At 39.2% G+C, this 72089-nt stretch overlaps 1 protein-coding gene across 1 annotated transcript; it reads left to right on the top strand.

Annotated features, from left to right (window-relative positions):
* The first annotated feature begins 19086 nt into the window (after positions 1-19086).
* On the top strand, positions 19087-60257 carry CSRNP3 (cysteine and serine rich nuclear protein 3). Its single transcript, XM_070956937.1, has 5 exons — positions 19087-19153; positions 36929-37099; positions 54631-54890; positions 56849-57145; positions 59163-60257. Exons 2-5 carry the CDS (start codon positions 36952-36954, stop codon positions 60255-60257), a joined length of 1800 nt encoding a protein of 599 aa, XP_070813038.1. The 5' UTR covers positions 19087-19153; positions 36929-36951.
* Positions 60258-72089: the final 11832 nt, after the last annotated feature.

The following is a 72089-nucleotide window of genomic DNA, read 5'->3' as shown; positions in this document are numbered from 1 at the left end:
CATGGTTGTTAAGTGAATCTGGCTTCCCCGTTGACTTTGCTTGTCAGAAGGACGCAAAAGGTGACACTGTTGTCAGGCATCCCAATGTAAATCATGTGACCCTGGGGATGCTGCAACGGCCATAAGTGTGAAAAATGGTCATAAGTCACATTTTTTTTAGTGCCCTTGTAACTGCGAATGGTCATTCAATGAGCTGTTCTAAGTCAAGGACTACCTTTATTTGTAGCTGAAATTTGGGTTGAAATTTGGGATCCTTGGTGCTCTCTGAACTTAGTTGTTTTCCTGCAGTTGTTTCATTAACCAAGCTAGGTAACAGCATCAGTGCTAGTGTTAAGTGTTACCTTTTCTTTGTCAGATAGCTTCTCCTTCAGCATCCGCATCCAGTGCCCCATATGTCATGGCAAACTCTTGTCCCAGATACAAAGGTGTGCAATAAATTCTGTTTTCTACTCCCTGGTGGATTGGCCTTCTGCAGAACTGTCAACACCAATCACTGATTTAATGGTATGTTAATCAGAGAGTTAAGGGCAATCAGAGCTATTCTCCGATGTACGAGATTATTTTTGATACACACACTCAGTCCCTCAAACTGAAACCTGTGCGCCTTGATTTCTTTCTCTTTTTATTTTTACTTCCTCCAGCATCACATTCTGGGATTGGCAGCAAAGCTCGGGTCGTTGAAAGATATGCAGTATGGATAATTATACAGGTGCTGCTTCTGCTCCACATAAAAGGGGGTAATTACTAGGTGATTAAAATTCTCCTTCTCCTCACACAGACTCCCTCCCTCCCCCTTTCCCAGCCATGGAGTAAAAGAAGCATTTCTCCTTCAGGCTTGGCAAGCTTTCAGAAAATGAAAAACAAATGAATTTCAAAATCAAGATAGAATCTTGGGAGATAGAAGGGCAGAGGGGACGAAGGTCCATGCTCTCCACCTGATTCTTTCAAGCAGCTGGAGTGCACATAGCCAACCCTGGTCTTCTTCCACAGTGGATTCAAGATGAGCCTCAGCTGTTTTCCACCACCATGTCATTAATCCTGCTTCGCTAGTGGAGAGGGCTGAATGGGAACTTCCTTAAGTTCCTTGACCTTGCAGCTGGCAAGGCTAACACTACTCTACCTTGACAATGTGAAAGATTTCTGGGATGGACTCACAACTCAAATAATAAGCAGGGATGGGCTTCGCTAGACCTTTATGCTGCCCAGCTTCAGGATTCTTAGAGACAGAACAGGTGGCAGAAACAAAAGGAACCGACAGTGTGAAACCCTCCAAATCATCCAAGAGTCACCTTGCAGAGAAGTGGGGTTGGCCAGCAACATGGCTCCTTGTTTTACCTCTTTGGTCTCTTTGTATAGAATCAAAAACATGATGAGTCACAAACAAAACATGTCAGCCTATTTTGAAGTACCTGGTTTACTCCACTCTTAGCCAATATTGAAAGAGCTTGGATTTACAAGAGGGTGTTTGTTGGAGGGTCAAGGGAGTAGTAGAGTGATGCCAATAGAATTGCACCTTCACAACAAAAGCCCCACCCTTTTTCAACATGTGTGTCCAGCCACCCACAAGAATTGTGCCAGTGTCCTTTTTGATTTTGTAAGAAATGTTGAAAGCAAGTTCTCTTTCATCAGAATATAGGAAGAATTGTGATGTTACCCTGGCTTGTACTTACACATATCTTAAGATCAATCCTTGCCTGATTTTTATTGATTTGGTTTCATTGTGAATCTCAGTGATTCTGTAGTGGCGCCGTAGTTAGAAGGCAGTATTGCAGGCTAATTCTGCCAACTGCCAGCAGTTCGAGTCTGACCAGCTCAAGGTTGACTCAGCCTTCCATCCTTCTCAGGTCAGTAAAATGAGGACCCAGATTATTGAGGGCAATAGGCTAACTCTGTAAACTGCTTAGAGAGAGCTGTAAAACACTATGAAGCGGTATATAAGTAAGTGCTATCACTATTGCTATTTAACTACCCACAATTCAAGTATTGTGGTGGAATGTCCAATGGATCATCTCAAAAGTGCTTTTTTAAGAGGCAACTGGACTTTCTGGTTTTTTCTTTGAAGATGTTTCGCTTCTCATCCAAGAAGCTTCTTCATCTGAAGAAGAGCTGAAGAAGCTTCTTGGGTGAGAAGCGAAACATCTTCAAAGAAAAAACCAGAAAGTCCAATTGCCTCTTGAGAAAGCACCTTTGGGACAACTATGACCTGGTTGACTGAGAATCTCCATAGACACGTCCAGTGGATCTGTTTAGGGTTAAAACATTTGAGCCTTCTTTGTCCTTCAATTCTCTGTACCCTTGAACAGGGAAGTATTATAATCTCTCAGATTGCTTGATGAAAAATTCAGAAATTCAATATCCCAGTTTGGCAAATTCTTGCTTTTTTCAATCTATCTTCAAGTACATTAGTTCTTGAGGCTTTCGTAGGAAGGACCCCAGTGAGTTTGGGAAGGTCAACATCAGCCGGCAAATCAGGTCAGAATGGATTTGGCATTCATTTTTTTCTCTTGTAAGTTAGTATTCAGCATGCAGAGTGGTACCAGCAATAGCTCGATAGGTATCTGGGCTGATAAGAGAGGACTTTCATTGAGTAACAAAATAATGGCCTAATGTGATAGATAACCATCATTATTCTTTCCCACAGAAAACAGTCCTTATAACAGCCTTTGCAATAAATAGGCGTGCTGTGAATTGTTTGGAAAAGTTCCCTAAAAGTGCAAAGGTCATATACTATTTTTTCATGTAAAAAAAAAAAGTTCCAATGTAATTAGCATTGTCTACTATCTCTTTTAGTCCAGTGGTGCTGGCAAGGCTTTTCAATTGTGGGGGGAAAGGCATTTGCTCTCAAGAATGGTCCCTGTCTAAAAATAAATAAATAAATAAATATCCTCACACTGATGCTGGTTTAGTGGACGACAAGAAATCTGTCATTACAGACAGGGTTACACAAGGAGCCTTGGTGGCGCAGTGATTAAAGTGCAGTATGGCAGGCAAAACTCACAGCCCACAGCCTGGAGTTTGATCCTGACAAGGCTCAAGGTTGATTTGGCCTTCTATCTTTCTGAGGGCAATAAAATGAGGACCACGATTGTGAGGAACAATATGCAAATAATGCTTCTATATTGTAAACCCACTCAGAGAGTGCTGTAAAGCACTATGGGACGTATATAAGTCTAAATGGTATTGCTACTCCCCATGCCAAGGATGGGCAGGGCTTGACTGAAAAGGGGCAATGGAAAGTATTTTCTCCATGTCTAAGGAATGAGGGCATCCCAATGGTGCCACAGTTGCAGCCCTCTTTGCTCCTTAAAAGGCATCTCCTTACTTCTCATGCCAGTGTACAGGAAACTAGAAGTGTATCAGATAAGGAAGGGGTGGAGCAAACTGGTACCTTTAATTTTGTGTGCTCATTTTATTTATAGAAGTAAAGCATTGTATGGTCCCAAAATGTACCTGAGTCACCAGAATGCCAAAGAGAGAGACTCAAGAAGAGACTTGGAAAAATATCAGCTTTAATTTGTACAAAGAAGAGCTGGGTAGACTATACCACTACATACAGACAAAAAGCATGCAGTGAAAGGCCACACCTTGGGGAAAGTATGGCGTCCTTTTATACCCTCAGAGGCATTAGTTTAGTACCCAATTCTGGCCCCCTGGCCCATGCCTTCCTTGTAGCCCTGCATTGGCTGTGCAGCAAGGAGCAGGGGGCTGAGTGCTTAGCAACAGAGGGGCTGGGTGCTTAGCAACAGAGGTATTTGTCCAGTGTAACCCTGCCAAACTATGACATATTCCATTCCAGGCACCGAGTCACACAAAAAAACAAGATAGCAGGAGTTACATCACTGACAGAAGCAAATGGCAGATGCAATTCTAATTCTTAGCAAAGCAATTCTTACAGAAGCGAAATAGCAAGTTATTATTATGTCCCAGTAATTCTACCTATTCTACTATTATTAAGTCCCTACAGCATTAAAGAATTCAACTTTTAAAAACCTCTTTGCGAACGTCCACAAGGTGTACACGGACATTTGTGCAGTTTGTATGTTATCTGTGATCAGTTCCTGCTCAGAGTAACCTGAATAATGTATCAGACAGACACACAGACTCAAACCACAAGTGAAGCAGGATACCTACGATTCTGGGTTTGTTTGAAAACCTCCCCTACTTCCATACAGATGACAGTTAAGGAGTGTTAAACCTGGTTTATTTGGTCTGGTAGATTGAGCATGCTGCAAGTCCATCAACCAAGGAATGTCAGCTGGCAGGGACCAGAAGTTGTGTCTTCTCTGCTGTAGTCCCAGCCCTTTGGAACAGCCTTCCTTCAGAGATTAGGATGCCCCTGACCCTGTTTGTGTAAATCCTTTTTAAAGCTTTTGTAAGGATTTTAAAACGTGGGGTATGTGCCCTACCTGGGGCCCTGAATGTGTTAAGGACCCTGTTCATTGGCTATACTGACAATTATTATGATAATTTTCTTGGTTGCTGTATATATTTATTTTTGTACTGTTTTTAACTGTCTCTAGAATTGCTCAGAGTCACTGGCTTGAAATGGACAGCTATAGGAATTAAATAAATAAATATAAATTAGGCAACAACCAATTCTGGCAATAATATCTCATATTAGCCTTTCAAAATTAGAAAGATTAATGCAATTAATGCACAAGGCATGCCAATGCATGCTAAAAAGATATATTATTTCCACAACGTTTAAAAATGCAGTGACTCGGAACATCAAGAAGTCAAGCATCCACAAACTTTGCTATGCCATGAACACTAAAATATCAGATGCAACTGTCCTTTCTCATTACTTTGACATCATAAACTTAGGAATCCATTCTAAATAATACAATTCAAGCAAGATTATGTTGAAATCCTCAAGAGGTTTTGGAGTATAAGACTGACGGGGGAAAAAAAAACCTTGTACATAAAGAATTCCCTTTGAACTGGATGGCATTTCTTCATAATAAAAGATTAGAAAATTTAGCTTTAGTTTTGTTTTATTCAAAGAAAGGTAGATGACGGGGGGAAACCTTATTTTTCCTCTGGAGTGTGGATGATAGTGAAACCTTTACAGAGAATTAGTCAGTCAGTCAGTCAGTCAGTCTATCTAGCTATCTGCCCAGCTATCTCTACCAAGCTAACTAGCTATTTAGCTAGCATATCTGCCTGCCTGCCTGCCTGCCTGCCTGCCTGCCTGCCTGCCTGCCTGCCCATCTGTCTGTCCATGGTTTGGTGGCAGCAATGCCTCAGATAGAAAGATAGAAAGTCCATACAGAGAGTGGTAAGGACAGCTGAGAAGATTATAGGAAGCTTGCTTCCTGTTATTCAGGATACTGTTTATAAGTGCTATGTGCTTAGAGCTTGAAGCATTGTTAGAGACCCCACACACCCACTTCATGATCAGTTTCTGTTGCTCCCCTCTGGGAGGAGGTTTCAAAGTATTTCTAGCAGGACTACTAGATAGTTATGTGAGTTTTGCCCCATTTTACGACCTTTCTTGCCACAGTTTAATTACTGGAGTTGTTAAGTTAGTAAGTGGATCTGGCTTCCCTATTGTCTTTGCTTGTCAGAAGGTTGCAAAAGAGGATTGCATGATCCAGGGACACTGCAACCATCAGAAATATGAGTGAATTGGCAATTTTTACCACGTGACCATGGGGATGCTACAACGGTCATAAGTTTGAAAATCAGTCACAAATCACTTTTTTCAGTGATGTTGTAACTTCGAACAGTTACTAAAAGAACTGTTGTAAGTTGAGGAGTACCTGTATAAGAAAACTGCCCAAGAGTACTTCTGAAATAATTTCAGCATTTTATGAAGTTTTATACCAAGCTGTGAAGGACTCCTTAGCAGACTGAGGTAAAATGAACCTGGCAGCTTATCTAAAAGAAGACATTATTTTTAAAAGAATCCTATTTATGTTTTACGAAGGTCAATGTTAGATATATTAACAGGAAGCTTTTTTATATTCTTGTTTAAATTGTGACATTCAGGATGTAATCAAAAGTGAATTATTACTTCATTCGCACTGTATGTATACTTCTCAGAAGCAAAACAAACTCCCATAAGCCTGTTAACATTTCTGAAAATACATTTAAGCAATTGTTGGAAAGATCCAGGAATCGCCTGAAGAGTGTTGCTCATGATTTTGAAACATCTGTTGCAATTCCTTGGTGGCTTCCTTGCAGCAGAGAGACTTACAATTACATTAAGAAAATCTAATGTCAATTCTAATATTGAGGGGGAAGCAGTTTTACAGTGGGGGGAAGAGGCCTATAAACCTGGGCAAAGTTTATGAAGGTGTTATTTCTCTTGTGTCATTGCCTGGGGCCCATGATTAGAAATGGGATTGTGAAATGTTGACAGGAAATACGATGTAGTTCTTGATTCAAGACATGAAAAAGACATGAAAAAGACATGATGAGGTATTCTATCCAGATGATTAGGATTTAAACTACTTTATTAAATGATTTTATAATGCTATTTGTAACATCTTTTATTGTTATAGCAAAATATATATGTATTAACTGCCCGTTGAGGTACTGAACTGTATTTAATCGGTTTTCAACCACAGTTGTTTCCAATCTGTTTTTCTCTCATTCTCCTCAGGTAGGAAGGTAGCCAAGAAAACTTCCTTCCTTCCTTCCTTCCTTCCTTCCTTCCTTCCTTCCTTCCTTCCTTCCTTCCTTCCTTCCCTGGAACAAATATATAAGTTTATTCAATTGGACAATTGATTAAAAATGCAAGCTGCATCCCTATAATCCTTGGAAAACTCAACCTCAGAGGAGAAATCTGATACCTCTGAGTAGATTCCTTCCCACTATCAGTAAAGTGTTTGCAGGATTTTACCCCACTGTAGTCTAGTCAATGTTTTTAGATTGACCTGGTGTAAACAGCTGTGGATATTCTTGGCCAACCTGGCAGGCTACGTATCTGGAAGAACCTTCCAGTCTCCAGATACTCCCTCTCACATGGCTCAGAAACTCTGATCTCAGGCCAGGACTGGAACTCTCTTCTTCTGACTGGAGATTGGTTCTGTGCTCACTCTCTGGGCAGTTAGAAACAAATGGGAACCATGTCCCTATTTTCTAAAGATAATATCAAAATGCCATGCGCACAGTTAAAAAAAGGCTGATATTACAGCATAACAACTCCAAGATAAACAGCGCTTGAACACTATAGCCAAAGCAAGGATGGCTTTAGTATTCAAAAGAAATCCTTAATGGTGTGTTGCGGGAGGTGGAAACATTCAGCTCTCCTCTTGAGGAGGCCCCTGAGAAGCAAGACACATCCCCAAACAAAGGAGGTGTTTTGTTGCCAAGTCCAGTTGCTTAATGGAATAAAGGGAATAGCATTCCGCTTTCTGCATTGTACCAGTGGTGAGAGGCTGGCACTCTGCCTTCTTTTTCAATCAAGGCACATAAAGCAGGGCTAGTATAAAGATGGTAAGAAGCTAATTTCTTCCTTAGCAACTTAACTGCATTCCCTTAGGACAACCTCTCTTGAAAACATAGCCTGAAAGAGAAGGAATAAAAAAAATGTGAAATATGTAAAGGAATACGCAGTTCTGTCACTGAATGTTACAAATGGGTATGTTCTTTGCTTAAATCCTGTAAATTGATGAATGCTGAGAGTCAGAGCCTTTTGCTATTGCCTTCTTATCAATGAAACAGCTCCTCTTGAAGTTATCTTATCACTTGTGCATTGTAGCAAGGCGAAGCCAATTCCTTAAGTAAATATCCTTTGCAGCAATTTGATGCAAGAGAAGAACATAAGTGCCAACGTGCCAGGATGAAAGATGATAAACAGCAGATGGGGGCATTATGCCCTAATTATTTTGCACAGTAGTGACACAGCTAAAACAATGAATCAGCTGTGACTTCATAAACAGTATCTGCAACTATTCTTGCTACCTGGCGACATTTATTATTGCTACTATGCAGTGTCCGTGTCTTTGGTTGTTGCACATTGTTTTCTATCTAAAATTAAATGATAAGGAACAGGCCAAGTTAGAAAGACTTGCATAACAATATAGAGAAGTCTTTCCAGATTTCATCACACTGAATTTATTGGACTTTTATGTGTGCCATGCACGAAGCTGAGTATTTATGACCATCTAATTGAATTTTACCTGCTTTTCAGGACAATGCTTTGTAGCTCAATTTTTGTATTACGATTCTTCTCCCAAATAGTGCATTCACGTTGACTGTGATTACTAGTGGCAGATGTCTGTAGGAATATCATCATAGTACTTATAAGACTATGCAGACATAGGAAGCTGCCGTACACTAAATCTGATCATTTATCCTACTATTCCAACAGCAATCATGTTATCAGACTGGAGTGTCCCCAATCTTACTAGGGTTACCAGGGATTGAAGCTGGGCTTTCCTCCTTTAAAGGATGATGTTGGAAGAAATATCCATCTGGCTCCAGTTCCAAGCCTGGAGAAAGACACTGGAAACATGGAGGCTGATTGGAAAGATGATTTAATGATGAAGCAGAACCTTGGAGGGATGAGTGCTAACTTTTTACAATGAGGATCCTGTTTGGCCCTTGAGTTGTGATTCTCCAGCTACTAAATGACAACTCCTAGCAGCCCCAGTTAAGATAATTGGGTAAGGTGACCAGATTTTAACATTGGTAAAGAGGGACATTGTGGCTTATTTTGTGGGCGTGGCTAGCTGGTCATGTGACTGGGTGGGCGTGGCTAGCTGGTCATGTGACCGGGTGGCCATGGCTATGTGTATAGGGACTACTCAGAGGGCTGAAAAGTCATTTCTGACAGGTCCTCACACTTTTGACTGGTCCTCACACTTATGACCATCCTCACATTTATGCCCGTGCAGCATTCTTAACAACCATGTCACTCATTTCACAACTGCTTCTCTTCAACAAGGTGACAAGATAGGGCAAAAATGTAAAATGTGAGGACAGTCGTAAGTTCGAGGACTGGTCAAAAGTGTGAGGACCAGTCAAAAATAACTTTTTCAGCCCTCTGAGTAGTCCATATGCACAAAAGGACTAACCAGAGAGCTGAAAAAAGCCATTTCTGACAGGTCCTCGCACTTTTGACTGGCCCTCACACTTATGACCATCCTCACATTTATGCCCATGCAGCATTCTTAACAACCATGTCACTCATTTCACAACTACTTCTCTTCACCATGATGACAAGATAGGGCAAAAATGTAAAATGTGAGGACAGTCATAAGTTCGAGGACTGGTCAAAAGTGTGAGGACCAGTCAAAAATAACTTTTTCAGCCCTCTGAGTAGTCCATATGCATTAAAGGATTACAGCAATAGAGAGGGATGAAGGAATGGAAATTAGAGTAGGAGTGAGGGTAAGAGAGGGAGGAAGAGAGGAGGAGAAGGAGAAAGAAAGAGGAAGTAGGGAGGAGAAAAAGAGGGTGGGGGGAAGAGAAAGTAAGAAGGAAAGAAAAGAGAGAGGTGGTAGGTTTGAGGAGAAAGATTGCTGTACAATAAAAAAGATGAAAGGGAAGAAAGCCAACCCCAAGCAAATATAAAGATATTAAGATAAAGAATGAATTGTTAAACTTTAAAGAATAAAAGAGAACAAATATGAATAAATAGCAATAATTAGAAACACACATACAAACATACAATGTATTTTCTTTGAACAGAATATTTGGCTGGTTCACAAATTTAAACAGCGTTTAGTCATTTCAATTAAATTTACAATTTCTATATTTCCTTTTTGCCATATTTATTCCTCATCTATTTTTTAAAAAAACCAATATTACCCTTCATCCTCATCTCTAATCTTAATCAAATTCAATTTTTCCCTTCTATTCTATATTATACCCCTTCCCATTGTCATCTATTTTTATATCCATCCTCACATTGGTTAATTATGTAATTATGTAATACAGTTGTTTAATACAAATTCAACATTTTAATATAAATCAATTAGTTATAAAACTATCTTTTTTGTATATTAATCAATATGAACATGAATATTCCAATTATTTCCATGCAATCCAATTTCTTACAAATCAATTAATTATATTTACCAATAATAATAAACCAAATAATTTCTCCCATATATTCCTCCGAACCACAACTTAACCATTTCTGCTTTCAACACAATATACAATTAATAGTATCTCAATTATTACAATTCCCTAGTTAAATACAGCTTTTTTTCCTTTGTGTTTTAAAATCTTGAACTCTCCTCCTAAATTTCCCATTGTTTGCAGTTTTTCACCTACCTTTTTTGGGGAGGAAAAATAAAAATAAAAATAAATCTCTCTCTGCCTCATTTTGTCACGCTGCACCAAAGACCCTGGTTTCGGTTTCGTTTCTGAAGCTTAGCTAGGGGAAAAAAAAACTGCTTTACACTGATTGCCTGTAGGGCGGCCCTTTGAAGCCCCGGGCAAGAGTTTAAACAGTTTTTTTTTCTTCTAGCCATCAGCTGGGGCTCAAGAAAAATCGGGACTTTTTTGAAACGCCGCGGGACGCGGGACAAATTGCTCAAAAGCGGGACTGTCCCGCCAAAAGCGGGACGTCTGGTCACCTTATAATTGGGGCAAATGGTAGTGAGTTCTAGGCATTTTACTTCAGGATTATTTCGATATTTACAAGGGCCCCCATTTCTGTTTTAGCATTGGTCTTTGTATTCAATAATAGGCTGGCCATTAAACAATGATTTCTGAAGAAATCATTGTTTAATGGCCAGCCTATTATTGAATAATGCTTTGGCTTCCAAATTTGTCCACCCCTTTCCATTTTTTTTCTGGTTGGAGGGAATGAAACTATTCTTGGCTATCACAACTATGGGAGGCTGTGAAGGCTTTCCCTCAATTACTAAGATGTGCTGGGCAGCTGGATGGAGGAAGCTGAGTGAATTGGCAATCAAGGTGAGCTTACTGGGCCTTCCGGTGACTAACTCACAATTTTTTATTAACTGGCTCCCTTCCCAGCCTGACACTTCAGAAAACCTGACCATCCACAGTGTCATTTTTTTTGATAGATACAAGAAGGCCAGAAGAGGCTCATAAGACATTCATTCCAGAACAGATCTAAGCAATGTCCACTCATATATTGAATTTCTTTTGCAGATGAATGAGGGATAGGGGCATTTAGAGTGGAGTTGAAAAATATTTCAACACATTGGTTTCACGTTTTGCATATATCTGTAAATTGTTACTGGTGGAGAAATGCATTCATAAAACACATTCCAAACAAGGAGGAAGTGAACTAATGAACTGGGTATTTAATAGATCTGCTTGAAAAATTATTCACATTTTCTTTCCTTTAATCTTTCAGCTGATGTCTCCCAACCTTTTTAGCTTGCATCCACTTTCATCTTTAAAGCAGCAAAATTCATACATTTAAACATTGGTGATCTTCACTTTTTTATGTACCTTCATTGGGGTACCTTCAAATAATGCTTTTATTGTTCAGTTGTTATGTGCCTAATTCACAGAATTGTACATGAAGCCCAGACCTCTTTCCGTCTTGCATTTGAACGTGGCGCAAACATCCCAGGCAACCAATTTCCTGCCACATACTCATGACATTCCCTACAATTCATTCACAATCCATATCTGTTTAAAATCATACTAAGGTGTTCCATTGTTAAAGTACAAATACAAATACAATGTTCTACTTTAAGCTAGCAAAAATGTGTGGCAGTTTTCTCTATGGATGCAATCTGATATGTTTCATGGTCCATTTGATTGATATCACAGTCAGGTGACTCTTAAGGAGTGATATCACCCTAGCAATTATTGATCACTTTATGTTGGGATGCACATGACCCTTTCTCTCCTTGGACACTGGAAAAGTCCCCCCCTACCCCCAAAACTGGCTCCTCTCCCATATCCATTATGCCTCCAAGCCAGTTCCCAGGTCGGACACCAGTACCAACATATAGTTTTTGAATGTGATTTCAGCGCTCTTCTGGAATGTACCGTATATCTACAATTGATATTCTTTTGGATATAGAAGTTGGTCAGGCTTCCCTTGAATACAAGTGGGTTAAACACATATGCCAAATTGATTCCCAGACTCTTTTTAGTCATGGATTTACTGCTACCTCTTTGAATTCACCAATGTAGGACCCTTACACTAAATCTACTAGTGTAGCTATCTTTCAAAACCTGCCCTTTCCTCCAATCCCAGCATCCTTCCAAGTTAAGGAGTATGATTGAAGGATGTTCTTCCAGTGTTTAGTGATATTGGATGAAAGAATATCATCCATATGAATGGATGGAAGAATATCATCCATATGAAAGAAACTATGCTGGGGGAATTCACCAACATGATCTCTAATGTCTCCAGCAAACCATTATTTTGTCATATTTATATAGTTGCCCATCTCACTGACAAGTGACTCTGGACAGTGTACAACAAAAATAAAAACATTTATATATTGACAAGTATTAATATTACTACTAAAATCTTTAAAATTATAAAAGGCACCAAAACACACACACACACACACACACACACACACACACACACACACACATACCAGGGGTGGGTTCTACTTATCTCTGCTACCGGTTCGCAATGGGAGTGTGCCCATGAGCTTGCTTTGCTCATGCGCGCGCACTTCTGCACATGTGCAGATCATCCGTGATGATTTCCAGCCGGGTAGGTGGAGCCTCCCGCTGCTGTTACTACCAGTTCGCAAGAACTGGACCAAACCGGGAGCAACCCACCACTGAAACATACACATATACATACATACATATATATATATCAGTGATGGTAAACCTTTTCGGCAATGAGTGCCGAAACTGGAGTGTGCGCATGCTGGAGCGCCAGAGCCCAGAAGAGAGCAGATGGCCAGTGCGCATGCTGTGGCGGCCAGCTGCTCTTCAGGGTTCCGTCGTGCACATACACGCCGGACTGCTTGTGCACACTGGAACCTGGAAAATAGCAGTTGGCCGGGACGCATGCATGCGACGGAACCCAGAAGATCAACTGGCAATGGCAAGCATGCCCACAAAGAGGGCTCTGTGTGCCACCTCTGGCACGCATGCCATAGGTTCACCATCACAGATATATACTATACATATGGAGAGAGATATATAGAATAAAATAGAATAAAACTTTATTGTCACTTTAAATGTACACTAATCAGCGTACATTAAAATGAAATTTTGTTGCATTCAGCTTTCAAAGGATAACCATTATGCATATAACCACATGCACATACATATATGACACAGAGAAACATCACAGTCTAGTTCGAATGTATACATATACATGGCGGGGGGAAAAGAATCCTTAGAATCCTTTACAAGACGGATAGCATAAGGAACAAAGGTGTTACAGAATCTGGTAGTCCTGGTAGAAATACTTTCAGACCTCCTCCCAGAGGGGAGCAACAGAAACAGACTATGAAGTGGGTGTGTGGAGTCTCTAACAATGCTTTGAGCTCTAAGCGCCTTCTCGACTGCCCTTACCACTCTTTGTATGGACTTTGTCTCTGAGGCCCTGCTACCACCAAAGACAGAGAGGGAGGGAGGGAGGGAGGGAGGGAAAGTGAGTGCCAGCAGGGACAGCAAATGAAGGACTGGTAGATTGTAATTAAGTTGGATATGGAGAAGAATGTATTGTTGTCTTCTATTTGTAACTCTTGGGGGTTTTTTACCCCTTCCTCCATCTTCCTTCTCTTCCTCCTCCTCCTCCATTTCCCCAAACATTATATGTCAAAAAGGGAAATACAGAACAGCTGCACAAGAACGTTTGACTGGTAACATGAAGTGTTTCTGTCTAGAAGCAGGCTTGTTGACCTTGAGCTTTATGAGAGAGAAATAAAAAAATTATCTCTGCTTTATCCACCTAGTCCATCATTCTGAAAACATCTATTAAGTCCCTCCTCAGTTGTTTTGTTTCCGGCTCTAAGAACCCTCAGATCTAGGAGAGCTGGTCCTAGGGGGTTTCAGGAGATGGGTCAATGGACAGAAATGCTCTCTGCCGTGCCCCCTTTCCATTGGCAGGAAGCTTCTGAGGAGAACTGCACTCAAGGGATGCTACTGCTAGAAGAAGGAAATGCTAGAGCCCCTTGTCTGACTTTCATTCACCTTTTTGCTTCCTGTTTGCCCACTTGGAGTTATCCTTTAGAACAGTGTTTCTTAACTTTGGCACAGCTGGCTGGGGAATTCTGGGAGTCAAAGTCCATACATCTTTAACTTGCCAAGGTTGAGAAACATTGCTTTAGAATATCTTCATATTCCTCTTCATATTCTAGTAGTTTGTACGTGCGGGTTGTTGTTTTAATGTACTTTTTTTTTTTTTGCTTATCCTTGACTGGGGATCACTGAGTAATTTGCCTACACTACTCCCAAAGTGGACTCTTAGAGGAATTCCACTTACTTTCTATCATTATAAAATCTAATATCCATATTCTCTTACTTTTTAACCAATTTCTGACTCAAGATACATATCTTAGTTTATCTTGAATGAGTTTGTGCCAGCCTATCCAAGTAGAGCATCCTAGGAAACCAATGTCATGTAGATCAATACTACTTGTATCAGAAAGTTACTTTAGTGTAACGGTTAAACTGTTGGTTTAGAAACCAGGAGATTGGGAGTTCCAGTCCTGCTTTAGACATAAAAGCCAGCTGGGTGACTTTGGGCAAGTCCCTCTCAGCCCGACCCACCTCACATGGTTGTTGTGAGGAAAACAGGAGCAGGAACAAGTATTATGTAAGGTCACTCCCTGGAGTTACATATAAAGTAGTAAGGGTTGGAGGGGGGGGGGACCAAACAAGTAAATAAACAGAATCTTGCACATCTGAATGTACTTCCCCTATCTTTCTGTTTATCTTCATGTGAACTAGGGAAGGGCTTGTCTGACAAAGAGAATGATAGTAACAGTAATAGAGTTGGATGGGACCTTGGAGGTCATCTAATCCAACCCCCTGCTCACGCAGGAGACCTGTACTAGGGATTTGAACCACCGAATTGCCAACCTTTCTGATTGACAAGCTCAGTGTCTTAGCCACTGAGCCACCTAGATGATCTTATGTAAATTGTACCATAGCATTGTATACATTTTCTTGGACCATATTTCATTGCTAGATCATTTAAGTTTTCTTGATTTAAAACTTAAACTTTTATAAATAGAAGACCTATATTAGAACATAAGTTTTATTAAGTTACTTGAGGGACCTACCTATCCATCCACCCACCCATCCAATATTCAATTCTTTTTACCCAGGATGCTGACATGACATGTTCACTTCCTATTCTCATTTTTAGCATCTTTCTACGTTGGCTACACATTTGTTTTGCAGCTACGTCTGTATGTAATATCCAATGACATCATCCATGTTTAAAAATATTAATGGCAGCTAAAGAAGATCTTCATAAACAAGTAAAACTTATCTTAGTTTTCCTCATTAATATAGATAGCTTCATTAATCTCTGCCCTTATAGAAACTCACCATGAACCAGCTGCTCAGAGTCATGGTATATATTCATCAGTAGGGTAGAAATTAAATCAATTACTGGTAGTAACTAAAATAAAAGAAGTATAAAATAAATGCTAATTAGAATTGGAATCTAGAGCAAATTTGTCAACAGATTGATTTACTTCTGTTACTTAGAGAATTAGGGAACTCAGATATTTTTTCAGATCAGATTTAGTAAGACATTTTGTGACATATAATTACTAAAAGGGAGAATCTTTTTTAATGATAGTCTTTTTAATATTTTCCTTTATAATCTAAACATGAATACAATCCTTAGTATAAGTTTATTTACCTCATGGCAGCCTGCTCACATAATTCAGTTAACTAAGATGGAGTTGTGCCATGATGGATTTCAAAACTGCATTTCTAATAGCCACCTTTATTAAAGTCCAATTTTGAATGAATTGAGGTCAGTAGCATCCTTTCTATCAAGCACACTTACAAAAGCTTGCTTATATACATAATAAGCAATAAGCTGTCAATTATTTATGCTAATAGGTAAACCATTGAAAAGTACAAGAAAAGTTTTTTCAGAACGTTAATAAGTAAATGACATAAGCATAGGTCTTTTATCTGCTTTTCAAATACAATTATTTTCAGTTATTCTAAATAACTGAAGACAAACCAATCCAATTTGGCAGATAGGAAAATACATGTGTTGACAGCATGTTGATATTTATAATTCCCCTTAGTACTGTAAAGAATTGGGGTTTTGGGATTTTCTGTGATTACATGATTTTTTTTTATTTTCCTCAAGATGATGTCCTATTTCCAAACTTGCTCTGCCACATCTCCTTCTGAGGAATGTTTATCAATTATGGTCTTCCAAACAAGTAACAAATATATCATAAGGTAAAAGAAGATATTCCTTTACTTCTGAATTTTAAAAATCTTATAGAACCCTCATTTCTATCATTCATATATACAATAGGAAAATACTTATTGATGTATGACTGCTAAATAAGCAAATCAAATTTTACTTGGAATATTTTTTGTAGAGTTGAGTACTGGGATTTAGTTCATCCAAAGAATTACCATAACAAAAAAAGTGGGGAAACTGTGACTATTTTGAGTTAGGAAATAAGGCTTCCCTTAATGTTTTTTTCTAATTATGTTTACACAGCATTAAGTCCCTCTGGTTACTTCTGAGAAAAGGCTGCATCCTGAATCTTTTTCCAATATCAGCAACTTAAATGTGTACCGTAAGAATTTCATTGGTGAGGCACCTGATTTTCTCTTCCTGAATAGCAAAAACAATTGGAGATTTCCTCCAGCATTAAGATAGTATACTGTGTGATATGGTCATTAGCCTTGACAAAGCAAGCATTAATCACATTCTCAAATCTCTAATGAATCTGTGCTTTGTAAGGGATGTTGTGAAGGGGGTTTGAAATGGGCAGGGACAGTGGTTGGGAAAGAATTTCCCTCATTTGTGAGGCTTTAAATGTCTTCCAGCAGCTGTATCATTTGTTGTTCTTTCCTCCTAGAAGACCTTAGCTGATTAGAGGAGGGGGGGAAGGCAGGGGATTCAGTTGTATGCCCCGATTTATCAGGCAAAACTCCCATGTGATCAGACCAGCAGCGTCAGAGAGGCTGAAGCTGGGAGGCGAGCACTAGCTAATGAGGCTTTGTGCAAAGCGGTAGCTCTTGTCGCTGAACAATAAAGCATATGGTACCAGCAATAAAACGCCAGACTGGGAAATTTAAGAAGATTCCGCTGGAACCAGGAGAGCAGGTAACACGTCACGCCCTTGCAACATGACAGCTCATTGGGGTGCATAATTATTAGCCAAAAAGTGCATGGATTGGAAACGCAACCATTTGAACAGGTCAGTCTCTTTCTCTCTCTCTCTCTTTTAAAAATCTTTTTCCAATTATTGGGGATGTGAATGTTTGGACTGTAATTCGGGATTTGGGTTTGTAGCATTGTGAGCTGTTAGCATTTTCTGAATTCAGCAAGGTGTGGCTTTTTAGAGTTGAACGGCTAGCCAAATAAATTGTGGTAAGTGTAGCAATGACTTAATGGGGGGAATATTAAAAAACATAAAACACTCCTGCAGCCAGGACAATTACAGATCCACAGTTATTCATTATAATAAATCATTTAACAGTGATCCTAGCCAATCTGAAATACCCAATTATTTTAACACACACACACACAAAATCAAATATGCTGGTGTCTTGTCAGCCTCATTATTTTGAGTTAGGTGCCATGTGGTTTCAATGAGTGGATGTTCTTTTTTTGTCTGTTTTACATGAGAAATGGAATACCCTGGAATGTTAATTAGGTGGCCCAGAATTTTTCTAAAACACCCATCTTTTGTGAAATATTTCACAAGGGATGATGGAAAGATAGATACACCGAGATAATGAAACTGTATTTAACACATCCCAGAGGCCTTTCAAAAGAACCCGTGCATCTATTTTCTCCTTCAAATTTTTCTTCTGCTTAATCACACACACACATAGACACACACACACACACACACACATATAAGTGTTTTCCTATCAAGACACCTTATTTCTTTATCAGCGAAATATAAATTATATATATATATATAGACACACACACCCACATATATAATTGAAAGATTAGCCTTCTCAAAACAAAAGTTCAGCAGATTAAAGACTCAGGCACCTGGTCTCTTCCAAATATTTTTTCCAATTTTGATGGATGTAAAATGGTTAATTTTTAATATCTGCTATGGTAAGTGAGCAGAATCTTTGAACTGGGCTGATATTTTTCCCCGGAAGCAAAATGGGAGAAAACAGGGAATCAACAACCTTACTACCCTCCCACCCTCCCCACAAAAAAAATAAAGCACCCAATTCCAGATGCAACATTTGACACAATTAATCAGAAACACATTTGGTGCTTCTTCTTCCTCTCCCGGGCATCCTGTTGCATAGGACGCAGGTTCACAGAGGGTTTGCTGTGTTTGTTAGGGTCTTGTATTCCCTGAACGTGAAAATAAAAGCGACACGCGTTTTCCTTTTCGTTTAGAGACCTCTTTCACTCCTTTCCTCAACCCCACTGGCTGATCCTACAGGGGATCCTACAAAAACGCAAAGGCGGGTTTTGAGAACGAAACGAGGCTCCGTTGAAAAAAGACTCCGACTTAGCTACTTTGCATTTATACCAGCCCAGACCGAGGGTCGAGCAGGGTAGATACCCCCCCCCCCACCACACACACACCCTCATCTCTGGCCCTCCCTGGATGTGTGAATAGAAGGTTTGACTAGTTGGATGGTCACCTTGGCAACCAGCCACCCGAGAAACCCGAGTTGGGGTAGGTTGCTGGACTGCGGGGAGCCCGCGGGCCTTTCCCGCCCCTGCGGGGCCTGCGGCTCCTTCGCCTCGCGGGAGATCCTCGGATTCCGAGGGAAATCGCAGCGCGCCTCGGCTCTTCTTTTCCCTCCCCCCGCCTTCTCCCTCGCCCGGCGCGGCTGACAGGCCTTCGCCAGCCTTATGCAAATAAAGACGGCCAGAGTCGCTTTGCCTGCAGACTGACGGCGAGGAGAGGAGAAACCAGTTCAAAGGTCACCCAGCTAGTGGGAGGCTGTAAGAGTTGAGGGGTGGGGGGTGTTGAAGAGAAGGGGTGGGGGGAGAATACACCCAGGCTGCTGCAGTGAGTACGACGCGGTTTTGTTTCCTATTGTGGGAAGAGCGTGCAGCAAGCCCGGAGCAGAACTCTCATCGTAGGTACGGTGCCAGGGACTGACTTTGCTTCATTGCAGAAAATGCAGGGTGGTCTATGCATATTTGTGTGTGTGTGTATATATGTATGTATGTGTAGTGAGGGTCCTTATTCCACTCGATGCACGGTTCCTCTCTTTTTTTGCAAATTGCAGCCGCGCTGTTAGTTCTTTGCAAGGAGGAGGCTGAGTCTCGTCTTTGGTCTTCTCTTAGTGGGTGGCTTTCTTTTCCTTTTGCAAAATGTCACAGGAAGGTTTTTAAACGTGTCATGATGAAAGGGTTTGGCGCTGCGTTTGGAGAGGCGGGATGGGTGGTTTATGGAGGAAGCGGTGGATTATTTTATGTTATTTTTTTAAAAAAAGATCAACAGACATATAAATATGGGAGTGCGTCGGAGCTGACTTTGGTCCAGATTGTCGCCTGCAGCTTGCAAGCCTTCCTGTGCAGCATTGGGCTTGAGATGTAAACTCCATTGAAATGTGTTTGAATATTAGTATGTAAACTCCATCATGGGCAGGTTTTTACCGGAGCGATCACCTGTCAGCCTCTATTGTAAGAGGTAAAGGGAGGTACACGTGAACTATACAAACCCGTTCAGATTCGTTTCTATTCTTGCAGGATAATGGTGTAACCTTGTTATCATCCACATTATCCTTTTTAAAATGAAAACCTAGCAGCATCCAGTACGAATCGGGTTACTTTGTAAGCTTTGTTCTAGCTTTTTAACATGGTTACAATCTTAAGTAATAATTGAGAGTAGTGAGTGCATTGTTACATTTCTGTTGGGTATTGACACTTTCCAATGATCTCAAAAGCGTTTTCAATAATGTTTGTGACATCACGGCTACAAGTATTAAAATAGGCAAACTAGGACTAAAAATTTGTTCTCCCTTCTGTGTGGTATTGTATGTTGCTCTGATTAAGTAGGGGTTTTTTTTAATATAAAAAATGTTTTAATTGGCATATTATTGAAATTATGCATTTAGGTTGTTCATATTCAATATATTTAATAACAAAGAGATGTAAAAACCAAAGATAAAAATGTAGAAATTCAAAATCGTCAATACCTTCTAGTTAAAATTAAATCCCACTGAGAGTATTTCAACATTAAAGTCTTCCATTGAACCTGAAGATATTTAAAGATGCTATGATGGGATCACAAGAATAATTTAGAAGTGCATAAGTTATTTGTCTATTGAAAGTTTTTTCTTTCCACAAAAGCTCCTTTGCTGAGATTCACAGAGTAACTCCTATATTCATTCCTCAAAATCAGAGATCAGAAATTGGAACTAGAAATCCAGAATATAATTAATGTAACAGTACGTTTATGCAACCCTTTATAATGGGAGCCAAATATTTGTACTAAAAATTGGTCAGCTGTCAGTAGTCATCTACCAAATGTTTTGAACAGATTTGGGGTTTTTGGAATACTGTGCAGTTATCCTGTCACTTCTGTAGAGTTACCATGATGTGCTGTAGATTAGATTATACATTAATTATATTCCTTGTGACAAATTGTTTTCAAATAAAAAATAGAGATGTAAATAAACAACATTCATTTACAGATTATCTAGTCTTACTGGGTGATTACATTTGCACCCTGAGCCTTTCCATACAGTAGAAAGTAGTAGTATTATGCAGTTATAACTTCAAAAAAATATTTCAGGCAAATGCCTGAAGATTTTCTTTATAATCTGAATGGTATTTGCCTGAAATATTCCAAGTCAGTTACTTAGGGAGTTATTCACATTATTTCCATTGGAACGTCTCTGGGGAAAGGGGCTAACAAGGACTATGTTTCTAGAAAATTTATGTTTTGAATCAAATGTGAGAATTATATAATAATTTTGCAAAGTACTGTATAGAGACTGAATAACATTCCATTACCCATTCTGATAACCATGCTGTTGGAGAATGTAAAAGGAAAATTGAAAAGCATGGGAATGGTTGTTAGAATATTGTAGGAGAATGTCCTTTCATTATTATTCATTGTCTCTTCATTAGATTCTCTTTATTTTAAACCTTGTACAGATATTTATGATTTGAGACCATAAATAAAGACATCCAGTCTAGGGGAAAGGAAATTAGTATGACAAAGACTGATAATTTAGGAACATACAAATCCATTTTTAAAGTTTAGTAGCCATAGGGTACAGATTTCTACCCTGTTTTTCATTATAGGAGGTTCAGGAACACCCATTCACCCATACACAAATATAATCAAAGCCTCTAAAGGGTATAGGATGAACCTCACTTAAACTGGTTAGCTGTACATTAGTGCCTCCATTTTAAATCAGAGGAAAAAAATCATTTCGAAAGTCAACAAAGCTAATTTTCCATTCACTTAATGGATCTTTTTTTTTTTCTGCCTGCCATCCAAGTGACAAAAACTGGCAGACTTCCTACACTTTCATCTAGTCTAGCTAATGTTTAGCTAATAATTAGAGTCTCAGAAAGATTTTAGCAGGGGCTGGATATGTTTTCTGACATCAAGGGCTCTTTAGTTGCTTGGTTACATGCCAAAGATGACACATGTATTACATATATATAGGTACCCTTGTGAATACACTATATACACATTCGGACTCAAACATATTGCACACTATCCTTCCCTAGCAATTTTGCTCTGTATTGTTGAGTATCACCATGGTTTACAGCGGTGGGAATCCAGGGATCTTGATCATAATGTGGGCCTGTGATCAGTGAGCCCATCCTTTTCCTTCTAGACCTGATCTGGTTCATACAGATGACTGGTTTCATAGAGCCATTAGGAATGGGCAACCAACAGTTTGTAGACATTGAGAGCAAGAGGGAAGCAAGGTAGCCTCCTTCTATTTCACAGGGAGTCCTCTGCAGATACTATTTTCGTGCACCCATTAGCAGCCAAAAACTGATGTCCTTTTCCTGGCAAGCGAATCGCATTGATCTGGCAATCATTAAGGAGGTCAGCAAGGGACTCCATGACTTTGAATTGCAAATGATCCACCATATTTCAGTAGTATTCCCAGTTCCTGCCTCTCTTAACAAAAGGATTAACTAATGTTTAATCCCAATAAAGCTTCATTGCAATTAGGAACAGTAATCTCAGAATACGTTTTTCTGATTGGCTTTTTCATGATTTCTGCCTTGAATCCTGTTTTTGTAAGACGATCTGATTATATCAAGAGGGAGGGAATATAGATACAGGTAGTCCTCGACTTACAACAGTTCGGTTAGTGACCGTTCAAAGTTACAACGGCACTGAAACATGTGACTTACGACCGTTTTCACAGTTATGACCTTTGCAGCATCCTCATGATCATGTGATCAAAACTCAGATGCTAGGCGACTGGTTCGTAGTTATGACCTTTGCTGGGTCCTAGGACTCTGTGGTCACCTTTTGCAACCTTCTGACAAGCAAAGTCAATGGGGAAGCCAGATTCACTTAACAACCAGGCCACTCACTTATTAACTACAGTGATTCACTTGTGGCAAGAAAAGTTGTAAACAAAAGTTGTAAAATGGGGCAAACCTCACTTAACAAATGTCTCACTTAGCAACAGAAATTTTGGGCTCAATTCTGGTCTTAAATTGAGGACCACCTGAACACTTTAGTCAATTCCACAGGTTGAATTTTTGAAAATAAGGAAGGAAGATTGGAAGATGCTTCCAATATATCTTTCCTCTTTTGGTTTTTTTTAAAAATGCCAATTTGGATTAATTCCAAATTGGTGCTGATCTTGAACCACAGCCAACTGGAATGATCTGAACAAGGCGTTTGAGCTAATGGATCAATAAAGCAGATAGTTCCATCTTTGCACAACCACGGGGCAAAAAAAAGAGAGATATTTGTTAATTAGATGAAGGAATTTATTTTTCTTGTTACCTTTTCAATTCCGTATGATTTCTTACAAATAAATATTTTTTATCTAGTGCGGTAAATTGCTTCTCAGTTTGAATTCTGAGTACACTACTATAAAAGATACAGTCTGGTTTTATCTGAGCAATTCAGACAGCACTCATGCCTAGAGGGATAAAAGAAAGATAGCCATACTCATTCTGATGATGATTGTGGTTCTTAACATTTTCAACTAGGGAAACTTTAGTTTATGTGAGTCTAGGGAGCTGGTAGAAGCCCATATTTCATCCAGTCTTTTCTTCAGAAACATTTTCTCTGTACTTCACCTTCTTGTGTTTAACTGGCTCTAATCTCTGTAGTGAAACTCTGAGAGGCATCAGTGCTGCTATTTTTGTACGCAGGAGAACCAGCTGTGAAATGTAGGTTTGATTTGCAAGATGCTTTTGGAATCAAGAAAGAGGCAGTGAAGTAGATTGGGCCATTCATACTAGAAGCTTTCTCTAAGCCGACAGCCTGGTTTCTCTTCTTCTTTCCAATCTGGAATTTTCCTTGTCTCTGAAATATCCTGCTAGGATATTTGGCCTTGTAAAGTGATCACACATATAGTGCAAACTCCATTAACCTGCATTGGGTCCTTTAAAAGCTGTTACACCTGATATCCAGAACAGCTGTTGGTATTGTGTACAGAAGCTGGTTCTAAAACTATGTATTCTGTAATTTTCCAAGAAATCCACAAACATTTACATGTTTGGAATGCAGGAGCTAATAATTGGTTAAATCAGCTGCATTTAAAACAGAAGTAAAAATACCTATATATTAAATAATTCAGTATATGGATTTTGCTGTTGAACTGTAATTTCTCATTTACATTTTATATTTTGTTAAACTTACCCTATATCTGTAATTAGAAATCTGGAGTACCGGTCGATAATACAAATATCAAAGGTTGCCCATGTTTGCTGCCAGCTAGTGGGTATATGGAGTCTTGCAGCCTAGAAAGAGTAGCTGTGATTTTTGCAGTAATTTGTAAGCCAGCAAAATTATGAACTTTATTTCATATTTGATCTGGATAGAATGGGTGTTACCTCAATTTCCTGAATGTTGTTGAGTAGAATTATATTCTCTCTTTTGTCCAGATGCTCAGAGTGATTATCATGAAGTCCCTTTTCATTTTATCTTAATGTTGTGTGGTAGGTTGGCCCGAGTCACCCAGTAATTTTTTGAGGCTCAAAATGGACTTGAATTTGAGTATTCCCAGGCCTAATCCAATAATTTAATCTCTAACATCATAGTAGATCTTGACTGAGAGTCTTTAACAGCCATTATCCTAGCAGTTGAAACAAGTTTTCTGTGACCTATTGTTAGAATCAACTTTAGTATCCAGAAATAGTTGCTGTATGTTTTCAGTAAACATCCATATAAAATGAGGAAGAGATGTGTGAAATATTCACAAGGTCATGGATTCATGAAATTATGACTGCGCCAGTTTTGAATCTTCTGGCCTAGATGATACGAAAACAATTTTAAAGGGGGGAAAAGCTACAGAATAACAGAACAGAATAAGTTCTTTATTATTTTACAATTAGAACTAATTGTACTATCTTCAGAAAACCTTTTTCACAGAACTAAAATCACAAGAGGCAAGCCTCTGCATAGCTACCAGTAGTACTTATTTAATTAGCAAAAAAAATTGTAAAAGAAAGATTGTAGATTTCAGCCTAAAATATACAGTATATTAGCTTGTTAAATTCTCATAATAAAAGCATACTTCAGTGATCCTACTGTCAGAAGAGGAGCATTACACTACAAGAGTTAGATGTTGTTGCTATCAGTGTATCATCTTAAGAAGCAGACTCAAAAGCATAGGGGTTGTGGGAGCGGAGGATAGGCTGCGGTAGAAAAATGACTCTTAGATATGCAGCATATTTATCCACAGATTTCTTGTAGAATTTGTAAGCGAAAAGTTGAAAGGTATTTGGCAAAATGGGGAAGAATGGCTAATGTAAAACAGATTGCAATATTAATTCTGCCTTTCCTTTTTATGTTCATCTAGTTGCAAAATGAATGGCGCCTCATAGGCTATCCGGGCAATCATTCTGATTCAGGGACACATCTATTTGCTGACAATAACAACACTCTGCTCTCAATAGATACTTAGAGGAGCCAGATCTTTTGAAGGCTTCTCTTCCCAAGGAAGGAGCAGATGGCTGCATGTAGTTCATGAGACAGGTGTAATCTGTTTGGAGATCAAGACAGGTCTCTGGAAAAAGAGATTTGTTTGCTGTTTGTCGGCTGTCAGTCTTTGTCTTTGCTCAAACTCAATTATAGAGCAGAGGCAAATTACATTATAAGGATGATACTAAAGCAGGGTGAGGAAATACATACTTTTTATGAAGGTTGTTTAGTCTAGCATTTCCCATATAGGTGGTTTAGTTTTTTAAAGATATCTGGGAACCCTGATTGGTCCTTCCGTGTTTCCCTGACAATAAGACCCTGTCTTATATTTTTTTTTTGAACCCTGAAATAAGCATTTGGCCTTATTGCCATGTGCTCAAAAGCCTGATTGGTCTTATTATCAGGGAATGTCTTATTTTGGGGAAAACAGGGTAAGCTATAGAACCATTATTTATCAACAAAATAATAATTTCCTTTTTTGTTAGCCACCATATACTGTCTTTCCAATTTAACCTGATTGTAATATGCTGACATTTTGCTGACCCTAACTGAATATAGCTGCAGTCTATTAATTATATTGATAATTTTTTAATATTAGTTTTTTAATCATTTTTTTTATTTTTGGCTTCTTATGTATGTTCTATAGGATATATTTTTATATTATTAACCATTTTGTTTTTGTTTTGTTAATTTGCTCCATTTAAAAAAAAATGGAACTCTACAAATAAGTAAAATAGAACAAAAAACATAATTTCTTTTCTACCTAAATATAGTCAGATGTGGGAACCAGTTTAGTGTAGTGGTTAAGGCATCAGGCTGGAAACTGGGAGGCAGTGAGTTCTAGTTCCATCTAGGGCACAAAGCCAGCTGGGTGACTTTAGGCCAATCCCTTTTTCTCAGCCCTGGGAAAGAGGCAATGGTAAACTACTCCTGAAAAACTCTGCCAAGAAAACTACATGGATTTGTCTGGGTACTTTCTGAAAATCAGACATGATTCAACAGAAGAAAAAAAATTAGACACTATACAATTTACTGCCTACGTGCAAAAATTGTCTCAATTGGCAAGTTAATTTAGGTGGTTCAGATTATATTATGAAGCAGTCTCTGTTTTGTTATCCAGTAAAAACCCAGTTTAGGAGGAGGGGAATGGCTATTTGTTATCTGTGCTCTTTAGTTTCTGCCATCTGAGGCACCTGCTTTACCAAGTAATTAATATTACGAAAAGCCCCTAAATTTTCAGAGCTATCAGTATCATAATCCATGGCTCTGGGTAAGGATCTGCACCACTGGGAATCAAAAGAGATCAAATTTTCAAATGAACATGGGGGCTCAGATTCAGAGAAGATGGAGCTCTAATGTAATCAAATTGAAGAATTAGTTGTCAGTCATGAGAAGGAGATTAAATAAACCAATTGTATTCCATGATAGTTCTTCATAGGATCCAGGTATAAATACATCCCATAGAATTGCTATGTCAATTGGTCATTGAAAAAACACATCCTGTTTCAGGTACTTCTCTGGAGAATCTGACGTATCTTTAGCCTTAAAGACATTTCCAATTATGAAGGAACATTAAAGATGACTCCTGCTATCATCTTTGGTGCTGCTTTAAGGTTTTGGAGTGTATGCAGTTAATTCAGTCTCAAGGCCAAGTTGTCTTCCAGCACTATTACAAATTTATTCTGTTGTAATAAAGGGTCCATTGAGGTTGGTGGGAGCTGGAGGAATTCTACATAAAATGTTTGTGTTCTACCAGGAGGTTGCAACATATAATTATTATATAAAATGTTTTCCTCATTGTAATTATTTTTTCTACTGGGTAAAGATTTAGAGAAAGACAGAGTTGAGCATAATGGGAAACTTCAGATAAACTGGAAGGAAAACAGACAGTGAAGGTCAAATTCTCCAGTACTAATAGACTTTTACCAGAGACAATATTAATGTATACTTTACCCTTGTCTTCCTTCCTCCAATCTTCTCTTTTGGTTTTTTCTCTTGTTCCTACCCATATTCTCCTCCCATCCTCAACTTTGAAATAACACATCCTGAAAACTATTCAGTTCAACTTTGTGGAAACGTGTCCTGAGGATTTCTCAGTCCTTTAGCTCACCTAATTCAGTTTGTTCCTCTTTACAAACATTTTAGGGTTTTGCTTTATTTCTGGCTCTGTTTTAATTTTCCCCATTGGTCAAATAACTTCCAATGATGGCTATAAGTTGCCCAGGTATAATGTCTATTAAATACCTCTTTATTTGAGAAGCTGTTAAATATAAGACTTCATTAAGTTATCAGAGAGATTTTGTTTCAACATATTTAACATATATGATTGGAAGTAAGCTAAAATTATTGATATAATTGAACTGTAAATGAACTATATATAAGTGTAGGAAATAAAACAATTTCTTAAAATATATAGTTCAATAGAAGGTGCTTGTAATGTCTGTTTTGTAAATGAGCATCATTCTGGTACTTAGAAAACATGCCAGATGGTTGCTGGTCCACCAGGGCAGGGGTCTCCAAACTTGGCAACCTTACGACTTGTGGACTTCAACTCCCAGAATTCCTCAGCCAGCACATGCTGGCTGAGGAATTCTGGGAGTTGAAGTCCACAAGTCGTAAAGTTGCCAAGGTTGGAGACCCCTGCACCAGGGTATACAACAGGGTAGAACCAGTCCTGTAGTTAGTTGAATTAAGGTCACCATCTCAGACAGCAAAGAACGAAGCCCAAAAGCCCAGTTCTCCATTGTTCATCCTAGCATCCCTTCCGTTGAAAGTTGAACGACATGAGTCGTTCTTGTATCATTTAAATGAACTGGGGGGCTTCCAGGAATGATGGAAACTGCTACCAAATGTTAAGTAGAATCAGTTGGCAGTCTCGTCACGTTCTGAGGCGAGACTGCATTTTGCTCTACCTTTCAAGTAGTGAAGTGTTTAGAGAGGCAGCCTTGCAAATAAGGAAGCTGAAAATTTTGGAATGGTGTTCAGCTCCAGTAGTTCAGCTCCATTATAAGTGCTTAACGCGAACCAAACTGAAGTTGCATAATAGTACATGTGCAAAATAGAAAAAAACCCTGTATTTAAGCACTCCTCCCTCCTGAGTGTAACCTGAAGAGCAGCCTGTGTCTCCTTGCAGTAGTCTGAGCAGAGGATTTCTGACCCTGTCATCATCCCTCACTGCCATTCTTTGTTGAATAATTTTACATAAATAATTTTACCATCCCTGGGGAAGCTCATATCTGCATGCTTCTTTAAACTAATAAATGTTAATGTAGGTGATATATTAATAGCGATACTGATTGATTGGCAGGGTCTTGGAAAAACAAAGGGGAAAGCAATTCTTTAAAAAGTCTGAGCTTAGAAAAGCCCACAGTGTCTGGAAATTTAATTCATTCAGGTGCAGTCTTGACTTGTGAACTCTTCTTTGTGTGTGTGTGTGTGTGTGTGTGTGTGCTATGCTGTGCTATGAATCACAGGGATGTGCTATGGCTCAGTGGTTAAAGACACTGAGCTTATCAGCTTGCCTGGGTTCAAGACCTGAGCGCTGCATGATGGGTTGAGCTCCCTTTACTTGCCCCAGCTCCTGCCCACCTATCGGTTCAAAAGCATGCAAAAGTGAATAGATAAATAGGTACTATTTGGTAGGAAGGTAACACCGTTCCATGCGTCTTCGTGTATAATGCACCACGGAAAATGTCTTTGGACAAGACTGGTTCCCTTGGCTAAAAAACTAAGATGAACACTGCCCCCTAAAGTTGGAAATAACTAGACAGGGAAAAACTTTATCCTTTACCTTTATAAATCACAGTGAAATGTTTCTTCTCTCTCTCACTCTCTCCTCATATACTACCTGTCCCATTGTATCCCTCAGCATCACTCCATTATATCAGGAGAATATATTTTTATATTTACAGGAAGTCAGAAAGAATACTAGGGTTCATCATGGTCAAAGTAGTGTTTAATGCTTGACCGTGGATTGAGGTTTGTGGGTATTGATTTGGAAGGCAATCTTGATTTATGACAAGGAATCTTTGAGTGCTACGCCTCTACAGGGAAGCATTGCCTTGCCATAATGATCTATAGATGATGGTGATGGGAGGGTGAGGAAGGCCAGTGATAAAATGTGCAATCACATTGCAATGTGATTCTGTGCTGTTTTGTGCTTTATTGCATGCACATATGGGATGGAGCTTGTGTCATGATGTCACAATGGGTATTTCATCATTTGGATGAAATCCTGGCCACTGTGGACACCCAGTGGATTGCCAAGTACAGAATTTGGAACAGCAAATGCTGTGAAAGGAAACAGGTGCTAGAAAAGATGAAGTCAGCAGAGATTTTAATTTAAACAAACTTTACAATTGTTACTGTTTTTCAACAGTAATCATTGCTGATAATAAAAATAATGGTTTTAGATATTATCAATATATAATAATCCACATAGTATATATGTATTGATTTTTTAACAGATCCCATTATCCCCCCCCCCATCCTCTTCCTTCCCTCACCATTGTTTTTAATTGGGGCTCAATATTTGGATCTTTACAATATTTTATTTATGTCTTTTAGGTTTTGTATAGTTTTTATCTTTTTAAGATTGTAAGCCACCCAGAATTACCCTGTAGTAAGAGGGGCGGCAAATAAATTTTACAAATAAATAAATCTGTAATGTCAGAAGAAAAATACAGTAAAAAACATTGCTTTTCCTCTTACAAATAATTTTAGCCCTAGACACAGAATCCTATATTTTAAAACTTCCATGCCATGTTTTGATTCGGATCTATCGGTTTTTTATGTTCCTGGATGGTATTGACAATTACATGGATGAATAGATTTTTGAGCTCTTATCTTTTAAATGTGAAATGGATTTTTAAATGACAGTGCTCATCTAGAGCATCCTCAGCTTACAATATATTTTATACCTTCCGCAAAATACCAGAACAAAAGATGAACTAACAAAATAACCTTTCACTTTTTTCCCCGTAGAATTTTAACAGCTAATAATGCTAATAGTAATACTGAATATGCTGTAATAGGATAATGAAGAATTCTTTTAATACTCTGAAATCCAGATATAAGGAGCTAATGACTTTAAAATGTCCTCTCGTCTCTCATCCTTCTGTTTATAATTTACTACGTGAAGGTTTCCTCTCAATATTTGACTAAAAAGGATTAGATTATTCCAAATTCGTTATTACAGAATGTTCATCATCAGAAATAAAGAGAAAATATTACCTATAGTTATTGTTATAATTATAGTTATTGTATATTTATGAGGCAACTATAGGGGAAGGAGTAGCAGAACCTGGGGATGGAATTAAAAGAAGGATCCGCCTAGAATATGTACGTAGCCACAAGCAAACTAAATCCATCCCTCCTTGAATTCCATTGACCCATATCTAACGTCTAACAAGTGCTAACTGTTAGTTGAGAATATTCCTGTGCATAGGCTGAGTAGCAATAAATCAGTTTAATTGGATTTTCATGTGTGACTTGATCTTCCATACCTGACAAAACCCAGTATTGTTAGAATTCAAATATAGAAGAATTAAAATTCAGTCATGAATGAGGGGGGGGAGGGAGGGAGAAGGAGGAGGAGGAGAGGAGAGAGAGAGAGAGAGAGAGAGTGGGAGGGAGAGAGAAAGAGAAGAGAACACTTATTTTACTCAGTCACAACAAAGTTCAGTGCCACCTAATGGATATGCAGGAAAATGTTGTTATCTACATAAATTGTGTTTTCATGTTAGTAATGAATTGGCCACTCATGATTTATACACAATGTATTAAAAGAGCTGCAATTTTGCCATATTGCATTGCTTTCTTTAAATTAGAAGCCTGACATCCCTTATCAAGTACAGTAATTTTTTTTTCATGTGGAAACATGGCCATTCCAACCATGCTCCAGACAATAATAACTTGGATTATTGTATATCAATTATATTCACATTTATTGACATATATGTTAAAAATAATATTTCTATGATGGCACAGTTTGGCAACAGCATGGAATTTTGCCTTCTGGGTATTTGATTAGATCATATGATGCAATTATACTTGACAAGAATTTGCAGATATAACAATAGCAATAGCACTTAGACTTATATACTGCCCTATACTGCTTTATAGCTCTCTCTAAGTAGTTTACAGAATCCTTATTTTACCGACCTCAGAAGGATGGAAAGCTGAGTCAACTTTGAGCCAGTGAGAATTGAACTGCTGTCAGGCAGCAGAATTAGCCTGCAATACTGCATTCTAACCATTGTGCCACCATGGCTCTTATCATATCAGGCCCAAAGAGTTTTTTATGTTGCCAGCAATCCACCTGGTTATGTTTTCCTCTATGGAAGTGAATTCTAATTTCCTTATTTTTTTCTGAGGAAGCTGATCTAGTCATGCAATTTAAGGACATTGTGATCTATGTATTGCATTCTGCGTAAAATTATCTTACAGAACATCTGGATTAACTTTGAATGCAAAGCAATTCCAAGAATGTATTTGCTACCAGTTCATTTCCAGATTCAATTCAAAATGCTTGAGGTTACCTTTAAAAGCTATAAAAGGCAACCTATCCTATTTGTACATATGGTCAGTGGAAGGACTTTGGCTTGACCCACTAATACTGTGATGATGAACCTATGGCATGCATGCCAGAAGTGGCATGCAGAGCCATCTCTCCAGGCACGCCAGCTGTCGCCTGTTGCTCTTCCGGGTTCCCATCTGTGCGGGAACGCCAGAAACCAGAAGAGCAGCTTCTGGCCATGCATGCCAGCCAGCTGGTGTTCTTGCGCGCATGTGCGCCAGAAATTAGAAGATCAGGTGACTGGTGTGCATGAACACACTGCAAACCAGAAGCTGAACTTCCTGGTGCACACATATACGCCTAGGAACTGTTCTTCTGGTTTCCAGTGCTCCCCCGCACGTGCGCAACGCTCTCATTTTGGCACTCAGTGCCAAAAAGGTTCACCAACACTGCACCAGTATTTTGAACCTGAAGCAATGAAAAGAAGAGCATAATGTTCAGTCCCAAAATTTGGAACTCTGAATGGGTTCATCATCCAGTTTGTTTCTTTGTTATGGAGATGTTAGGGCTGGGATCCTTTAATTTTCAATATATTTCACCTGTTCTCTATAGTTGATTGTTGTTGTTTGGGCTGTTTTAGAAGGAAAGACTGCGCTTGCTTATACTCATTAATCTAACATGGCCAATTTAATCCTTTTTTCTGGGCTTGTGGATGAACTCACTGAATATAAAGTGGAAGATATCCATACAGTAGGCTGCCTGACAAGATGATGACACAGATGGCCGGCTTCTAAGGATGTTCTGCTGGGAACTCACTAGTCCTTTTACAACTTCAAGATCCTCTACATACAGCGCAGGCTCTCTGTGGGTATCATTAAATCAAACTGCTAGCAAGCAGCTGGCCTATAGACTATTCCTGAGAGCTAGCTGGCTAGTTAGTTCACAGTTTCTCGTCTCTCCTAAGTATAAAGAGTGGGAGGGATCTAGGGAAAACTCACTTGGACATAGCATAGAATTTTCTTTTAAGTCCATTTTTTCCCTGTCTACAATTCCTGCATCCAACTCTGAACATCAAAGAAGGTGCTACTATTTGCAGTTCTTACTTTTGAAGACATGACCATCTCCATGCATGCCCATTTTAAGGCACTATCATTTTTATTTCATTCTCAAACAACGAAAGAATTTAGTTGTTACTTAGGCTGCATGTTGTCTATCCGCTTCCTGTGCATCATCCCTAATTTACTTCTGCCCAGTTGCCCAGGAACATTTTGATTATGAATGGTTGATGTGCAGAAAGTCTCCTGCCCTAATAACAATGTGCTCCATTTTGTTACTGTCTTTCCTGTGGTTTGATGCCTTTCAAATATGTATGGAATATAGGGTTTGAGGACTGATTGATTTTGGTGGAATGTAGTCTTTATTCCCAGGAGGGAGGGGCTGCATTCCAGATGGCCAACAGGCAGGAAGGTTTAGATAGTTTGGCTGCAAAAAAGAGAATTACTGTGTTTCCCCGAAATTACGACCTACTCAGAAAGTAAATCCTAGCTTGAGTTTTACATATGTGCCCAATATAAACATTATCCCCAAAATAAATCCTAATTAAGATCCCACCCACTCCAGGGTGCACAGGTAAAAATTAAGCTAGGGTGGAGATGAGCGGGGTCGGAGCTGCCCTACTACTTACCTTCAGATAGTTGCAGCCATGCCTCGCACACCTCGGCCCATTATCTTCTGCAGCCGGAAGCTGGCTTTCCTGAAGGCGTCTGTAGCCAATAACAGAGCTCCAAATCAATCCAGATCGATCCGGCTACAGAAGCCTTCAGGAAAGCCTTGCTGGCCTTGCTGGATGAAGAAGTTCCTGAAGGCCTCTGACAGCAAATAAGAGGCTGTGGGTGATGCACGCAAGTGAGGTGAGTCAGTGGACGACATTCCTCCCCCCCACCGAAAATAATTTCCAGAGCATATCCATAGTGCAAATAGTTGCTTTAGTTTGGCAAGATTCTGTCCACAGGTAAGGAACAATAAAATAAATTACTCAGAAGTAACTCATGTCTTTCTTGGCTCTTGGGGGGCCGGCTGATTTCAACTCTTTCTATGCGAGTAAATTAAGAAAGATCTTAGTTTTATTGGACAGTATTATTTGTTCAAAATTGCAGTCTTCACCATATAGCAGAGGCTTTTTTCCCAGGAAAAATTATATAGAGACAAAATAAATTTTGTATGGCAATCTATTTGTCATCCGGCACATCACTGCATGCTTATGCAATATTCAAGCCATTTTAGATGAAGTCAAATTGCCACTGAATAAACCTAACCCAAGAAACAGGCACCTTAGTTTCCAAGTTCAGATGAGGTAGTAGTCAAGGGTTCTTCTCTCAGAAAAAAGTATTATTACTTTGCTTTCATATTCATATTGTTTATGAACAGTTTAATTGAAATGGATGTCAGAATGGAAAAGCTCCTGCTTGAGAATAAATATGCTCACCCAATTATGACCTGAGCCACCTTCTTGTGACATCATAATGTTGCCTGCATTGATGGGGCTCATTTTTCACTTTTGACCTCAGACTTTGCCTGTGTGCAGTATAATATTGAGCATACATACAGGAGCATCATCGGTAAGGCTATATAATTGGGACAAGCAAGGTAAGGGAATGGAGCAAGGGATTCCCAAAGCTGCATGCTGGAAGGCATAAAAAGGGATTCATAGCAATGAAAATAAATCAATAAAGCAGAAGTGGCTTTTATAAAATGGGGTTCTATCGGAATCATTAAGGGTTGAATAAGAGGCATTCCCTTGCTGAAAATATTCATTCGTGAATGTGTTTTTTTTATTCCTGAAAATGGCTTGCCTTTGTACTGTAGTATTCTCTGTTACTCACAAGGTTTTTTTTCTATTTGATCATCTGCATTAAACAACAACAAAGATAATAAGCACTAGCCTCTGCCCTGTTCAGCATTTTTTTATTGTTCCTTACTCCCTCAGCAATTATTGAATTCAAATTCCTGTTCTCTCACTGATTTGATTTGATTTGATTTGACCTTGGGAAAAAAAATCCTGCAGTTACCTTTTGAGACATATTTGGTGCCTCTGGCATGAACAGATTGATTTGATTGTTTCTCACTGGATTGAGAAAAAAAAAAAGACAATTTCATGAATATTTATAACCATTTTACTTCTAAACATAGAGGTACCCACCCAACAACCTCCAGACAGCAAGAACTATAGTTTAATTCATCACAAGTAGAAAGTCAGGTTCCCATAATGAACACAGTAATGTGTAAACACACAGAAATGTGGGCTGGGAAATGTAAAGCAGGAGAGCAAATTTACTGCCATAAATTTCTGCAGAGAGAGAGGGGTGGGGGGAGAGAGGAGGCCAGAGATACAGTGCAGAAGGAGTGGCAGGGAAGAATCATTAAAATTGCCTGCCCCTTCTGATAATACAAGTCTCTTCCAAAAATGAAAACAAACAAAAACAAAGTCAAAACAGATGCTTATCTAAATGCCTTTAAGTTCTCTTAGAGCAGGGGTGTCAAACTCAAGGCCCAGGGGCTGGATCCGGCCTACGGGGTGCTTAGATCTGGCCCATGGGGCTGCCCTGGAAACAGCGAAGGACCGGCCCGTGGTGCCTTTGCCAGCAAAAAAGGGCTCTTGAGCTCCATTTTTGGCTGCGACGGCCTCCTGCAACCCTCTGCCAGCGAAAATGGAGTTCAAGAGGGCCGCACACTCGGGCTTCGGCCACCACAGGCATAGCGGACACGAGTGATGTCGAGCTGGTCATGCCCCCTGGCCACTCCTGCCTCAAGGTCAAATACAACCCTAATGTGGCCCTCAATGAAATCGAGTTTGACATCCCTGTCTTAGAGAATTTAAAATATTCTGAATGAAAATATTAGGAATATTTGCTAAAGCATTGTCAAGATTTTAAGTTAAAGCATTTAAAAAAATAATTTCCATATTGTAGCTTTGGGTGTATGTATATGTGTGTGTGTGTGTATGTATAATATATATATAAAATTTATATATGTATACACACACACACATGCAGTATTTTAACCACACAAGAGAGACAATTGCATGGATCTGAATCAGTCTAAGGAGGAGGATATTTTTGCTCCTCTGAAGTCTGAAAGAGGGCTTGGAACTTAGTGAGAAATCTGACATGAGTGTTCACTACCCAGTTGGGTTTCACTTCCCGAAACTGGTTCTTTCCAATATTGAGAATCTCTGGAATATTTTACAACCCTTGTGATATTTAGATTAACTATTAAACAGAATTAAATTAATTACCTTCCATTGTGTCAGAATGTTTTTTTTCTTTTATGCAAAAAAACAGTATAGGTACTACTCAACCTATGACCACAATTGAGCCCAGAACTTATGTTGCTAAGTGAAACATTTGTTAAGTGAATCACTGCAGTTGTTAAATTGCTAACACAATTGTTAAGTGAATCTGGCTTCCCCAATGACTCCTTGTCAGAAGGTCACACAAACATGACCCCGGGACATTGCAACCATCATAAATATGAACCAGTTGTCAAATATCCGAATGTAAATCACGTGACCATGGGGATGCTGCAACGGCCAGTATGAAAAGTATGAAAAATGGTCATAAGTCACTTTTTTCAGTGCCATTGTAACTTTCAATAGTCACGAAATGAACTGTTGTAAGTCGAGGACTAACTGAACAAGAAGAATGCCGCTCTTTCTTTTCTACATTGCAATAGGCTGTTTTGGTAATTCAGAAGTATTTCATTTCAGAACCTTTGAACTCTTTGAAATAATCAACAAAGCCTGTTTTGTACATGAAAAAAAAATGATCTGAACTCAAACCCAAATTTAAACTATTGGGACATACACACAAACACCAACATTGATTCAAGGATTAGTTTTGCATGCAACTAATCTTAGTGAACCACCATGTGAATGGCATTGGGTATTTTAATTTAGATATATGTTTAAAATATAGCTTTTACAGCAATTATTTCAGTAGTCAGAGTTTACATTTTTTTTAAATTAAAAGGAGGGGAAATCACAGTAAGTTTTCTTGGTCCAAATATTAGTGCTTGAGGCTTACGTTTTTTTAAAAATTAAAATAAAAGGAGGGAGGAGGGAAGAACGGTAAGTGTCCTTGGTACACATACCTTAATGCTACTGACAATTCATTGAGGATAAATCTCAAGATCTTAATTGCTTAGTCTGCAGTCAGAAGTTCCTTGGCTTCATTGCGGTCTGTTCCCATTACAGGTACATGTGACAGTAGTGCAGCTATGAGTGGAATTTTAAAGAGGAAGTTTGAAGAAGTCGATGGCTCCTCACCCTGTTCTTCCGTGCGGGAATCAGATGATGACATCTCTAGCAGCGAAAGTGCTGAGAGTGGGGATAGTGTCAACCCTTCCACTTCAAATCATTTTACCCGTAAGTACTACAGTTACGTTGCAAGGGGTCTTTCCTCATTGTAGACAATGACAGTCAGTGCCTATGGTTTCCTCCGTATTCACCCAGTTTTCTACTCTACTGGAAATAGATTTGAGTACCAGAGCTGACAACTCACACAACTGGAGCAGTTGGGGGGTGCTTTCCATCATATGGAGCAGATTGTTTGCATGAACTGGGTTTTAGATTGGAATTTTTAGACTGCAAGAGTCAGAGCCATACATGTGAAGAAGTGAACTCGTCAGATCATCAAGGAGGTATGCTATATAAGGAGAACCTCTATAAAATGTTCTACCGTTGGCATTTACCACGAGCCAGATTGGCCAAGATGTTTTCAAATTGTTCACCTGAATGTTGGACATGTGGTTATAAACAGGGAACTTTCTACCACATGTGGCGGACTTGCCCCAAGGCCAGGAAATATTGGCATAAGATAAGAAAATGGTTGGAGGAAATAACTGAACAAAAAATCAAATTGAAGCCGGAATTATTTCTTTTGGGCGTTTTAGATTGGAAAAGGGGTAACAAATTTCAATACTTAATATTACACATATTAATGGCAACCAGAATTGTTTTTGCGCAGAATTGGAAAAAGGCTGATATTCCTTCAGAACCAATGATAATAAGAAAAATATATGAGTGTGCAGAAATGGATAGGCTGTCTATGGAATTGAAAGAGAGAGAAGAATCTGAGTATTATCAGATTTGGAGTAGATGGTATACCTGGCTTGAGAATAGAAGTAAAATTAATGCATAAGATATATAAAGTATAATATATAACATATAATATATAAGAACTATATAATATTGATGATAATATGATTGTAGATATTATTATAATTTAAACGATGGTATAATATAGGATAGTGAACCATAGAAATAGAATTTATGTAAATATGAATGTTATGGATGATATTGATACTGATATGGAAATGCTGTAATGAGTGTAAATTTGTGTTTTGTGTTTTAAATGTTGGAAAAATTTAATAAATATATTTTTTTAAAAAGGGAGGTATGCTATCTATCAAATTTGTGACAGGCAGACATGACCAGCAAGGTTGTTTTATAATATTTAAGACTGATTCCTGTATTTGGAATTTTGAAATGATGTAATGGGCACTCTTTAAATGTTTGCCACGGTGGACATAGCCAGTCTCAAAACACCCATTCCCAGAAGGCAAATTGGTTCCACACAATACATCTAACATCCATCCTAGCATGTTCCCAAGACTTCAGCTGACTTTGCCTTTTATCTGGGCAAGTGGGTGCACCTTTAGATAAAGACACTAGCTTCCATCCAGCTACCATTTTTATTTACGAAGAATGCTTCTAAGATCTGTGTAGCACCAGGAGTCATTGTTGGATATACAGTTTAGGTACTAAAGACTGTTGCTTTCATTTGCAACATGTTTATTTCCATTTAAAAAAATAATAATAACTTGGTCAGGGAGTTTAGCAGACACTAAGGAAGATGATGGCAGGCACATTGATGTCCACAGATGTCAAAATTGGTGAAACCAGTCTAGACCAGGGGTGGGTTTTATTTACCTTTACTATCGGTTTGCAACGGGATCACATGCCTTGCTTCTGCACATGCGCAGATCGCCAATGATGACATCTGGAGCGATGGGTGGGGCCTCCCGCCGGTTTTACTACCAGTTCTTGCGAACCGGTTCGAACCGGGGGCAACCCACCACCGGGGGCAACCCACAGGTCTAGACTCTAGAATATAAAACAGCCTCCAAGCTGGCTTTTGTTAAGTTGCGTCAAAGCTTGCCTTTCAGATGATTGTTCAGCTGTTTCATTTATCATTTGGTTGTCTGAGCCACAGAAAGCATGATCTGCAAAGAATGTTGTAGGATGCTCTTCTTAAAGTCTTACGTATACTTTAATCTCATGGATATTGTTAGTTTAAGCCATTTGTATTTTATATTTTCTGTCTCACTGGCTGATGTGAATACTGTATTCTGATTAGAAAAAAGGGCAGAATTCATGGAACTTTAAATAATTAAATAGGGTTAGTAGAAGACCTTGGACCCAAGTGCAGCAACCTAGCAATAATTTATCTATATTAGTTTATGGTAAAATATTTAATTTGCTTATTCACTATTTTCATCAGTGTTTATAATTTAAATAATAACTTCAATAAGCTATTATTATTGTATGGCAGTTTAATGGGTTGAGTGAGGGCGAGAGGCCTGTCCTTCTGTAGCCTTTGCATTATAAATTGTGAGTAATCAAATGCTAAGCACAAAGTTCATACAAATGAACTTGGCTCTGCAAAATCTAAGAAAGGCAACTTAGTCCAGTCATCTGAATCCTACTCATGTGGTCTCATCTCTGTAAATCATGTTTATGGTTTCTGCTTATGAGACTAATCTAATAATTAAAGTTTAATCGAACCGGAGATACACTTAAGTATGAAAGTATTGAAGACTAAATGTCAATTCTGATGGCTTCCTGGCAAGAAAAGAAAATGATGAAATTTTCTAGTGTGTGAATATAAATGAGAAAAGGAGGAGAGGAAGACAAATAACAGCAGTTATTTGTGTGGAATTTCCTCTTACTTCCTGGCAAGGAAGGAATAAAGCCCTGTCTGAAATCCTAGAGAGACACTACTACAGTGGTGGGTTCCTCCCGGTTTGGCCTGGTTCTTCCGAGCCGGTAGCAATGACGATATGTCACCGAACCGGTTCTGCTCCCCGCCCCCCTGCGCCCTGCGCCCCCCCACCCCCGGGTTATTCTTACCTTTATTTACCTTTTATTTGGCACCACCCCCAATCTATTGCTGCCTCCTGAGTCCCAGCTGATGGCTAGAGGGAAAAAAACTGTTTAAACTCTTGTCGTGGGGCTTCAAAAGGCCGCCCTACAGCTGATCAGTGGTAAAAGAAAACAAATGAGTAGACCGGTGCCTGAAAAAATACATGAGTAGATCAGTGCCTGCAAAAATAAATGGGTAGATCGGTACAGCTCTGCAAGCAGTTAAAAGCCTGGTAGACCAGTACCTCTGCTAAATCCTAAATAATTGTCACATGACCATCAAGCCACACCCACAAAATAAGCCACGCCCACAGAACCGGTAGTACAAAATTTTAGAACCCACTCCTGCACTACTAGTAGGGTAGAGTTGCTCTGGCCTTCCAGATATTGTTATAATTTACATTCTGTTGTTCTTGGCCATCTATTATGTTGAGTAAGGTGGTTATGTTTATGTTTGAGATACAGTGTAACTACTTCTTGCCTAAGCAGTATTGAAGAAGAGGACCCAATGGTCTGATTAGTTATATGATTATTTCTTCTGTTCTTTTGATTGGGGATAGAAAGGAGTGGCAAGACAATAACCATCCATGTAAAGGTAGGGGTAAGTGGGATATTTTTGGTAAGAAGCTGTACAATGAAATGTACTGGCAAAACTACTGTGAAGTAAGAAGGAAAAACACAATGTGATGAGTTATAAAAGGAGGAACAGAATTTATAAACATATTTAGCTATGTCTAGCTATAGATTACGACAATGACATTTGAATTGGGGCTGCAGCTGAGTTAAGTTGAGTTGAGTTTAGCTGAGTTGAGTTGAGTTGCAGAAGAATCTTAACTTGGCAACTACAGTAAATAGCACTATTTGCCAGGTAAGTTGCCACATAAGGTTCCACTGAGATTTGTATTGAAATTATGGTATATTATAAATGGTGCCATCCAGTGGTGGGTTCTAACTGGTGTTACCACCGGTTCTCTTCGCGCATGTGCTGTGCCATAAGTTCGCTATCATCGTTCTAGTCCATGCATGTCCTCAATTATAGTTAACATCTCATTGTATATTTTTTCTTTATTATTATTGTTTTTGTCTGTCGAACAAGTAAATAAATAAGGTCACTAATGCTCTTCAGAAGTGAAGTCCTTCATAAGTAAATCCCGCTGAGTGTGACAGTTATGTGGACATATGATTGAAGTTCTAAAAGATAAGTCAAAAAAGGAAGAAAGCCAAATTCAGACACTTTTGCTTGCTATTATATGTAGCTAACTGTGGCTGCTTTTCTAAATCTTTGTAAATATCAAACAATGAGTACTGAAGTACCACTGTAAATATTACATTCCTGATATTTACAGTGGTATCTCGGTTCTCATTGTTCTTACACAGCTCTGCATACATACATGGCAATTCAGAGGAGACAAAGAGTGCCCAGCAATGATTTGTGCATCAGAATTCATGACATGTTTGATACAGCTTACATGCATAGTTCGGATGTCATATACATGTCATTTGTGCGTAGATGTCAGCATTTAAACATTGTCACGATTTCCTAAGGTTGTTTTTGAGTGGGGAGGCAATCATTTGTCATGATTATGCTGCTTTTTAAAAAAAATGGCAAGAAAATTTGTTTAGGTTGGGTTCCAATCTAGATATTTCAAGGAACTGTCTAGGAGCTACTGCATCTTATGCAGAGACCTGTAGTATCTGTGTACCTGCATAAATTCCCTCTTGCTGAGATTCTCTTACATCTCATTTCACTACTTAAAAACCTCTGGAAAGAAAGGAAGGAAGGAAGGAAGGAAGGAAGGAAGGAAGGAAGGAAGGAAGAAAAGAAAGAGAAAGGAAGAGAAAGGAAGAGAAAGGAAGAAAGAAAGAAAGAAAGAAAGACGACAATTAGGAGGCAAAATGACTATCTGAGTCTCTGAATTTTACTGATTTTAAACTTTCCTTCCAAATCTGATCCCTCAAAAAAAAACCTCTGTCTATTCTTTGGTATCATAACATCACCAGTTACGTCTCAGGAGACCCTAAGACCCATCAAATTAAATGTAACCCCATTGCTACAAGTTACAAACTACTGTCCTCTAATTTAATCTGGATTTTATATGAGCATGAATTGTTACAACAAATTATGTCTGAAAACAGCTTCTTTACCAGTCTAGACTGATTTGCTGCCATATTTACCATTTGAGCATCTAAAATAAGATTTTAGTGTAAGTTACGCACAATCTATCATGTTTGTTCAAGGGGAAATCAAGTCGTCTCTAGATATCCCCAAACGCTGAATTGCCAACTACTAAAATTTGTTCTTTCTCTGAACGAAATTTCACTTCATTCACCTCAAGCCTATTGGTGATTCCGAGCATCCGTTTGGGATTTATTTATTTATTTAATTGATTTTAAGGCTGCCCATTTGCTGTCGCAGAGAAAAAAGAGCTGGCTGTCATGAGAATTCTGATGCCACTGCATTTCAGCATTCTGAATGGCAGCTAATAATTCCATGCAGGTATATAAATAAGATAAGGGGACAAATGCTTTCCTGTTTGAATACATTCCCCTGCGCCATCAGTTGGAATCTGTCAACTAAGCAAGAATGTCACTATTGTAAAAAATGGTCGTGTATCCCTTGTCTGGATAGACAAACCAGCAGAATCCTGTAATCGGTGGTATTAGATGTCATTCAGAGAGTCGGACAGCCTTCTCTCCTCTGCTTCTCCTTGATTTGCATTGCATACATGTTTATTTACATAAGACCTATGCAATATGAATCTTATTTAAATCCGACGTTGTTTATGAATCTTGCATGTTAACCTAATCCAAAATGCTCTTCATCTTAACAAATGACCCTCTCTAGTACATGAAATGAACACATTTAGGGTAAGGAAATATGAAATTGATTGAAATACAGATTATAAAGCTCACTGTGGAGGAAATAATATCTATAGAATTAAAATTTTATTCCATTTTGGGAATAAGCCTCTAGGATGCAGTACAGTTTCTGAATAAAAAGTAAATGCTTGAGCATCCTCAGAAGCATATATAAATAGATGGCTACAATTGTGAAACAACTAGAATTAACGATGAGTACTAAGGTATCACTGTAAATATCAGGAATATATTTATAGTGGTACCTTGATACTTATCATTAATGAATTCTGGGAGGTGCGATGAGTGCAAAAAATGATGAGTACAAACAAATGTTTTCCATAAGGAATAATGTAGTAAGTCATAAGGCAGCTGACACTGACAAGTTGTAGCTTCTGTGTTGAGTACCAAACAAACAATGAGCACCCAGACAAAATTCTCGTGTCAAAATATGTTGAGTACCAAATTTGATGAGTTTGGTACTTGCAAATTCAACTTCAAAGCAGTTGAGTACCAAGGTACCACTGTACCTAATGATACAAATATTTAATTAAGGCTACCATATCTGGGCTACAAAAACTGGGAGAATCTAGATGACAACAAATACTTTTGTTATGTTTGCTTTTTCTTTTCTTAATCCAATCTGTTTTGCCCTGCTCTCTTGCAGATATGTTGAGATTATGAGTCCCAAAATTCTTTGCTAGTCTGTTGACTGGGAATTCTGGGAATTTATTATTTATTTGTGTGCATGTTTTAACATTTTGCCCTAGACCACTCTTTGAGTGGCTTGCAAATTACAAAGCTATATAAATTAAAGTATGAAAAATTAATAACATAAACAACAACAGATGGGTCACAATTCAGGCATAGATTTTGTTCCCAAATGCCTCTCCAGAGAACCATTTTTTTACAACATTTTGCAAATGCAACATGACATGTTTCAAATATCTAGATATTTGCTGAAGTGGGGGGGTCATAATTGAGAACACTCAATCACCAGATCCCTGTACATCAGGGGTCTCCACCCTTGCCAATTTTAAGCCTGGAGATCTTCAATTCCCAGAATTCCCTGGGAGAAAGGAGCCTTAGAGATATCTAAGTCCTAAGGCATGCTGATAGTCTTCAATTTACAACTATTCATTTACTGACCATTTGAAATTGCAACAGCATTGAAAAAAGTGACTTACAACCAGTCCTCACATTTATGACCATCACAGCACCCCTGTGATTATGTGGTCAAAATTCAGTTGCTTTGGCACCCGGCATATATTTATGGGCAGTTGCAGAATCCCGGGGTCATTGGATCGCCATTTGAAACCTTCGCAGCTGGCTTTTGAGAAGCAAAGTCAATGGAGGAAGCTGGAGTCATTTAATGACTGCAAGATTCACTTAACAACCGCAGTGGTTTGCTTAAGAACCGTGGCAAAAAGGTCATAAAAATTCATTTAACAACCGCTTTGCCTAGAAGTGGAAATTCTGATCCCAAATGCAGTTGTAAGTCTATATTACCTGCATAAGGCGTTAAACATAACCAGCACCTTGTATTGCACTGGAAGCTGACTGATAGTCAATGCAGCATCTGCATTAGTGGTGCTATATAGGCAGTTATAGGCACTCTAATAATTAAATGATAAGCCAGATGAAGCATCCAAAAGGTCTTCAAGGACTGGCCCATGTAGAGTTATAGTAGTCTATCCAAGGGTGATAAGAGCATATGTGACTGAAAGCAAAGCTTCCTGTTCCAGAACTGGCACACACAAAATACTGATGGAAGGCCCTTTATGGTTCAGCTCTTCTGGAGTGTAGCAAGATGAGGAAGGCTTGACTGAACAGTGTCACATACCTACCATGGTTCCCCAAAAATAAGACCCTGTCTTATATTTTTTTGAACCCTGAAATAAGTGCTTGGCCTTATTTTCAGGGATGTCTTATTAATTTGGGGCGCGTGGAGCAAGATGGGGCTCCTCTTGCCGTCTTACCTGATTTCCAGCTCTGCCTCCCTAATCTTAACCAGAGGAAATGGCGGGGATCGGCTGCGCATGTGTTTAAATATTTTCAGGGAGGGCTTATTTGGGGGGGGGGCTTATTTCAGTGTATGCACTCAAAAGCCCAATTGGGCTTATTATCAGGGGATGTCTTTTTTTAGAGAAACCGGGTACTATCCCAGGACCCTGGGAATCCCTTTCATGAAATTGAGTCAGAAGAATTATTATTCATGGAATACGCGAACATATCTTTGCAAAAAGATAATGCTGTAGAATAGAATAGAATAGAATAGAATAGAATAGAATAGAATAGAATAGAATAGAATAGAATAGAATAGAATAGAATAGAATAGAATAGAATAGAATAGAATAGAATAACAGAGTTGGAAGGGACCTTGGAAGTCTTATAGTCCAACCCCCTGCCCAGGCAGGAAACCCTACACCACTTCAGACAAATGGCTATCCAACATCTTAAAAATTTCCAGGGTTGGGGCATTCACAACTTCTGCAGGCAAGTTGTTCCACTTATAATTGTTCCGTCAGGAAATTTCTCCTTAGTTCTAAATTGCTTCTCTCCTTGGTTAGTTTCCACCCATTGCTTCTTGTTCTACCCTCAGGTGCTTTGAAGAATAGTTTGACTCCCTTCTTTGTGGCAACCTCTGAGATATTGGAACACTGCTATCATGTAGTTAAATGAGTATTTAAAATCCATTCGGATTTGAATCTGTAGAGATTCTTAGTCATCCAGGTCATGGTTGTCCCAAAGGTTTTTTTCATGAGGCAACTGGACTTTCTTGTTTTTTCTTTTGAAGATGTTTTGCTTTTCATCCAAGAAGCTTCTTCAGCTCTGGCAGAACCAGGAGCACTACTCAGAGGACCCTGGAGACACAGATAAACCTCCAAGTACTTCAAAGGCCCTCTAAAAGGATGCAGATTACTAGCTGTCTGCAAGGAATATAAATCCTTCCATTCCTCACTATCCTGTCAGAGCTGAAGAAGCTTCTTAGATGAGAAGCGAAACCTTTGGGACATTCGAATTTGACTTTGCAGATATCAGCATAGAAGGTCTGCTGTCCACATACAGTTCAGTTCAATAATATTGACCTTGTTATGCAGGTATAAAAACACATTCAGCTCCTTGTGATTTTGAATTCATGGTCTTGAGGGTTCCGATTCCTTTTCCTAAACTCTTACAGACTTCCCATCAATCATAGCTGTCTAACTGTATTAAGGCATCTCTTACATATACAAGAGAAAAACCATATTTGGAAAAAGATTTACATCCACGTCTGAATTTGGTAGAAGTGTGCCATTGTTGGATTTGATTTTTTTAAAAAACTATATGTGTTTAAGAGATAGTAATCTTTTATCCAGGTAAATGTTCCTGGGATTGTTATCATGAAGGCCCTTTTGAAAAGGTGAGCTTCCCACTGGAAAATTTCATCTCATTAAAGCGGCTGTGACACTTTGATTGTGCCAGCTGTGCTGCTTGCTGGATCATTTGCAACCAAATTTAAAACCTTAGTTTTAATCTTTAAAACCTTATGCTTCTTTGAGCTAAATTATGCGAAAAATGAGATTCAGCCCGTGTGGCCCTTAAGATCTTTAATGGATACACTTCCTCCTTGCTTGCTTTATAGGACAGACAAGTTAATGAGTAGAATAAAGAGGAACTTCTCTTAAATAGCCTGAGAACACTTTCTTCATGGAAGTTACAAAGTTTGTTTATTCGTTTGTTATTAGATTTTTATCCCACCTTTATCACTTTATAAGTAACTCAAGGCAACAAACATACCTAATACTCTTTCCTCTTCCTATTTTTCTCACAACAACCCTATGAGGTTGCTTGGGCTGAGAGAGACTGATCCAAAGTCATCCCATTCCAACTCACCTCACATGATTGTTATTGTGGGGAAAGTATGAATCTGTGGGAAAGCTCTCAAAATCTATCCTTTTCCCATGACCGTGGTTTGATTTGTATTTTATGCAACTGCACCTTTTTCTGACTTGAACTGAATAAAATTTCAGTTTTGTTCTTGTTACTGGCTTTTATTAATTTTATTATTTTTGTCTGCTTTTTTAGAAACTGTTTTTATTGTTTTATCTGTGAATTACCTTCTTTGGGTTTGCGCTTTGTAAAACAACCTATTTTAGATAGATATAAATTACAAAATACAGGTAGTCCTCGATTTACAACAGTCCCATTTAGTGACTCTTCAAAGTCAGAACAGCACTTTAAAAAGTGATTTATGACCATTTTTCACACTGTATATCTTCATATCTTTCTGTTCTTGAAAACATTCTTTCTTCTATCTCATTCATAACTTGCTTTACGGTTGGTTATTTTTTAAAAAATTTGTCGCTTCCCTCATTTTGAGAATTTTATCCATGATCTATCTAAACACAATTTTCTTGTTTTTTCCGTTCACATTTCAACATATTATACAGGTATTATTTGACTTACAACCATTAGTTCAGTGACTGTTCCAAATTACAACGGCACTGAAAAGACTTATGACCATTTTTCACACAACTGTTGCAGCATCCCTGTGTCATATGATCAACTTTTGGATGCTTGACAACTGGCTCATATTTATGACAGGTTGCAGGACCTCGGGGTCACATAATCACTTTTTGTGATCTTCTGACAAACAACGTCAATGGCGAAGGCAGATTCACTTAACAACCGTGTTACTAATTTAACAACTGTGGTGATTCAGTTAACAGCTGTGGCAAGAAAGATTGTAAAATGGGGAAAAACTCACTTAACTATCTCACTTAGCAACATAAATTTTGGACTTAATTGTGGTTGTATGGCAAGGATGACCTGTGTTCTGTGTTTTTAGTCTTTTTAGCCTCAAGATTATATTTCTTCTTAAATTGTTTTTGTGAGAGCAGTAAGTGACATCACCCTCAGTTTGAAAACCTGCCATACTTTGTCAAGGAGCCCTACGGCTTACATTTATTATAACATGCTTTTGACATCAAGAAAATAGCTGGAATTGGGGGAGGGAAGTGTTCACACTTTGGATCTCAGCCAGGCAAACCTCAATTTATTTATGCTTAGTAACTGAGTAACTTCTTTTTACAGTTAAAAAAAGGTGCTTGAAAAAGTTCAAAGGGTTTGACAGTCATTCACACTAAGATTTGCACAAATGAGGCAATAGAGGCTTTCCCTTCCTACTGCAGGTTTATTTTTAACTAGCCTTGCACACACACACACACACACACACATTTCTCCCTCCTCCGCACCCACTTTCCAGCACCCTCTCCTAACTGTGGAATTCCCTGGGCTATTTTTGGAAATCTTGATAGAATTTACCTGCCAAAGATGCAATAAAGAACTTCTTTATGTAAGAGCAGCTGAAAATCTGATTCCTGAAATGTCCGATAGACACTTTTTTCCAGAACTACCCTTTGTGACCTTCGGAAAAGCCCTTAAAATAGGGGGTTTTTTTTCCAGCAAGCCTAGGGATCCCCTGGTAATGGGAAGGCCTGGGAGCTGGCTATATTATACAAGTAATCCTTGACTTACAACAGTTCATTTAAACAACCGTTCAAAGTTACGACGACACTGAATAAAGTGATTTATGATCATTTTTCACGCTTATAACCGTTGCGGTATCCCCATGGTCACATGATCAAAATTCAGCAGCTTGGCAACTGGTTCATATTTATGGGTTGCAGTGTCCTGGGATCACAAAAATCCCCTTTTGCAATCTTCTGACAAGCAAAGTCAACAGGGAAGCCAGATTCACTTAACAAGTGTGTCACTAATTTAACAACTGCGGTGATCCCCAGGCAAGAAAGGTCGTAAAATGGAGCAAAGCTCACTTAACAAATGTCTCACTTAGCCACAGAAATTTTGGGTTCAATTGTGGTCGTAAGTCGAGGACCACCTATCTTCCCTCTTATGATCTTGCTTTTGCATTGATTTTTATGGAATGTTTTAATCGCCGGTTTTATTGTATACCGCCCAGAGTCACTTGGGATGAGTGGCCATATAAATTTGACAACTAAATAAATAACATATAAATATACAAAAGTATGAAGGCTATTGCTTAACGCATTGTAAGCCGCCCTGAGTCTCCGGAGAAGGGCAGCATATAAATCAAATTTAAAAACAAACAAACAAACAAACAAAAAAAACCATAGTTGGATCCAGTGCATGTGCTAAAAACGGCAGGTGCTGAAACCAATCACGTATGAACCCCCAAATAAGTGTTGATGGGAGATCATTGGAAGATCTCAGCGAGCTCGAAATCATACATAAAACATGGGAGCATGAATCAGCCATATTTTTTTAGGGAGCAAACTTCATTTTGCACTCAGTCATAGCCATTCCCACATAAATAAATAAAAAGTGCTAAAACTGAATCTGTAAGAAAGGATTAAAATTTTCATCACGTTTAAACATTTAATGCAGGAGTGTCAAACTCGATTTCATTGAAGGCTGCATCAGGGTTGGGTTTGACCTCAGGGGGCCTCAGTGGGCGTGGCCAGCTCGTTGTCACCCGTGTTGGGGGCGCCTGTGGTGGCCCGAGTGGTTTGCTAGCAAAAACAGGCTCCCGAGTTCAGTTTCTGGCTGTGATGGCCTCCTGCAACCCTCTGCCAGTGAAAACGGAGCTCCCAACGGCTACGTATGGCCCTCCTGAGCTCCGTTTTTGCTGATAGAGGCACAGCAGACCGATCCTTCGCTGTTTCTAGGGCAGCCCCACAAGTTTTCTTTTCTTTTTGTTTAAAAACATTGAGCATCTTGTTAAAGAGATGATGATATGCAGAGGCACCTCGTTTTCAATGGATGAGGTAGAAGTGTAGTTTCACACTTGCAAAGGGGACTTTTCACTAGTCTATCAGCCATCCCCCCCCCCAAAAAAAGTTCCAGATTTTGTTCTTGCTGCAAAGCAAAGTTGTTGCCTCATCTGTGACAAATGTAAAGTATGCAATGACTTGGGAAGGAAATTTCGTAAAGATCTTCATCTCTATTTTGTCCGAATAGTTTTACAATAAACATTAATAGACTTCCATTTGCAGTGTCCCATTTTCAGACTGACTCTAGCTCCTTAACTTAATGAAGTGTTTCAGGGAAATTGAAAACTGGCCCACCTTTTTTTGGGGGGGGGTATATATTGGCAAGTGTGCTCAGTGATGGATTTGGGTTCCATTATCCAACTTTGCCAAGACAGAGAGTGTTTCTTTTCAATACTGTGCTTTTATGACCAAGTTTGCAAAGAGTGTTGCAAAACAAGACAGAACTTCTGGGATTTTGATAGCTGTGTGAAAGAGGTTACAGCTGATGTTGCTTCCATGACAGGGAATACCTGTTACATTTCCTGCTGAGGCACAAATATGAATGCTCCAGGAATTCCATTCACTTTTGTATCTAAGATTGGGGACATTATTGTGATCGTATGCTATATGTCACTACATGAATGTGTGAATCTCGCCCCTTCCACCAGGTTTTCTAATTTGCAAGAATTTCAAGCTGAACGTGTTTTAGTACAGGGGTCCCCAACCTCCAGTCCATAGATGCCAGAAACTGGGCCGCACAAACAAGTGAAGCCCCATCCGCGGGATGCAGGCAGCACAAGAAGCCCTCTGGCCCAGGGAAAAAATCTCTCCATAGAACTGGTCCCTAGTGCCCCAAAGGTTGGGGGTCACTGTTTTAGTACATACAAAGAGAATAGGCAGGGCTTGCAAAAAAATTTTTTTTTTCATATTCTCATGTTTCAAAACAATGCAGATTGACATTGTATATACCCAGAAGTCCACCTTTTACCCCATGACTGACCTTGCTGAGTTGGGGTGAAAATGCAACACTGTGTTCAAGGTTGCAATTCAGAGCAGAAGCATTGCAACAGTAGTTGTAAAATAATATAGAACGTCTGTGACATTGGACTGAATTATTTATGAAACTAATGGAATATGCTATTTGGAGATATAAATGAAATCTATGTATTGAAAACAAAAATCTATTTCCTGGAGTAGGAAAAGATTGTAGTGTAAGAAGTGTATGGCTTAGGAAAGTATTTTAGTTCACAAAGACCAGAGCTTTAGCTTCAATAAGATTAAGAAGTAATACGAGAGCTCTGTTTTCTTCACTACTTTTCCCTTAACAGGAAAAGATTATATTTCATTAGGACGATGTCTCGGGAAAGTATTTTGGGTTTCTTTAGAAAATGTCAGAGCTTTAGCTTCATTGAAAGGCTAAAAGTAACAGGACAACTTCTCCTTATTGATATTAATTTTCTAGAGAAGTAGTACTCTTCCTTATGCTGTCAGCATCTTTTGTTGATCGATTTTACTGATCAAATCACTTGAAACTACTTCACCTTGAAATCTAAACTAAGAGTTTTGGTATCTTAATTTTAACCTGATTAGTATGCAGCTGTGGTCAAATGGATTGAAGAAGAGAAGCTAGATTTTTTTTTCTGATTTGTAAAAAATATTACAGATTTGTGTGCATGATTTTGTCTCAATCTTGATCCCTGGTGTTGCCTGGCATAGTCCCTGTAGTTTCCTTGGCACAGTTTTTAGAAGTGGTTTGGCACTGCCTTCTTCCTAAGCTTGAGAAAGAATGATCATCCAGCTGTATTTTATGCTTAAGGCAGGACTGGAACTCACAGTCTTCTGATTTCTAGCTTGATGTTTAAGAGCTACAGCACTGGATCTCAGAAATAGATTAGTCATCTGGATAGCAGAAGTTATGAATGCTTTTGGAGAATGAAACCTTCACCAGAGCACAATTTGAAAAGCACTGTTGATGCATTGTTCTCTCTCGTTTAAAAAAAAAAATGATGTTCATTCTGGTTATGAAACTCTTCCTTGACAATAAAGATCTAATATGCATCTGAAACCTAAGTTTAAAAGTCCTGTAGCATTCCTGATTGATGGAAGAACAGACCGCAAAGCCAAAGGACTTAATTTCCTGAAGCTGTTTTAACTAGCTTCGTGCTTCTGGCTATGGTTGTTAAAATATATAGCTTCACATTACAAAGGCTGTTAGCGTGTTTTATGATCCTTTTAGTTCCTCCCTCTTCACTATTACATTTTTCTCATCATACCTGTACAACTGTCATACCTGAATTACATACATACGATTTATCATCTCACACCCCCAGTGTTGTTTTGCCACCCTGGGTGCATCAGGCAGAAGAGTCAAGCAGCTTTTGCAACTGCACTTCATATTTTTCATTATAGGCTAAATGCTGCTCATGTCTCTATGTGGATTTATGAGAGGCGTGGCTAGGCAGTGGTATAAAGAAAGTTTAAATGGAGATTCTTTAAAAGTAGGGGGCACTGTTTTAAAATTTATGCACATTACTTAATTAACTGCTTGTTAATTTTGTAAGGAAAGGAAGGAATACTCATTTGTAAGAGAAATCTGGAAATATTGTAGCCCTAATTAATTCATTTATTTCTGATATAATAATTGCACTGAATAACTTCTCTTTGCAGCCTAATGAGAACTTGTATGAGAATGCCAAAATCTGAAGCAATAGAAGATCTAAAAAAAAAATAAATGGTTTACTCATTCTCATGTAAAACCTAAAAAGATCCAGAGATTAAATTGGCAAAATTGCTTAACACCTTGTAAGCCGCCCTGAGTCTCCGGAGAAGGGTGGCATATAAATAAGTAAAAAATTAAAAAAAATCTTACAAGATTAAAGAAATTCTGAGATTTCTAATGATGAGGATGATTTATGCAGCCCTACCTTGAAAATGTTGCCAAATCAGAAACTTCCATATTTCAAGAATAAGCCTAAAAGAGCTGGATTTGAAGACAGACAAGAATAGAACAGAACAGAACAGAACAGAACAGAACAGAACAGAATTCTTTATTGGCCAAGTGTGATTAGACACACAAGGAATTTGTCTTTGGTGCATATGCTCTCAGTGTACATAAAAAGACAAGATACATTCATCAAGAATAATAAGGTACAATACTTAATGATAGTCATAGGGTACAAATAAGCAATAAAATCATACTAGGAAACAATATCAATATAAATCGTAAGGATATAAGCAACAAATAAGCAGTCATAAGTGGGAGGAGATGGGTGATAGGAACGATGATAAGACTAATAGTAATAGTAATGCAGCCATCATCCCTCTAACATAGTAACTTTATATGAAACATTGAGCATGGTGAAAATTTTATTAAGACACTAGGCAACTGTGACTCATTGGGCCATTCTTTCACAGATACTTGCTTACCTAAACGGAGAAGCAGAATGACTGCAGGCAGACAAAGGAATCAATGAGAGTAGGGACGAGTTCCAACTTCCTGCAAGCTTCCCCGTTGACAAGGCTTGTGGGAAGCTGGCAGAGAGCTTGGAAATTACTCCTCCTCCTCCTTGGCTGGCCTGCAAAACTGCCTGCCACTTTTCTGAGGGGAGGAGGGAAGAAAAGAAACTGTGGACCTGAAGATACAGATTACACCTCCTCCCCCCGACATGTCTCCGTTTCTCTTGATTCACTCGGTTAAGTCTGATGTTAGAATAGAGCAATTATTTCACCACTCTTTTAATCAGCTAACCTAACTAGCTAATTTGACTTGATACTATCAGTAATGGTAGATGGGAAAAATATTGGAGAACGGGCCATGGAAACTTTTAAGGAACGATCAGATAACACAGAGCTAGGGGTGGGCTGCTGGGGGTTCGCAGGGGTTCAGGAGAACCTCTAGCTAAGATTCTGTGCAGTTCGGAAAACTTCCAAATCCCACTCCTGTCTGGTCGTGCCCCCCCCACTCCGCCCCTCCCAGGAGTCCCCATGCGGCCCGTTTTGGATGCAGGTAAGCGCAGGGTGTGCACGGAGGCTTGAGGAGGGTGAAAAATGGGCCTTTCAGAAGTTCAAGAAGGCTGGAAATGGGGTGTTTCTGGCCTCCAGAGGGCCTCCGGAGCATGGGGAGGTTGTTTTCGTCCTCCTGGAGGCTCAAGGAAAGCCTCGGGAACCCGGGGAGGGCAAAACCTACTCCCCCCTCCCACCATGATGCAGGAGGCTGACTAGGCCACTCCCATCATGGCCACGCCCACCCAGCAACCATACAGAGACCCTCTTGCTAAAATTTTTGAGGCCCACCCCTGCACAGAGCGTATCCCCCAGCTGGATTGCAGGCAGGACAAGAGGCTCAGAAAGCTTGTCAGATTCTGTTTATGTAGCTTTACAATAAGGTAGAAAATAGACCATCTGGTTATGTTTTCTGTCTGATCCACCTAGGAAGGCTGACATACTTTGACTCATAAAAATGAACCTGACATGCCGAATTAAGCTGTATGCTGCTTTTAGGAGGCATAGTAAGATAGTTGCAGTTCTGGACAAGTGTTTAAAGAAGGTAACCAAGCAGAGAGCTTCATTTTGTCTGGCATTTTTCCTGTACCGTTTAGACATGCTTCCAGAGGCATCTGGAGCAAGCCACCGTTTCTGTGTCGTGATGTTACTTACAACACAAGTTCCACTTCTTAGGTGCTTAACAAGCATCTTTGTGTCACGAGTATCCCTTTTCCCTGAAAATAAGACATCCCCTGATAATAAGCCCAATCGGGCTTTTGAGTGCATGCACTAAAATAACCCCCCCCCGGAAAATAAGCCTTCCCCAAAAATATTTAAATGCATACGCAGCCGGTCCCCACCATTTCCTCTGGTTTCTTCCACGTGACCCAAAATAATAAGATCTCCCTGAAAATAAGGCCAAGCGCTTATTTCGGGGTTCAAAAAAATATAAGACAGGGTCTTATTTTCGGGGAAACATGGTACAAAAGGGGCAAGAGTTTGCGTTGCAGAATCAATCTCTCCATTGCACGCTTCCTGCCCTGTTCATTTTAGCCTAGCTAATGGATGGCAGCGTTAAGGGTTGAAGAGATGGATATGCAGGGCTTGATTAAAACTTGTCCTTTGTTTCTGTTCCAGCATCCTCGATTCTGAAGAGTGAGAAAAGGAAGAGGACAAAAAATGTTCATTTTAATTGTGTTACGGTATACTACTTCACCAGGAGGCAAGGCTTCACGAGCGTTCCCAGCCAAGGAGGCAGCACTTTGGGCATGTCCACTCGTCACAACAGTGTACGCCAATACACCCTTGGGGAGTTTGCCATGGAGCAAGAACGGCTTCATCGAGAGATGTTAAGAGAACATCTCAGGGAGGAAAAGCTGAACTCCTTAAAACTCAAGGTAAAAAAAAAGGGAGGGGGGAAGAATCCTTTTCCCCCGCCTCCGACATATGGACCCAAAACATTAACAGTGGGATTGGCGCTTGATATCCTTGGCAAGGTTGCAGTTCCACTTCTTAAAATGGCTGCAGTTCAATCGCTTCCAACAAGCTGGCATTGACCCTGTTTCTCTGTATTAACTCATCAGATTTTTTTTTAATAGACTTCCACCTGGGCTCTTTAAGATGATCGTTTTCTTCCTGCTATGCAGATACGATGACAATTCGTTCCACCCCATCAAAGTTCCAGCTTTGATCGGGATGCAAATATAGTTAAGCCAGCTGCTAGGTGTGGATTGTTCTGCACAAAAGAGATTTTGAACTGATATTCAGGAAGGTTTTCTCTTTGAATCATATGACAGGCTGCTGGGAAAATTGCAACAGCCAACTGTGCTTACTCTGTGTGATATCCAGTTGCACAAAACACTGAAACCCACATCTCTCAGTTTATACAGGAGCTTATTTTGATTCTCTGGAAAGTGATTCTCTATAGTGAACACACCTGCCAGGGATAGGTCTGATATTGTTCACCTGGATATGTATTGCTGTATGCAAGCTACTTGATACATTCCCCAACTCCCCTTTTTTAAAAAGGATATCCTATGCAAATAGCAACTAGGACTGTGTAAAATATTTAAAATAGGTATTTTGTAAAGTTCATTAACACAAAACATTTCTCTTTCAAGTATTAGAGCAGAGTTTCCTTTACGATGCTGATACAGCTGCTTCCAAACTGTCCTTTAGTACGGGATGCACAAAACTAGTTACTCTTGGATTATCAGCAAAGGGAGACAGCTGGGCAGAGGGACATCTTTCAAAGCAGCTATGCAAGCTTTGCAAAAAAAAAAGGACAACTGCAAAAAAGATGTGTTTTGCTCATGCTAAGGCAGGGCTATCAAACTCGTGGCCTGCGGGCCAGATGTGTCACGTGCTGGCCACGCCCACGCCCGATTTAGCAAAGGGAAAAAAAAGTCCCGATACGTCACGTGACGCCGTCTTGACAACGTGAGTTTGACACCCCTGTGCTAAGCGATTTTGCAGTGCATCTGTCTGAACATTTTCCCAATCCTAGAGGGTATTCCAGTAGCACCTACAAGGGATGGTCAAAATCAGCAAGATGGCACGTGGAGCTTCACAATGTAAGCCCTGAACCATGTGTATATGTACCTTCAAAAGGAGCAAGAGAAAACATAGTGGCATTCCCCAGAATAAAGTTGATGGGACACAGAAGTATGAAGAGCACCATAAAAATAAGGTTGATTATGTGTTATCCTAAACCAGTGCTTCTCAAACTTGGCAACTTTAAGATAAGTAGACTTCAATCCCCAGAATTCCCCAGCCATCATATTGGGCTGGGGAATTCTGGGAGTTGAAGTCCACATACCTTAAAAGTTGCCAGGTTTGAGAAATGTTGTCCTAAACCCTTCATTCGAAAAGACTACTGGGAGGAAAGTGCATGCTTTAAAACAGAGTACTCATTCAATCCAAATGGGATTTTATGCATGCACACAGCATTTTATACACTATATGCATACGTAACATAGGAACAGGATGTTACGCATATGTATTGTATGTATGTGCAATATGGCAAATAGTGTTTTGCACAAGCGCAGGAGCATACAGTCCACAGACAGATGTTATTCATTGCATCTGGGATCTGCTAAACAGAATTGTTGCACTGAGGATTTATTTTGGTTATCCAAGCTTGGTCTATGGTATAAGCTATTTATAAATGCTTCAAAACATCTTCAGTTGTTCAATTAATAATAAGAGCCATGAAAACAAAGAGATATTTAAAGACGGTGTGGTCCTCATAAATCAATTCCACACTCTTGCATAACAAAAGCTTATGCTACGTAGATGGTTTCCTTTGAACATTCTGTTCAGTGGAGCTATGACGCATCTTTTAATGTTACTACAGATGACTAATAATGGCACGGTGGAATCCGAGGAAGCGAACACTTTAACGCTGGAGGACATTTCTGATGATGATATAGATCTGGACAACACCGAAGTAGACGAATACTTCTTTCTACAACCTCTGCCGACAAAGAAACGAAGGGCGCTCCTGCGAGCCTCTGGAGTCAAGAAGATTGATGTGGAAGAAAAACATGAGCTGCGAGCCATCCGTCTTTCAAGAGAGGACTGTGGTTGCGATTGTCGAATCTTCTGTGACCCGGAAACTTGCACTTGCTGCCTTGCGGGCATAAAATGCCAGGTGAGAGGGCTTCACTTAAGGTATTCTTCACCAAAGGACAGTTCCAACTGTTTTGTTTTCAAAAAAAGGAAGGATATCCTGCCCATTCACACTCATCTAGGTGTTCTAAAGAGACACACTGCCCTATTACCTCAGCTACAGGAAGTTTCAGCTGTAGTTGAAACATAAGGAGACAAGTGAGTCATTTGTCCCTCCAGGTATTGCTGAAACATAGATCCCAACAATTGAAAGCGTAGCCAACATTGAGGGATCCAAAGAGTAATTCAGCATAATCTGGAGAAACATGGGATTCTGTGTGCAGTTATACATGGCAAAATACAATAAAGAAGATATAAAACAGATAGCCCAGGTTTTGGTTTTGGATCAGTCTCCCTAATAAAAGCTGTTTTCTTCAACCGGATGGTCTTCTGATATATTGGGTCTAAAACACTCAGAATTCCCATAAGTATAGTAATGTTCCATACAACTTAAGGGCAGCAGGTTACATAAGGTTAACTAAAGATGGTCTAAGTTGGACCTGGTAGGAACAAAGAGAGCCAGAAGGGGGGTCAAACTGGATTTTATTGAGGGCCACATCAGGGTTGTGTTTGACTTTGGGGGGATGGGTGGGTGTTCCCAGGGTGGAAGTGCCCAGCTCAACATCACTTGTGTGTCACGCTGGCCTGCAGCCCTCTGCCAGCAAAAATGGAGCTCAAGGGCCACATGTGCGCCCCCCCTGGACTTCGTTTTCATTGGCAGAAGGCTGCAGGAGGCCATCTCAGTCGAAAATGGAGCTCAGGGCCCACAGCCTCCCTGAGCTCCATTTTTGCTGGCAGAGGCACCGCAGGCCAGTCCTTTGCTGTTTCTGGGATGGCTCCGCGGGCCAGATCTAAGTACCCCATGGGCCGGATCCGGGCCCCAGGCCTTGAGTTTGACACCCCTGACTTAAAGGTTTAAAGCCCCATTTCTGTAAGCATTAGGGTTAGGGTTCTCCTGACATACATTTCAGCAGTGCGGCTTCCTGGATTATCAGCATGGCTGGAAAGTGCTGTGATCACATGGGCAGTCCAGGAAGTGCTGATGGAATATAAGCTTTCTGGAGAAGAGTTCCATTTTGTTTCCAGGTTTAAAAAAGGTTAAAGAGACTTTGACTGTCCATCTTATAAACATCATAATGGAAATAAAATCAGCTTCCTTCCCGCCTTTACATGAGGGCTAAAAAAGACAACCACTCATAATGAGATTTCATATGAGGCTATTGTATATACCGCTTCAAGATCTATTTGGGGTGAAGTATCCAAATTCCACCCCTATTAATCAAAGGGGAGAAAAGTGGAGATTAGCAAGTGGGATTCCCATTTCTCTAACTTCTGGAGTATAACTTCATCCCACTCATGAATGTATAATTTTTTGACAGTTAATTGAAATGCCCCACCAGCCTGAATATTTGAAAAAAGAACCTACTTCTGCAATTTAGCAGTCACCTGGATTAATCCTAAATGTTGGCATAACCGTTAGCCGTCATTAGAACAGCAGAATAAGGAGCGGGGGGAGGCGGTGATGCTAGAGCAGAACAAAGGGACGGGGTCCCATGGCACATTTGTCATTGCTTAACCAGAGCAAGCTGTCATTTGTCTCACAGCCACCTTGTCTTCAGTAACTGGATTCACCGTCCACAGGGAGCCATAATGTGGTTTTTGGCTCAGTGTGATATGTGCAAGCCATTCTCATTTATAAATCATAATTTCTAATGAAGTATGAAATATAGCTCCATTTAAAAAAAACAAACCAGGGCTTAGAGCAGTTTGCAAAGCCAGACGGATTTCCCTTTCCAACATCTCTTATCTGGATTTTTTTTTTTCTGCCAGAAAGAAATTTTGTAAAAGCAGGTAATTAATTTATCTCATATATCAATCCTCCGCGAGGCTTCTGGGGCAATTTTCTTTGATGAAGTTTCTTGTGTGGCTAAGAGTTTCTAGCATGTCAGGGTTTGATGGTGCCCAACCAAACAGCTAATCCATCATTTTTTTCCCCTAAGGTGGACCGTATGTCTTTCCCGTGTGGTTGCACTAAAGAAGGATGCAGCAATACAGCCGGCAGAATTGAATTTAATCCCATCAGGGTTCGGACTCACTTTTTGCACACTATAATGAAACTTGAATTGGAGAAAAACAGAGAGCAGCAGGTTCCTGTGCTGAACGGCTGCCACGCCGAGCTCAATGCTCACAGCAGTGCAATGGGTCCCACCTCCCACCCCCTGGAATTTTCAGTCCCGGAGAACTTTGAATTAGAGACTGAACCCCGGGCTGCGGTGATGCATTTACAGTCGGCAGATGACTTGGATTGCGCTGGAGAGGAAGAAGAGGAAGAGGAGGAGGAGGAAGAGGAGGAAGATGCAAGTAGCTTTTGTAGTGGAGTTACAGATTCCAGCACACAGAGTTTAGCGCCCAGCGAAACAGATGAAGAAGATGAGGAAGAGGACGATGAGGAGGACGACGACGAGGAGGAGGAAGAGGAGGAGGAGGAGGAAGAAGAAAAACTAGATGAATGTCTGGAAGGCTTGGGTGTTCATGCTGATGCAGGTCAAGCCCTCCCTTCTGTCCTCTGCTATTCAGACAGCACTGCCATGCATGAAAACCAGCCAAAGGCACTTTCCTACTACCCGAGCTCCACATCCTTGTATTACCAAATAGAGAATCACGGCCCTGGCACTCCTAACCAGATTCGAGAGACTTACTCTGAAAGAGAGACTGTTAAGAACGGGAATCTTTCTCTGGTGCCTTATAACCCAACTTCGGAACAGTTTGTGGACTACACGCGGCCCTCAGAGGAAAATTACGGCAGCTCCCTGTATCCCTCTTCAAACCCGTCTGTCATCGTTTGCTGCTCTTCGTCTGAAAGCGATAACGTTGTTCCATGTAGCAGTTTATACGCTGAACATCGGCCAAGGCATTCCCAAGTGGATTTTCCTTCATACTTGAAAAGTCCTTCACAAGATGGATTTGTATCTACTTTGAATGGTGGCGCTCACCTCCCAGAGCGTCCCACCGAGAATTCACTCGGCCTTTCAGAAAAGAGCAGACTACACGAAGAGTGTATCAAATCTCCCGTCATGGAAACAGTACCTGTTTAAATTTATTTTAGGACCGAATCGCTCTAGATTTCAAATGCATTCTATTTTAATTGGATTTCCCTGGAAGCGTTCTTATTTTCTTTTTCCTCTCAGCAGTGGAGGTAAGGGGGAAGACCGTGGTTAATGTTTTGATTTTCTTTTTCACTGTTGTTTATCAGTAAAGCTCTCTTGGTTGTGGCCATTGCACAAAAACAGTTTGTGTAAAAAAGTAAACTTTTATAAAAAATAGAATGGTCCTTTGATAGAAAATACCCAGATTTTAAAATAATCCACACATGCATATAGTATGAAAACGGCCCACGTGTTGATTTATGCTGGGCTCTCTAACTTACAACTTTTTATTTTATTGTCGGGCTTGTGCAAGATAATAAAAACGTTACTTTGGGTTCTTTATATTTAGGGTATTAAAATATCGCTCCTATTTGAGGGTGATGACTTTTTAAATATAAATGTGACTGCAAACAAAAAAAAAAAACCTGAATTATTCAGTAATGTATTTGTTTATTTATTGTAGCTTAGTACTCATAACTTGATAAAAATGAACCGCTTGCTCTTTGGAGCAGAACAGCACAATGAGATTTCATTAGGCAAATTGCCTTTGTGAGGGTAGTACATTTGATCACGAACCCTGTTCTCTGATCTGCACTAGGGACTAATTCATATTTGTAATGTAGGAATGTAGGAGGACATACCACTTAGTCATTTTGGTGACGCTGGTGTGGAGTTTGTGTTGCAATTGCTGCCCTGTCCCCATCTCAAGGAGAGGACAATATATACGATTTTTCTAAATTGCAGCTAATGGCAGCTACATTTCTAAAAATGTATAACGTAGGACAATCCTTAGCTTTTCAAGGGTCGAGAGAAGCAGTGTTAGCATTATAAGGAAATTGGGTTGTGTTTTTTATTCAATTGTCTCTCTCCATTGTTTTCATAAAGATGAATGCAGAATATTAAATAGGGACAATATCCAACCAGACTTCTTCAGATCTTGCTGTCATCCCCCCCCCACACACACACACAAAATCACTGGCCATTTTTCCTTCAATCAGCATACTTTTCCTTAATGGCAACCTTCACATTTGTGAAGAATTTTGCTTGTCAGAAAATGGTGGCGCTACCACAGGCTGGCTTGGGCCCTCTATTAAATAATTCAATTCAAATCTTTATTGAGATTGGTTGAGCTCCAACCAAATAAGAGCTCCAAAATAAGAGCATTGCTGCAGTCTTTCATGGTTATTTCTTCATGTAAAATCGGAATGCTATATTTTTATTTATTAAAATTATCATCCCGATGTATAAAGTGCTCAGAGTGATCTTCACAATAGTTTAAGAAATAATCCAGAGTGAATGACTGAACCAAGGTTATCTCTATCTTGGAGCTCTGTGACCAATATGGGATTCAATATGGGTTTTCCGTGGGGTGTCTTCTCATCTCCTTCAGGCTCTAGAGCTCAGAGGCATTCTGTCTCTCCGCTAGCCCTGTAAGCGTTTCCTCTCCCCTGCATACAATAATAGTGTGTGAAGAGTCACATGGGAACATGGAAGCACAGCCCTAATGGAAACGATCCAGAGATATCAAAAGGGAATTCCTTCAGTGGAATGTCACATTCCACTGCTTTTGGTGGCACTTCCTTGCAATTAAGTTTTAATGGGCTGTGTGCTTTGTGTTCACAGCTTTTGTGTAAGTATCTTTTTGTTCTTAAACGAATATACTTTGGTGTAGCAGCTATGAGTAAATCTTAAAGACACCACAGACTATTGGTTCTCAAATGTTGCATCTATTTCTTTTTTTTTAAATAATCCATGGATAAACCATGCAAGAATTTTCAGAACTTTACTCTGAATTTCTTTAGCCAAATGAAGTAATTAGGAAAAGAATGGCATTGTGCTGTTTGTGTAGAAATTCCATGAGCTCTGAAAAAAAAAAAAGAGGTTACTCAGAATCTGTAGGGATGGAGTTTCTCATTTGAGTGTGATATGCCTCACAATAATCTCTAAATAGGAAAGGATTTAAGGTTGAGTGGAATCAGTAGACATATTTCAGTCATTGTTCTCTCTTGTTTTAGCAAAAGCATTGAGGTTTGAAGTGTGTATTCTTCCAGAGCTTTTCTATCACTAGGGTATGCAATTCACAAGTGTTTCTTCATTGTAGTAAATGAGGGAACATTGTAGGCATGGCAACTGTGGAGCTATTAGAGCTCAAGTGTTCCCGCCACCCTACCCCATTAGGCTTTACAGATTAACAGAGTTGGAAGGGACCTTGTAGGTCATCTAGTCCAACCCCCTGCCCAAGCAGGAGACCTTACACAATTTCTGACAGATGGCAGTCCTGTCTCTTCTTGAAAGCTTCCTGTGATGAAGCTCCCACAACGTCTGAAGGCAAGCTGTTCCATTGGTTGATTGCTCTAACTCTTAGAAAATTTTTCCTTATTTCCAGGTTGAACCTCTCCTTGTTCAGTTTCCATCCATTATTCCTTGTCTGACTTTCAGGTGCTTTGGAAAACAGCTTGACCCCCTCCTCTCTGTGGCAGCTCCTCAAATATTGGAACACTGCTATCATGTCTCCCCTGGTCCTTCTCTTCACTAGACTAGCCATGCCCAGTTTCTGCAACTGTTCTTCATATGTTTTAGCTTCCAGTCATCCTTGTTGCTCTTCTCTGCACTCTTTCTAGAGTCTCAACATCTTTTTTATAGTGTGGTGACCAAAACGATGCAGTATTCTAGGTGTGGTCTTACTAAAGCTTTATAGAGTGGCATTTGTACCTCACTTGATCTTGATTGTATCCCTCTGTTAATGCAGTTTAGGATTGCATTGGCTTTTTTGGCTGCCGCTGCACACTGTTGGCTCATATTTAACTGGTTGTCCACTAAATCTCCAAGATTCCTCCCACAGTTACTGCTATTAAGCCTGGTTTCACCCAGTCTATATGTGTACTGCTGGTTTTTCTTGCCTAAGTGTAAGGTTTTACTTTTCTCTACATTGAATTTCATTTTGTTAGATATTCTCTGAATTGGTTGTCCTAAATAGATCCAAATGATAAATATCCACTTGTGATTCTTTTCTAGATTTCAAGAACAATATTTATGAATGTAACCTGGATCACAAAAGTCTACCTTCAAGTTATTCAAAACTGAAAAAACTAGTTACTCTTGTACATGTCCATTCTTTAAAGTTGGCAAAGTATGAAGTTTTAACTGTAGATTTGTCTTCTGAAAACGGGGGTTTCAAGTACAGCATTCCATCTCCTCTTTGGATAATTTTGTTCAAAAAAAAAAAAACTGTGAAGGAAGTGCCTTTGCATGCTTAGCTCAAGAAGATCCCAACCATATCAAAATATATTTTTATCTCACTGCAGTCTTCAGTCAGACTTTACCATTGATCTCAGCAGAAGCATCCACAGCTTTATTTCTAGAAGTTTCTCACTTCTAGGGATGTTCCTGGTAGCAGCAGCCACCAATGCCAAGCGTGCCAGCTGATTCTTTATTTTCCTTGTAGCAAACATGCTACATCCAAATTACTTCGATGGGGAGGGGGAGAAGTTAATCCTTGGTGGGTCTTAACTCTTCTATTTCCTCACTTACTACAAAAATTAGGCTTTATTCCATATTCCTGGCATGTGCTTACTGCAGGTGATCTTTGGGCTTGAATGTTGATTCTTACCTTCTGTATTTTACTTTCTTGATCGAATCTTTTCTCATTATTTTTAAACATACCAGCCACCTGGTCAGCACTGGCTGCATAGCAACAAACAGATGACACTTGGATGTCCAAAAGGACTAGTTTTGCTGACTTTTGATCCATAAAATCCGTTCTTATTTGAATCTTACTTTTGTATTCTTCCTCTTTGGCCATATAGAACGAGGAAGGTGGAATAAATTACTAGTTTGGCACATTGTGCTTTAATTTTTGGAGTGGCTCTCTAAGTTGCCTCGATACTGACAATAATTCTGAAGAATTTGCATAAGATACTTGATGTTTGTCAGAGGCTAGTTGGAACACATCACTGCTGCTGGAAACACTCTTTGTACTCAGCTAATTTCACGTCATTGTAAATTACTTCATTGAATCAGGCTTGCAAGTCAGAAGGATGACAACTGAAAACCCTGTCCTAATGAGTTAAATCTCACCTAGATACCATGATGGGACCCAAACCAGATGATTATGATTCAAAAATAAAGGGTACTAGAATGTACTATTTTCTAATCAATTCTCCCAATTCAGACCTACTGCCACCAAAAGCTGGAAATGTTCCAGCAAAAATCATGCCATCGTCACGCACTTAATGCTGGATCACTGCAAGACTGTTTGGCAGCCCTACAAGACTGTACTTCAGGCCTTCTCCTATCCCACCAGTGATATAGCCTCATGTTGTTGTGTTGTGTTTTCTTTTCTTTTGCATCAGATGGATCTCTAGGGTAAGATCCCTACAAAATTGTGCCAGAATCCTATCAGATATGTTTCCACATTGTCTGGGTAAGGCCAGTCAAAGTTTTGGACCCAAGTTTTAGTAGCGACTCTCTCCTCTTTATGTTTAAGTCTGCAAAATCTGTAACCCTTTGATTTGCTGATGGCCACTCAGTAGGTCATGACCCACATTTTGAGAAGCCTCACTGTAGTGGACATTGGAAAAACAGTCTTGTTGCAGCATCCAATCTGGGCCGGTCATCAGGAGCAAAGGTTTTGTCTTCTGAGCTTTTCAGACTTTTGCTGGAGTCCATCTTCAAGGAACTTCAGGGATGGACTTTAGCACAAGTCCAAAAGTTCAGAAGATTAAACCTCTGGTCCTGGTGACCGGCCCAGATTGGATCCTGCAACATTAACCTGGGACACGTGTATATTCGCCTTCATTCGATACTATCTTGTCTTGTTGATTCAACAGGACAAGAGTCAAAGCTGAGTTCACAGCTCTCATGCCCCATATCATCTGCCAATTGTTTATATTTGTTTAAATGAGAAAATGCATAGTTTTGTAAGTCATTGGGGGTACAAGAGAGTGACTTGGATAAATGATCAGTTTGGAACAAACTTTGCTTACCCCCCAAGCATAAGATCTATAAAACATCAGAGGTTGGTTACAGTAGTTATAAATACTATTTTTGTGGCATTGTTTTTAGTACCTAGGCATATAATGCAATGACTTTACTACCATACTAAATGATCAATATTTTCTGAACTCTGATCCAGTAGGACCCAGGACCCTTCCACATCAGGCCCATTTACAAATGGGTGAAGTGTAAGTGTGAAAACTGGAGATGGGGTGAAGTGTTAAGTGTGAAAACTGGAGATGGATTTGATTTTCCTCCCATTCATCCATCTGCCAGCAGGCCTCAAAATGAAAAGGAACTGTATACAAATTGTTCTTTGTGGCTGAGACCGACTCAGTTCATCTGGAATCACACAAGCAACCTCTGCATGTTTGGAAAGTCCCACTGTTTTTAGTACGGGGGTAAAACACATTTTGGCTGTATTTCATCACTGTGACTTTATCCACTGTTAATTTCCGAAGGAAACTTTAGATGCTTAATGTGATGTAAAGAATATAAATAATGTGGCTAGAAACTACAACCTTATTTGTAATCTGAACAGTGCTACGGCAAAGTCTGATGATACATAAACTTTGCTAGTGGTTTCTCGCATGATTACTGCCAACATCCATGTATCATGAAGCTAAACAGCGTAGCTTCACAAAGTACATGTCCGTTACCTGTATGAAGAATTAAACCCGAGGTAGGCAACCTGATATACACAAATCCACTGTACCCCCAAATACTTTCCTTGGTAACTTTGAAGCTACGGAACTGTCTTTTATTTTCCTTACAATGAAATAATTAATAAATACATAGATACCCGGATTGTATAGTGAAAAGTAAAGCACCGGGGCCTGACCTCTTTTTTTTTTTTTTTTTACAAAAATGTTTTTGTGTCCCAATTGGATGATGTAAGAGTTTCTCTGGAAAACTTTGCTTTTTGATAAATAGGTTTCATGTGTCTAGACAGGCCCACCCATGGCAGCTACTTTTTGTGAGTTGCTTGCCATATACTCTTAAACTTCCAGCCTAAAAAAAGTTCCCATTTTTCAGATTGGACTGCACTCTGGGGGGAAAAAAATAAGTGATCTACTCAGTCTAGAGAGTACAAGATTGAGAAAGGTTGTCCTTGAGGTTATAATGTAATATAGAGCCAGTTTGGTCTAGTGGTTAAGGCCCCAGGCTAGAAAGTGGGAGACTATGAGTTCCAAGTTCTGCCTTAGGCATGAAATCCAAATAGGTGACCTTAACCTAGTCACTTTCTCTCAGCCCAAACCACTTCGAAGGGTTGTTGTGAAAATAAGAGGAAGAAGATGTGCTGGATATGTTCACTGCCTTGAGTTATTTGCAAAAATAATAAAGGCGGAATGTAGCAATAGCACTTAGACTTATATGCCATTCCATAGTGCTTCACAGCGCACTCTTGAGTCAGCATATCGCCCCCAACAATGTGTGTCTTCATTTTACCGACCTCGAAAGGATGGAAGGCTGAGTCAACCTTGAGCTGATCAGGATTGAACTCCTGCAGTACTTCAGGAGTTCAGTACCATTATGCCACCAGGGTTAAAATATAAATAGATATCAAGCAGAAAGGTGCAAGGTGCCAAATACAGATGTGTCCGTAAGGGGCTTTTGACAAAAGCCTTTGTTCCTGCAGTCATCTTTGAGTGAATGCTTACATTTTTCTAAGATCTTTCTAAGCAGTCCCAAAGTTACATTTCCATCTGTGGAAATAAGACAGATGAAGAAGAAAGCAGCAAAAGATTTTCAATTTGTTGTCAAGTAAATGGCTGGAGGTGCCCATGTATTTACTAAGAGTCAAGCATGACTTAAGAGAGCCTGTTTTTTGTTTTCTTTTTATATATTCATAAGGGTTTATATATAGCACAAGGCTGGTATCAGATAATAATTGAATAAAATAAAATAGAATAAAATAAAATGTATGGAAAATTTTAATTACAATAGTGAAAGCAAATAGAAACTAAACTCAGAGTGAGAGATAGAATAAAAAGTACAAGGTAAATCATCAATTTTTCATTTAGTGTCAGCAAAAAGTCTGTAAAGGGTTAGCAGAGCTTTATAAAAAATGTCTCATTTTAACCTTGCTCAAACAAGCCAACTTTATATTCCTTCCTTTTGCTTCTAACAACCTTCATTTTTAATTCATTCAGATGTTGACATAGAATTTGATTTCATTCCATTTTTCTCCATCCAAAAGATTTCTTGAAGACTTTAATAAACATTTTGTAAATCCAATAAAAAAAATCATTATCAAGATTGCTCTCTTGCTTTCTTTCTGTATTTCTACTTTAATTTTCAAAGCTTTAATATGGTTCTTTCATATATCCAGTAAAAGCTCCTTATCTGGATCATTTTCTTGGCTCATCTTTTGTGTTTCTGCTTTAGCTACCTTTTCTGTTTTATAATCCACACTTCTACAATTATCTAACATTTCTGGTTCTGATATTTCTACATCAGGGAAAATTTGTTCCCATCCATCATTTCTTCATTAATATCTTTTGGACATAGTATAATCATAGAATCAGATATCATTGCTGTTATTATAGTTGCTAATTTCTGACCCCATTGTTCAAAAGTCTCATGGAGGGTTAACCAATGTTTTATGTCATTTTGTAAATCCCTTTGCTAACCAAAAACAAAATGGAAGATTGCCCTCCCTCCTCTTTTGCTTTTCTGCTTAGGATCTGTAGTCCCCTCAGATGTCCTATCATAAAATCATCTCAAAATTTCGTATCACTTAGGATAGCCAAAACATTTTCTTCCTATGAAAGTCTGTTTATTTCTAAAACTTTTAGTAAAAGTTTTAATATTCTAAATTCATCTGGATCCTTACTCATTTATCACTTTCTTGGGTCAAAATCCTGTTTAGCTTTTAGCCATTTATATTTGTAGCTCTTCAAATTCTTGAGCTTGTAGTTAATTTTTTGTTTGTTTGTTCAGGAATGAAGTTAAACTCACCAGGTGGCTTTTCAAGCTTGTTGTTCTGAAGCTCTAATAGCCTTAAGGTAATAAGGCAATTTCCAAAAGTTTAGTGAACCCAGTATCTTTTAAAAGGCTCTGCCAGTTGTGAGAATGATGGCTGTTCCCTTCCTTTCCTGGCACTCAAATCCATAGAAGACAACTGTCCTGTAGTCTCCTCATGAGGAGCAGCCATCCGGAGCACATCTGGGTAATCTCCAGGGATGGGTTCTACTTACCTTTACTATTGGTTCGCAATGGGATTGCGTAGATGTGCATGCTTTGGTCATGTGCAAAGCTTCTGTGCATGCGCAGATCGCCTATGACGACACCCGGGGCAGTGGGCGGAGCCTCCCACTGGTTTTACTACCAGTTCTTGTGAATCAATCAGAACCGGGGGCAACCCACCACTGGTAATCTCCCCTCCTCTCCTTATCTGGAGAAGTTCTGTAGAACCAGTGTATTCATCAGTTTTTCGGTCTTTTCCACAGTTGCCTCTGCTCTCAGGGATGGCTAGTTCACCATGCTTCTCCGTAAGTTTCCTTGATAAGACTATATCTTCATGTTCCTCCTGGAGGTTATTTTGGCACTATATAGTTTTTAAAATTCTGTGTTAGCCTTGCCAGAAGAATACAATGTCAGCCTCATTTCTTATAAGCTGCTATTATCATTATCTTCAATAACCTTTGTGCCTCAAATGGGCACATGCAGGTAGATCAGCAACAAGAAACATGTCCAGTTGAATCCTCCTCCTTCCATGTTTCATCTTCTGCAGTGAAAGCTATTTACCTGGCTCTGAGCAGGCAAAGAAAACCATAGGATTGGAAAAGAAGGTTAGCGGATTTAATTTAAGAGGTTAAAACTGAACATTCTATTGTTTGGTTTTTTGCAGTTTTTTCTGAAAAAAAAAAAAAATTTCCTCCCTGCAAATCCAGCATTCTCTGCACGTAGGTTTAATCAAGTGTTTTCAGCTTTTTCTCTAAAGGCAAGTTCCTAGGCAACACAAACTTCGCTTGTTCAAAGCCACAAGTCACAATAACATAGGAACTTCAATTTAAATCTTTTATTATTTCCGACTCTCATTTCCCATGACTGCCACATTAATTTACCTGTGCAGAATAATTTCAGCTACATCTTAATTCAGCTGCTTAAATCACACATGCCTCTACAGCCACATATATGCCATGCAGCTTGCAAAAATGCAAGTGAAGTGTTTTACATTCTTTGCAAGAATTTTTATAATTGATGGCTGTATTTTTTTTAAATTAAAGTTTCGTTCAAGAGCCAGAGTTCACTATTGTGAACTCTACAATTTGTTGGGGTTTTTTTTGGGAGGGGGGCATCGATGGCTGTTAAAAATGAAGGCATTCTTAGAATGGGTGCTACTAACTCACATATTTAACTAGGCACTTTGCAGGAATGACAGTTGATGCTGAATCACTCTACAAGTAGTTCTCAACTTGAAACCACAAATGAGCCCAGCATTTCTGTTGCTGAGACAATTAAATGAGCCTTACCCAGTGGTGGGCTGCTGCCGGTTGTAACAACTGGTTTGCCCAGCATTGAAAATATGAGTGTGTGTGGCCTTCTGCGCATGTGCGCGCCTTCAAAAACATGGCGATATGGGACGGGATAGCACCGGGATGGGCGAGATGGGCCCACCTGCAGGTTGCAACTACTGGTTCGCCAAACCGGTCTGAACCAGCAGTAGCCTACCTCTGGCCTTACCCCATTTTACGACTTTTCTTGCCACAGTTAAGTGAATTGCTGCAGTTGTTAAGTTAGTAACACAGTTGTTAAGTGACTCTGCTTTCCCCCTTGACTTTGCTTATCAAAGGTTACAATGATCACATGATCCTGGAATACGGCAAACATCATAAATATGAACCAACTGCCAAGCATCCAGATTCTGATCATGTGACATGGAGATGCTGCAATCATTTTAAGTATGTAAAAACGGTCATAAATAACTTGTTTCAGTGCCATTGTAACTTCAAACGATCACTAAATGAATGGTGGTGAGTAAGGACTACCCGTATATACATTAGCTAAGGAAAATGTTCATCTAAATCATATTGGTAATAAAAATAACTTGATCTATTATTGGCAACCTATGATATGGATTATTTGCTTTAGGTCCTTTTTAATTCAGATGTATGGCACATATATAAAATTCATCTCTTTTGAAATGCTTTCAGTATAAAGGAGGACAGTAGTAGGTCCAATAATACTGTGGCTCTAACAAAGGTAGTCCTCATTTAGCAAGTGCCTTATTTAGCAATTGTTGGTGATAAAAAAGTTAATTTTGTAACCAGGCCTCACATTTAAGGTCTGTAAAGCAAAGGAAAGCTGAAGTAAGATCATAAGTCAGTTGTGGTTCCATTGAGTGACTGCTTTGTTTCATAACCAAATTGCGGGTCCCAACTGTAGTTGCTAAATGAGGACTACCTGTAGAACTTTGTTTTGTTTTGTTTTCAGGAAAGAGAAAGAATTGAAGTTTTAAGACAGGGGTGCAACTTACTTGAAAATTAAAAATAAAGTTAGTACTTTCAGTTAATAAATTTCACAGCAGACCAGAATAATTGTGGTATTCCTAGGTCACCTTTTCAGAGCTTCACTTCCTGCCAAAGGTTCGAACAGAGTTATACAGTCCAAAATTCCTCCCCCTCCCAAAGACATTTATAGCATGACACTAGAACATGAACAAACCCAAAACATACATACAAGCTATAATTGACATTATAGTGTAACTTCCACAGGCTGATTTAATTTGCATTATCATTTGCAACTTCACTGATACAAATGGGTTAGTGTAGGTGGCAAAAACCCTAAACTATACCTTATGCTACAAACTTTATTTTATGCTGTATTCCTTCTGTATTTATATTTTCGGTATTTATGATGAATGATCTGTAATTTGATGTATTTAATGTGGCTTATTCTGCAATGTATATATTAAAAATAAGCATTTATAAGTCTTAAAATTAGGTTATTTTTTTTTTCTTAGTGGCATTCGTACTATGCTGTATTTTTATTATATATTGTACAATATATATATTTATTGTCCATTTGTTTGCAACAAAGTAAATCAGGTTTCTACGTTACATCAGCTATGTCTCTTTTGTACTAGAAGGGCGTTATAAGCTTTTATCTGAATTTAAATTATTAATGTGTTTTTGAGGGTAAATAGAAAATAATAGAGCCTTGAAATAGATAATCGAAGCCTTGAAATCTAGAAAATGTTTTTATCCTGCCTGGAGTAGTTTCCTTTGCAAAGCTGTAAAACCATAAAAGGAAAAAGGTAGTTGGTCATTGTGTGATGTTGCATTTTTGTTTTATTAGACTGCATATAGTCTACCAATTAGTTTTAAATTTGTAAAGCAAGCATGCTTATTCAGGATTTCTTACATATACAACCTAAGTTATTGTAGTTCTGGTAAATATTCTACTCTTAAATATCATCTACACAAGATGTCCGTCATTGGACAAATCAGTGGCCAAGTAGGCCATACTGCTAGCAAGAAAGTCACAACTATCATGGAATCATAGAAGAACAGGAAGTGACCTTAGAGTACCTCGCCTCCGTCTCAACCTGCCCAATGCAGACATCTGCTACTATAGCTTCCCTGAAAAATGATCATATCCAATAAAGGAGTTCACAATCAGCCATTCTGTTCCATTGTTGAATAGCTCTTAGCCATTCAGAAATGTTTCCTGAAGTCCGCCTGAAATCAATTTTCTTGTAATTTAATTTTCTATAATTTCATGCCCCCCCAGAACAACTCTGAACTCCTATGAAAAGAAATGGAACAAACCGGGCATATT

This window comes from Pituophis catenifer, unplaced genomic scaffold (genome assembly GCF_029215685.1).
Source record: "Pituophis catenifer annectens isolate HBS135680 unplaced genomic scaffold, rPitCat1.0.hap2 SCAF_1, whole genome shotgun sequence".
Taxonomy (NCBI): domain Eukaryota; kingdom Metazoa; phylum Chordata; class Lepidosauria; order Squamata; family Colubridae; genus Pituophis; species Pituophis catenifer.
This window is presented reverse-complemented; position numbering and strand designations above follow the sequence as displayed.

What these genes read in the sequence shown, in the direction of transcription:
- CSRNP3 (XM_070956937.1), top strand. Translation starts at nt 36,952, where the DNA reads ATGAGTGGAATTTTAAAGAGGAAGTTTGAAGAAGTCGATGGCTCCTCA. An exon ending in CACTTCAAATCATTTTACCC is followed by an intron (nt 37,100 to 54,630) that starts GTAAGTACTACA and finishes TTTCTGTTCCAG; the next exon opens with CATCCTCGATTCTGAAGAGT. An exon ending in TTGCGGGCATAAAATGCCAG is followed by an intron (nt 57,146 to 59,162) that starts GTGAGAGGGCTT and finishes TTTTCCCCTAAG; the next exon opens with GTGGACCGTATGTCTTTCCC.